Source organism: Pinus tabuliformis, chromosome 1_1, assembly GCF_031772625.1.
Source record: "Pinus tabuliformis cultivar Carrire ecotype Pingquan chromosome 1_1, CPIR1, whole genome shotgun sequence".
Lineage (NCBI taxonomy): Eukaryota > Viridiplantae > Streptophyta > Pinopsida > Pinales > Pinaceae > Pinus > Pinus tabuliformis.
Genome location: NC_142297.1, coordinates 991601614 through 991673702, shown reverse-complemented (window position 1 = coordinate 991673702; position 72089 = coordinate 991601614). Strand labels below are relative to the sequence as shown.

At 34.9% G+C, this 72089-nt stretch overlaps 1 long non-coding RNA gene and 1 pseudogene across 2 annotated transcripts; both read right to left on the bottom strand.

Moving 5' to 3' along the window:
* Window positions 1-41101: 41101 nt before the first annotated feature.
* LOC149217884 (uncharacterized) lies at window positions 41102-42254 on the bottom strand. The gene is made up of 3 exons (XR_016250699.1): window positions 41988-42254; window positions 41466-41600; window positions 41102-41324 (listed from the first exon to the last, which is right to left on the bottom strand). It is a non-coding gene; the product is annotated as an uncharacterized LOC149217884 (long non-coding RNA).
* An 8785-nt stretch (window positions 42255-51039) lies between these two features.
* LOC149217883 (polyubiquitin-like) lies at window positions 51040-54593 on the bottom strand (annotated as a pseudogene). The gene is made up of 3 exons (XR_016250159.1): window positions 54500-54593; window positions 53000-54197; window positions 51040-51684 (listed from the first exon to the last, which is right to left on the bottom strand). The product of XR_016250159.1 is annotated as a polyubiquitin-like (transcript).
* Between the last annotated feature and the right edge of the window lie 17496 nt (window positions 54594-72089).

The window sequence follows — 72089 nt, the reverse complement described above, 5'->3', positions numbered from 1 at the left end:
TTGGAAAGAGGGAGAAAAGGGAAAGAAAAAGGAAGATAGAGTTCATTTTGGAAACAGGGGAGAAGGTTTCAATATATTTAATGCCTTCAACTTGTGAAAAACCCTTAGCAACAAGACGATCTTTATGTTTATCAATTTTTCCATCTGGTCCAAACTTGGTTCTGTAAACCCATTTGTATCTAACAAGTTTTTGTCCCTTTGGAAGAGGAACAATATCCCATGTATCATTTTCCAATAATGAACAATATTCTTCATTCATAGCTGCATCCCAATCTGGATGGCCTAAAGCTTCTACAAAGGTGTCAGGATCAAAATTTGTTGAAGCTTGAGCCAGTAAAGAAGAGGCTCTATCGAATTGAGAACGTGTACGTTGTTGATCTATAGGATCACCTGCAAGAGGACCTGTTGCATCCCAAGTAGCACGGACCCATTTTGGAAGATGAGGAGCTGAAGGAGGATCCTGAGAAGGTGGGGGAGGATTTTCATCCTTGTTGTCATCATCTGAAGAAGAAATATTTTCAGAAGTAGAAAGGATAGAGAGAGGTGGCACATCTGCCAAACTAGGCTCGTAGGCCGATATATTTTTAGAAAACTTTACATCTCTTCTAATGATAACATTTTTGTACTTAGGTGAAAGAAGTCTATATCCTTTGACATCTTCAGAATATCCAACAAAAATACATTTTTCACTCTTAGGTTCTAAAGCTTTATGTTTCTCATCTGGAATATGGGCCCATGCTTCACTTCCAAAAACATGAAAGTGACTTACATATGGTTTAATTGAGCTCCATGCTTCTTCTGGAATGATATTCTTTAAAATCTTAGTAGGAGTGCGATTTACTATGTAATTTGTGAAGTTAATTGCTTCTGCCCAAAAATTAAGACTAAGTCCTTTAGATCGAAGCATACAATTAGCCATTTACTTTAAGGTGCGATTCTTCCTTTCAGCTACACTATTTCATTGTGGAGTATATGGAACAATATGTTGCATTAGAATTTCATGCTCAGTGCAAAAGTTTATGAATTTCTTGTTAACATATTCTCAGCCATTATCATATCTTAGCTTAAGAATTTGATGTTCATATTACTTCTCAACAAAGGCGTTAAAGGCCAAGAACATGTTAAATACTTCACTCTTGAGTTTTAAGAAATATACCTAAGTGTGTATGGAGAAATCATAAATGAAAGTTAAGAAATACTTGTACCCAGAGAATAAAACAACTGGAAGTGGACCACATAAATGACTATGCACAAGCTGTAAAGGAGCCAAGGTGTGCCAAGAGAAACAGTTTTTTAAACTATCATGATGATGTTTTCCAAGTACACATCCAGAAGAAACACCATCTCTACAAGATACCATAGGAAGACTTGTCACCATATTTTCTTTACATAGATTTTAAAGGGAGCAATAGTTTAACTGGCCAAATCGCTCATGCCAAAGTTTTCTCAGTTCATCATTATGAGCAACAAATACCGAGGGAAGAGTTGATGACAAAAATTTGTTAAACTTATACAACCTTATAGAATCATTAACAATGCCCCTAGCTAAAATCTATTTAGGATCTCTTAGGTCCTTAATTACAACATCGTGAGGTCAAAATTCAACGGTTTTATCTTCACCTAAATGAGTTATCTGATATGCAGAGGGTTGCAGGATAAGGTTGGAACACATAATACATCATTAAATTGACCATTGTTCAGATGAACAATTCCAATCCCTACAACACTAAGAGATCTATTATCACCAACATATATATTTTGGTGTTACAATCATTTAAAGAAGAAAAATGACTCTGTTTTTGGCCATGTGATAAGAAGCTCCAGAATCAATGAACCGCTCATGATAATGAGAAGAACAAAATACATTTAGTGCATAACCAGACCGAGATGCTTGAAAACCACATGTAGAAAGTGTTATTCCTGAAGTTGAAGTTGAAGAGTGCTCCAAATGGATGTTAAGATTCTTCATTGCTTCTTCAAAGGCTTCCATCTTCTTAAAGAATTTGGATTCCAACTGGCCATATCGATTACAAAACTTGCAATGTCTATCAGTTTTCTTCCCTTTGTTTTTATTTGCCTTATCATTTTGTTGAATTGATTTTTCATTTTGAGACTGAAATTTCTTAGGACCCTTGTTTGGTTTAGGACCATTCTTTTTAGGATAATGCTTCTTAGGATTCTTTGAATTTGGTTGTTGTTGGGTAGCTAAGGCTTTCTTAGAAGAGTTTCCAAGATTAAGAAGACCAAGATGTAAGCATTTTCCTTTTTCTCTTATGAAAGAATCACAAAAGGCATCAAAAGAGGGGGACTTGTAGTCTTGTCCTTGAGAAATAAAAGCTTATATAGTAGAATGGAAGGTGGAAACAAACACAGAGTAGGCTGGTCCCAACTTAGTAAAAATAGAATAGATAAGGCTGCCATCTTCTTTCTTAACCTTAAAACCTTCTAAGAGAAGTCTGAAGGTCTTGAACTTGGACAAAAAATCTTCAATTGAAGAAAAAAATTTGGGGTCCAACGTAACCAACTCATTTTCGAGTTGATGGGCTTTAATTTCATTTTTAGTTCCAAAAACTTTATTGAGTTGTTCCATTGCTTCATTAGGGGTATTAGGTTCTGCGATATGGAATGTAAGGTCTGCAGAAATAGACATCCCTATCAACCCACGTGCTTGATCTTGCCTATTTTCCCGTTTGGCTACCTTATCTTCATCTTTAGGTATAGTTTCTTGGCCTGAGGCTTTTCTATAAAGACCCTTACTTCTAAGTAAATCCATAATGTAGGACCACCATTGGAAGTAGTTAGCGCTATCAAGAATAATCTAGCATGGGCTTTCCATCTTAACAAAAACTGAAGTTGTAGATGCTGAAACTAAGTCTTCCAATGGAAAGATCTCGAAAAATTAGGTCGATTAAAAAAATGGCTCTGAAAATGGCTTCCGGATGAAAGCGTTATGGCTTTTTTAAGAAAAGTTGTTGAAGATACCGACGAAGTGTGTGAATGTACGAAAGTGAATGATAATGTTATCATTTTTTTAAAATCTCCCTCCTTTCCAAACTTAATCTAATTAGTTCACTTAAAAAAAATTATGTGACCCACTCTTATAAATAACTGAAAGTCACTTTCACAATGTTACTTTATGAGCTACCCACTAAATTGTAACTTAAATAAAAGATAAAGAGACTTTAGAATTATAAGTGAATCAATTTTTATAATGGGTGAGAACACTTTTACATAAAGCAACTTTAAAACATAAGTTACATGTGTTTTTTGAAAAAATAACTCAACAAAAATAAAGACTTGAACTTAAGACCTCTATTCTTATAAAGTAACTTTGGACCAAGTGAGCTAGTCTAAAAGGTTATTAATTTTTGGAAAAGAGGAATTTAATTTAATATATATATATATATATATATATTATTTTCACTGAAGTTTTGGGTTGAAAAAGTCGTCTTTTCCTACAAAACAAAAAAGCACACAACCCAACACGGACATACAAAAAAAACCAAACCTTATGGCTTGAAATTAGCTTTTGTCAGAAACTAAATATTTTCCTCAATGTTTATGATTTTTTGAGATCACACTAAGGCGCAATGGAAAAGAGCATATGCATGAGAAAAATCCTTCCTTTCTGTTTATGATTTGCCTAGATTCCACATAGTTGCAAGGCAAAGAGAATACATAGAAATGAAAGGTATAGATCCGGTAATAAAATACATAGAGATAAATAAACTGAAATAAATAGAGAGAAAAATAACTAAAATTGCAAATAAAGATTGTATACCACCAGATCTTAAAAACGACCTAGCTAGGGCTACCACAAACCTTTTTGCATGAGACGAAAGGGGTTCCTCACTGGAACAGATTCTCCTAACACAATAGAGCGGTCCACTTGGCCCGAAAGTGGTCAGAAATAGTAGATCTAGGAAACGACAGTCGGATGCAGTTGTACTGGATTCTGAATTGGATCACCAATGAATATGACCCTCAAATAGCTCTGATACCATGCAGGAATTCACAAGGTAAGTTCCTCAAATAGAACACTAATGGACACTACTCACAAACAGATCACAGATCAATACACCAGTATTCTTGACGTGGTTAAAACCTTCAAAGGTGAAAACAGTCTACGACCCGAGCCAATGCGGCCAACTCAGGAAATTTATTAATAAAAGAAATAAAATTTACATAAGCTTCTCTCATGAACAATCCCCTTAGAAATGACCCTCCATGCTCTTTAAATGGAGATCATGGACCAATCGGGTATTAAGCCACGGATTAAGTGTAGGTAATACCGAGGAGAGAATGAACCATCATATCACTTCATGTTTAGAACATATCGTGACCGTTGGATTGTAATTTACAAAAGTACATAATAAGGAAACACACTTTACCTAACTCTACACTAGACCAAGTTATACTTAACTATTTCCAATGTGTCAGAATATCCTAACATAAGTATATGTCAATATTAATTCATATTAAAATATTTGTTTCATAACTCACATTGCATATATAATATATACCACAATGTAATGTATATATATATATATATATATATATATATATATATATATATATATATATATATATATATAGAGAGAGAGAGAGAGAGAGAGAGAGAGAGAGAGAGATTGAAAAAATTAACTTAAATTGTATTACAGGTTCATTCTACAACCCACTATGAGAGGGATGTAAGTATGTATGTGAGTTCATCCGTTGATTTGACACATGCCCCTTTAAAAAAAAAAAAAAAATATGCCCTATAAAGAAAAATAATGTGATATATAATAAAGAAAACTTGAAGATGTTGTAAAGTAATTAGAAGTAACAAAAAGAGTGTGAATAAGATCTTTAAACCTTATACTTTTAAAAAATATTTGAACATGAGATTTAAATAAATTGTTTGAAAATCTATGTTAACTAATTTTTGTCGATATCAAATTTATATATGTGTGTGTTAAAATAAAATATTTTAATATTATATATAATTCTACAACCAAGTATGAGAAGGATGTGTAAGTATGTTCGCCCATCCAACCATTTAGTTAACACAAGCCCCTTTAAAATAACAATAAATGATGTTGTAAATAGAAAAATAATGTCGACTATAATAAAAAAAAGACGAATATATTGTAAAGTAATCAGAAGTAAAAAAATATATGTGTGAGTATCATCTTTAAACCTTATATTTTTCAAAAATATTTCAACAAGAGATTTAAATAAACTACTAAAAGATCTATTTTATCTAATTAATTTGATATCAACTTTATATGTGTGGGTGTTAAAATAAAATATTTTAATATTGTATATAAAAATAAATTCAATGTGGGTTATTAATAAATTATTATAATATGAATTAATATTGACATATACTTAAAAATATATTAATAATAAAAACAATAAAAAACTATCTTAATTTGTGCTAATAAAAGGTCTCGATGTACATGTTATGTAAAATATTTTGACTTCAATTATGTATATTTTATATATAATTTTTTAAAAATTATGTATATATGATGAAAAAAATAGGATTTTGTTGTTAAAAAGTCTATTTGGTCCTATATATATTATGTATAGCATTCAAAAATACAATTTAAACACTGAAATATTACACATTGTATTTAACACTCTAAAGAAGTTTGCAACTGAGAAAATTTGATCCCTCTCAACTAATGTGTCAACTCCAAATTGAGCATGGATATACTTACACATCAACTTCACACTGGGTTGTAGAACTAGCATATGTATATCCGTGCTTAAGATGGATCTATGCTAGTAGAGATCCGTGCTTATGATGGATCTATGTTGGGTGAGGATCTGTGGTTGAGATCCATCTAGGCAAGGATATTCTATGTTATAATTTTTATGTCAAAAAAATCAAATAAATATGAAGTATCCCATGTCATTTTAATCCTTTGGAAAAGAATTCATATGTAGGAAAATATCCAAAATAAAAATTTACAATATCTAGTATACTAAAATACAAATTTAGCTACACAAAGACTTAAGTGTGAGTGCAAAAGATTCCTAATTTTTTTTATATTTTTAAGTCATAATTTTATTTTTTATATTGCATCATGATTTAAAATTGAATTGTGAAAATATATAATATATGTAAGGCCTATTGAGGAAAATGATTGAATCAAGTCCATTCAATAATAAAAATTGGTAAGGGAAAAAAATGAACAAAATAAACTAGGTAAAAATCAGTATAATATACAATGTTGTTGCTTGCGTTGATGCTTTTGCTTTTTAAATCAGCCAGTTTCCATCGTTAGTAAAAGTCCTGAAACATAATGGATTTTTTTTCTTTTGGAAAAGAAAATATTAGTTATGGAAAAATCCATAAATTGGAGATTAGAGGTTTTCTTTTGTTTAATAAATTTTTAATTCTAAAAATTTGATTTTAGACCACATAAGATCAGTCATCCACCAATCAAAAATTAGAAATTTAAATTTTAAAATTTTTTAAAATAATTAAAAATTCTAAAAAAGTAAGTTTAATACTTAATTTTAGCAAAACTTTGATAAACTTTGGAAATATTTTCTAAAAATTTGCAAATTAATTAAAAGTCAAAGTATTAATTAATTAACTGAAACTTATTACAATATACTTTTCCTTGGAAGTGATACATACATATATATACATATATATATATATATATATATATATATATATATATATGAAAGTGTATATATGTTAATATAAAAAATATTAGTTAATCATATTTCTTAATTTTTGTTGATGCATTTAACTATACAATATTTTGGTAGTTGTTTTATTTTTGTGATGAGATTTTTTACTTTATTATTTTTTATTTTAAGTAAGTCATATTTAAGCTAAGCCATATGTAGTAGCCACTATGTATATCTTGTTTATATAATATTATATATATCTACAACATTCTTATTGTTTCCATTTATAAATAATTAAAGGAAAACAATTTAATCAATGAGTATATAAAAGTTTTTTAAAATCTAAAAAATCATTTTATCTTCCAAATTATTTTTATTTTAAGTAATCAATTTTTTCTACTAACGAATTTGGTGACTATGCCATAAAGCATTTCACTTGATTGAAACAATTATTGTTATAACGGAAATAGAATTTTTTGGTACTGCAAAAAATGATTGAAGAAGTTGCATAGGATCTTGCTAAAGGAGATAGGATGGCACTTATCTTCCACTGAATATGTTAGTGTTGTGAAAAGTGAATTACTTCACCTATGGTTTCCTCAAATAGTGGATGGTTCTCACGGGTCACTCAACAAACATCATTGACTAGTGGACCACGCAATGAGGTCATTTTTAATGGTGGTGGTTTTGCAAAACCTCGATCTAGTCCATCTTTCCCTTTCTTGTTGTCCAAAAAATCAGATCCAACATATGGTGAGATCCTTTGGCTCTGATGCCACTTTGATGGATAAAGAAGGAAATTAAAAGAGTTATTTCTATGAAAATTATGATTAATTATACAAATAAGTCCTAATAGAGAAACAATTGAGTGATTCTCATTGTTGGAATCGATTCATAATACACAAAATCTTAGACATATCACATCTAGAGATCCTCTAGAAACTGTAGCCATTATTAGCATTATCTATTTAATATTTTGTTCGCAATCAACAAGTAGCTGGAATCATTGGGCCACATATCTATTGAGTTATTTGTTTGGTTAATATTTGTTTATCATAATAGTTCATATTATAATTTTCTCCTCTATCCATCCTTATATCCATAGCTCCCCACTTGGGTAGCTTTCTCACTCAACTCCTCTTCTATGTGTCCTATTGAAAGAATGAGATAACTCTCTAACTCACCTTCTCCTTTATCAATTAGAATAGAAGAGAAGGACCAAATTGCTAGTTATTCAAGTTAGGCACTTTTATGGATAGATCCCATTAGATATGTTTGCCTCCCTTCATCATTTTTTCCATCCTCTCAGTCACATGCACAACTACACACACCTATAGCTCTCCTCCACTTTTCCCACTATGAGTTCCACTGCCACCTTTTCATGCTCCTTTAGAAGCTAAAAATAGGAATCATACCATCTGTTTCAGTATGTCTCATACAACCCACGATGAACACGACTAGAACATCTCTAGCCATAACCATGGGAGACATTTGATCAAATACGTTCAGCATATTTCCAGTTGGTCGCAACAAGGTAAATTAATGCTCTTAATTTTTTTACTTACCTTCTTTCATTTCCATTCCTTAAGAATTACGTTCAAATACATATAATTGTAAATTCTTCATATTTATCAACGATTCTAGCTAGCTTGTACTTCATATCAGCCTCCAAAACTATAAAATAGCACAATCGCATTAATAAATTTGGTTGATATACGCCTATCAGTATAATAAATTTGGTTGATATACGCCTATCAATATAATAAATTTGGTTGATATACGCCTATCAATGTTTATCAACCACATTTTATAGATGTAGTTCATAAAATGTGGTTCATAAACGTAAATAGCCATATATCAACCACATTTGTTAATGTGGTTTTTCTAGCCACATTTATTATCATTTATTCATTAATATTAACATTAATAATTTTTTTATTATTTATGATCTATATATTATTATTATTATTATTATTAATTAACTAGCTAATAAATAATACAAAAATTATAAATATAAAATGTGATTAATATAGGCTAATAGATGTATATAAATCACATTTAACTATTAGTTATTAATATAGGTGTATATCAATCACATTCATAACCACATTATTAAATGTGGTTGATATACACTAATAGGTGTGAAAGGATATGAATTTAATATTAATATTAAAAATATAAAAAATATTTATAATAATAATAATATAATATGATAATATTATTTCCCCGATGGGGGTGATGAATAGCTATTATCCACTGTTGGTCGACGCATGACTCACAACATATGGAAATGGTGGTGGAGGGCAGGCATATTTCCTTCCCATAATGCTACGACTAATGGTTTTTCCCATGTTCGTGTGCACTATCCTTCCCCACCCACGCGAGAAGGATTAAGCGGATTCATGGCACTTGTATTCAAGTGGCTATTTAGTGCGAATTACGCAGCACTTAGAAAGATGTTTGACTTTCAACAAGATTGGAATTAGTTTGTGGTTCTATTTTATGGGTCGTGAAAGTATGGTGGAGAGATTCCATCAGGATGATACTTCTCCTATGGGTCCTTTAAGGTAAAAACCACATCCTTTCTACTTGGGGTGAATCCTTTTCATGGTTTGATCAGTTTCTTGGTTGGTTGGAGAACTAGTTGGTATTGAGTATTTGTGTTTAAGGCCGAGGTAGTTTCATGTGTAGGTATTAAGGGTGGTGTTGCAGTGGATCTCTCAATGTTGTTGGTGGTGTTATGGCTAGTGGTACTTGGCATCCTATAGGTGGTAAATGTTCTTGACTTTTGCATTTGGAGCTTTCCATAATTAATCTATCCGTTATTGGCATTGTCTGGTTCTCCTATCTTGGTGATGTTTGTCGCAAAATTATAATTGAGGAAGTTTAGTGGCTCTGGCACCACTTGGGCTTCTCGGAGTTAAAGTGTGGTGCTTTTCCTATTGATAGTTGTCTACCTTTCATTTGGACCCTGCTGGTGAGAGGTTTTCGGGCAGTTTTTGCTAAGGTCTGTAGTTGTCTAGAGGTGAATTTGGGCGATGGAAATCGGAGCAATGGCATAATTTCACCTCTCTTAGTGAGGGTGTGGAGTGTTGGCCTTGTGGTTCTAGTCAAATGCTTCATCGTCTATCTTGTCATAGGGTGCGTGGTATTAAGGCTGCCTAGGTGGTTTTGGGGGACGGTTTGGGGTCGATTTGGGTCTCTAGTTTTAAGAAAGGTTTCCAGGATGAAGCCTCTCCCTTGCTCCTCGTGCACTCTCATGGTGTCAAAGATGAATTTGACTTGCTTGACTGAGGTCTTGCCTACATTTGTGAGTACCAAGGGTAGTAAGAGAGAGTTGGAAATGGTTACAAGAGTTGGTCTGCAATTTCTAAGTTGGTGGGGGTGGTGTCAAGGAAAAGCTAGTGCGGGTGGTGTTGTTGGCGGTAGGAAAAGTTTGTTAGTCGGTCCTATGGGTGGTAGAGGTTATAGGGCCATATATCAACATGGACGTGGAGATGGCAGCAGAGGTAGACTTTCAGGTCATCCATGAGGCTCAAGTGCACGAGGGCATGGTGGTAAGGCGAGAAGCATGGTTTCTATGGGATGTCCAGTTGTTGGTCGCATCAAGAGATATTCGGCGTAGTAGGATATGCTTTAGTCCATCTTGGAAAATTTCAAATCTCATGACAGGGTCCAGAGAGAAGAACACCAGGCAATTATGGCCAAGATGGAGGAACTTCATTACATTCAATACCACGTTTGGGAACAAATTGTGGTTTTTTGGTGTAGTCAAAATATTCTAACAAAGAAAATTGAGAAGATGGAGTCCTTAATTGGTCATTTTGAGAAACATCTCCACTCTCTTTATTGCCCACCTCGTCCTCTAGGGACGGGGCTTGATAATCCATCCTCTATCACTTCTGATGACTAATTACGATAACTAGTGTCTTGTTAGTTCTTTTTGTTTTTGGCATGTAAGGCCTATAAGGTTGTGGGTCTCCCAGTTGGGTATTTTGCTTTTTGTGTGTAGCATTGTACATTGGTCAATAAACATGGTCGAGGTGAGGGCACATGCATTTTGACATCCTTGTACACACTTTTTGATTAATGAAAAATCTTTGACTTACAAGAAAAAAAATATGATAATATTATTGATATTATCAATAATATTATAAATATTAATATAATTAACCACTAGTATAAAATGATGAAATTAATGACTACATGACTGAAAACGTTAGTTGTCGTAGCTTTTCCAAGTGAAATACTACCAAAAATGAGAAATCTTATGTGATTAACTAAAAATAACTATCATAAACGACTAATTTAGTGTCACGTTAAAATATATGACTAGCTAATAAGTAATACAACTAAAAATGACTAACGTGAATGAATAATGTAGTCTACTAACATAAATATGACTACTTAAAAATTAACACAATAGTATAAATCAGTCATTTATGTTAGTAGTTTTAATTATGTCACTTCAACAATCTAAACTTACAAGTGACAAGGAATTCAAAAGTTGTTATAGATTGGCTGAAAGGTTATACTTCGTTAAACACTTCTTTACTGCATCAATGGACTATTAGAGTTATGGAGGTGATTAGAACCTTTAGTGTCATACCCTTGGATCACATTCTGTTAGGCCCCTATACTACTAGTGTAACCCCTTATTGTTATTAGTATAACCCACTTATTATATTGATGTACCCATGTAGTGCCCATATTGTTACTATTGTACCCCATAGAAGCCCACTATTGTTATTATTGTGCCCTTACATTATTATTTTTATGTCGGCTCTGATTATGTTATGACCCCTTAGACTCCTATATATAGAAAGGAGGTCATTTCATTTGTATCATCCAATAATTGTTCATTTATGTAATGTAAAGGAGGTTGCCCCCTTGAAGGGGCTGAATTCTAAGGTGTTGATCTATCTTTTCTATCTTTTCTTGAGCTGGTTTCATAACATTTGGTATCAGAGCTTTGGATTCTAAGGTTTCGCTGCTCCAAACAGGTCATCGTGGCATTTTAGCTATAACGTTTTTTCTGTGATGTTTCAGAAGTCGTAAAAACAACCCGTTTGAGAAGAAGTCGCGTTGAACCTTGGGTCCGAATTTCAGAGCTTTTAGCGCGATATTTGCGGAGATATGATCTGAGGAAGTTGGTCTTTTTGCAGACTCCTAAATTACATTCAAAACAGGTGACCTGGGGAAAATCGTCATAACGTTCTCTCTGGGGATCGGATTGAAATTTTGTAAGAAGGTACAGAAAGAGGACGAACTGTAGTTTCTTGTATATCTTTTTCAGAACCAAAGATCGAAAATTGTACACGTGGCACTTCATACAATTTCACTCTTCTGGAAAGGTCTATAATCATGTCATCTTGGGAGATTGTGCATAACTCTTTCTTGGAGAATCCAATTTGGATCAGACTGGTGGCATTGGAAATAGGACACAGAGAGCTACTACAGGTCACAAATTCAGAACTTAAAGATCTGAAAGTATAGAGTTACATTCATTTCAAGGTCGAGCTCCTAGAATAAAGAAAAAGCAAGATGAGGAAGTTTGATGGCAAGGATCCGATAAATTGGATACTTCAGATGGAACAATATTTTGATCTACATGGTGTACAACTGTTACAAAAGGTATGTATTGCATCTTCATATTTAGAACCAGATCAATTTTTATGGTACAAAGGGCTTTGTTCTCGTAAACAACTTGTTACGTGGTCAATTTTCACGGAGGAAATGATAGCACATTATGAGGATACAAAGAGCAACACCTTCTTTAGAGCAACACCACAACAATTGGAAAGAGTAAAAGGGCTTTGTGACATATTGGAAAGCAAAATTATGGAAACCAGGAAGTGTACCCCTCACAACTATAAATATGGAAGTGTTGTTTCTCCTAGCCTTCCACAACCTACAAGGGTTACACCACAGCAATTGGAAGAAAAAAGAGAAAAAGGGCTTTGTTACAATTGTGATAGCAAATGCACTAAAGGTCATAAGTGTGCTGAGAAGAAGTTATTTTACATAGAATATGAAGAGGAGGAAGAAAAGGATCAAGAAACATCAAAAGAAGAAGATATACACCAGGACCCCACCCCAGAAAAAGAAGAAATGAATCAGACCATATCTTGTAAAGCATTGGCAAGAATTACCAGTCCTCAAACTCTCAAGATAGAAGGACATATCAAGAAGAAAAATGTGCAAGAAGTGAAAGATCACATTGAGAAAGAAGAAATGAATCCAACCATATCTTGTAATTCATTGTTCGAAATTACCACTCCTCAAACTATCAAGATAAAAGGACATATCAAGAAGAAAAATGTTCAAGAAGTGAAAGATCACATCAAGCATCAAGAAATGAATCCGACCATATCTTGTAAAGGATTGGAAGAAATTACCACTCCTCAAACTCTAGAGATAGAAGGACATATCAAGAAGAAAAAGGTTCAAGCAGTGAAAGATCACATCGAGCATCAACAACAAGTTCTCCAACTTTTAAAGGATAACACCACTTCAGTGCAAAATCAAACGAAACAACAGGGAGATCAACATCGTAGTGAAAAATGTTTTGATGTAGGTGATTGGGTATTTTTACTGCTACATCTCAAGCAAGCTATTTATGAGAAGGAAATGTTGGCAATACTACATGCACTTAAAAAATGGCGACCTTACCGAATGGGAAGACTCTTCAAGGATGAGGATGTGGAAGCATTGTTTTGTGCTATTTATATTATCCAAACAAATTGGATAAACAAAGAAAGGGATGAATGGAAGAAGGACGAAGAAGTATGGCCACTTATTCAAAAGTTGCAAAAGATCCCAAGTCAAACAATACTGCGAGAAATTGAAGAGGAAGGAAAAATCATATTGGAACCTGGAGCAGTCATAGAAACAAGAACCCAACAGCTACGAAATCGATCAATTTCAGAGTATCTCATCAAGTGGAAGAACTTACCCGCTGAATATTGCACATGGGAGGATAGGAATTTTATACAGAAGCATCAAGAACTACTCAAGCGTTAAGGACAACACTCTTTGAAGGAGAGGAGCATGTTAGGCCCCTATACTACTAGTGTAACCCCTTATTGTTATTAGTATAACCCACTTATTATATTGATGTACCCATGTAGTGCCCATATTGTTACTATTGTACACCATAGAAGCCCACTATTGTTATTATTGTGCCCTTACATTATTATTTTTATGTCGGCTCTGATTATGTTATGACCCCTTAGACTCCTATATATAGAAAGGAGGTCTTTTCATTTGTATCATCCAATAATTGTTCATTTATGTAATGTAAAGGAGGTTTCCCCCTCGAAGAGGCTAAATTCTAAGGCGTTCATCTATCTTTTCTTGAGCTAGTTTCATAACACATTCACATGTAATTACATCAAAATGTTGATAGATTATCCAAAATGGAAGTGGGCTTATAGTTGGGTCAAATACATTATGAAGAATACCTATAGGGAGAAGTATTGATTAATTAGTAGAGGACACATTTCCTTTAGTTGAATACTTAACTTTTCATGCATATCTACATTTTTTATTATCATAGTCATATCCATTGAAATTAGGATGCTAGTTTTTAACATCGATACCATGTTGTTTAACTCGTTTGAACATACATTATGAACATAGAAGTACTAGACTCTTATGAAATTATTTTGAATCATATGGGAATTTTGATATTTCCCAAACATTCAATGTTGGACATATTACAATATGATGTCATTCAGGTAAAGAAAATTTAGTATATGTTAAATGATGTAAATTACATCTTTGCATTAATAGTAATACAAGAATGATTTTCTTATTGGAATACAAATTATGGAATTTCCCACCATCTAAGTTATTAGACATAATTTACATAGTAATACATGAAACTACAAGAATCTTTGATTAGTTGTTAAATATGGTTTGATTTAATAACAATGATGATCATTATTTGTCTTATTGGTACCATATGTCAATGTTGGGCTTCAATGATGGCTCTGTGATGGTGGGGATTCCTCATAATAGGCACGTAAACCCCTATGCGTGAACATAACTTGTTGAATTTGAATATGGGGTTTGAAACTTGGTAGGAAAAATGTTGTCTGTGTTGTATGAAAGGTTGTTGAGGATTCAAGACATTACCTTGAATCCTACATGAACATTGTGCCACCCCTTAAACCCTATGTTAAACACTCCTTGCTTTGGTATTGATGTGCAAAAATAAATTTCATGAAAGATGTATAGTTATAATTTATACAAAACCATACATCAAAGACATGTAATGAAGCTAAAATTATAAAAAATGTCCAAGTATGAATTTCTTCATAAAAACTTAAAATACATATAACTAGCCTAGATCCATCTTCAACAGGGATCTATCAAGTGCCCAAAGGGATCCAATATCTCAAGGTGAAAACCTTTTTTTAGTGCAAAACCTGAGGAAAGGTGTGCACCTCTATACATTTGATCCCTCTCAATGCTTTATAGATCTGAGGTTAAGATGGATCTAGGTTGGTTATATAAGTCTCTTTCTTATTCACTCACTCTATTTCACCCCAAAGTATGAACACACTCTCTCCATATATATATATATATATATATATAGATATATAGATATAGATATATATAGATATTTATATCTCCCCCTCCCTCTTCCTCTCTCTCTCTCATCCAACTCTCCTCTTTCTCTCCACCTTTCTCCCCTTACACATTTATTCTTCCTTCCCTCTCTTTCTCACCCTCCAACTACTTCTCTCTCTTGATTCCCCTCTCCCTTTTTCTATCCCACCTACCTCTATCTCTCGTTCCCATCTCTCTCTCTCTCTCTCTCCCTCCCTCCCTCCAAGTCTATCACTATCTCCCTTTCTCTTCCCTTCCCTCTCTCCTCTCCATCTATGTGTCTCCCTCTTTCTCTCTTCCCCTCCTCTCCCTATATCTATCTTCCCTCCACTCCTCTCTCCATCTCTCCCTTCTCTCTCTCTGTCTCTCTACTCTCAATATTTTTCACTATCTCCCTCCTTGTCCCCCACCTCCCCCCTCTCCCCTTCACTTTTCTTTTTGTAATCCCTTGGATGCTTACTTAAGATTGATCTATATTGGTGATTACTAACACTATTTATATTATATAAATTTCACATCTTTAAATATAAAATTATTCTCATTCTTAATTTTATTATAATCTTAATTTAATTTTTATGGGAATATTTTTAGTAGTGGTAAGGATAAAGAGTTTAGCTATATATAAAAATTAATTATTTAATTTTAAAAATGTTATAAAATTAAATTAAAATAAATTATTTTTACTGTGAAATATGTTATGGTTTTTGGGCATGTGGTATTGATAAGCCATGGTATTGGCCCATGGTATTGTAACAAATCCTATTTACAAGTTCATAATATCCATGGTAAACTAGAGGTGAAGTATTGGCCCACGATATTGTAACAAATCCTATTTACAAGTTCATAATATCCATGGTAAACTTGAGGTGAAGATTCAAGGTTAAGAATATTGTCATATTGTTAAAGTATATTTTGATTGTGAATAAGTTATGATTTTTTGGCATGTGGTATTTTTAAGCCTTGGTATTAGCCCCATGCTATTATAAAAAAGCTTATTCACAAGTTCATAATATCAATGGAAAAGTGAGGGTGAATGTACATGATTAAGAATCTTGTCATATTGCTATAAAATATTTTGATTGTGAAATAAGTTATGTTTTTTGGGCATGTGGTATTTATAAGAAATGGAATTGGCCTATGCTATTGTAACAAACCTATTCACATGTTAATAATATCCATGGTGAATTGGGGGCGAATACCCATGGTTAATAATATTTTCATATTGTTTTAAAATATTTTGATTGTAAAATAAGCTATGGTTTTTTGGTATGTGGTATTGATAAGCCATGGTATTGGTCCATGGTATTGAAAGAAAGCCTAGTTCTTATAGGTTAATGATATCCATGGCAAAATGGGGGTGAATATCCATGGTTAAGAATCTTGTGATATTATTATAAAATATGTTGGTTGTGAAATAATTTATGGCTTTTGGGCATCCGGTATTTATAATCCATGGTATTGGCCGATGGTATCGTAACAAAGCCTATTCACAAGTTAATAAAAAAATCAAAATATAGCAAATTGATTTAGATTATTTTTATTATTGTAAATTTGTATTATTAATTAACCCAATATTTAAATGTTTATAGTCATCCCTGATATCACTTTTAGTCTTTTTCTATTTTTTACTTAAGTTGATATTTAAAATTGTTTACATTTTTATATTACATCTACACATCTACTCTATACTGGGCATTTCCATTATTAAAAAAATAATACATTAAACAATTACCATAAAATTTAATAACTTCTTTAGTAATTAGTTCCAACTTTCTAATCGAAGCTCCGTAGACAAGTCCATAATATGTAACGTAACCTATTTGGAATGATGACTTCAAAGGGAAACCGATGAAAAACTTTAATGTGGAGAAGTTGACTATCCAACCATAGCCATCAAATTTGAATATAAACAACTTAACAATTTAAACTAGTTTGCCAATAAAAATTCGCGTGGACCTTGCAAAAAAAAAATCCCAATAAAAATGCTTGAATTATATTTTTAGCAGGGAAACTCTAAAACCCTACATTACGTAAATTCTTGAAAATCCCAAAATTGGTTTGGACCTTGCAATTTTTTTTCCATTAAAGTTGTTTGAATTGTATTTTTAGGGGGGGATTCTAAAACCCTATGTTACCTAAATGCTTGAAAATCCATAAATATAACCTAGACTTACAAAGTATTCTCCAAGAACCATAGGAAAGGTATATTATTCATAAAGTTATACGTACAACAGTGAATAATTTGAAAAACCACTTTACGTTTTCAGCTACCAAAAATATCCAAATCGCTACAGAAGACTCGAGTAATACTTTAGGAGGGCTCGCATGAAGAAGGCATCGCTCTACTCAAATACATAGTACTCCAATATTTTCTCTAAGCACTCCAAGAATTACTTTATCATTACCTTCATGATTCACCAATGGCTACCAAGGGTTTTATTGACAAGAATGTTGTATTCGGAAAGCTCTGGGTCAAACCCGAAAATAAGGTTCTATTCCTATTTCCTGATGATTTTTATCTTGAAATTCTTTATGGCTAATTTATTTATTTAGTGCGAACAAACTATTTTCGCCAGAGAAAAAAAATGTTTTGTTGTGGGTGCATTGTTTTCTATCATTCCCAACAAAATTTAATGTGATTTGGGTAATTTGAGACCATAAACATATAGGTATTTATGATTTCTTGTAGATATCATGTGATCTGATGTGATTTTTATTCATGGAAGATGTGATTTCACTGTAATACAAGGAATCCCACATGTGCATTGGTCACTTATGGGATTTTCATTTTCCTAGATTTTTCTGCATCTCATCATAGTCTTGGTGTCCACATTACCTTTGTTAGGTATGTATTTTAATCTTTACTACTCAAATTGCAATGTGTATTTATTTTTTTAGGCACTAAAATTGCTCAGGAGTTCTTGTCCACTTTGTGGTTCCTTCTTGTATTTATGATATCTGTAAGAAAATTAACTAAAAGTAATGTAGCATATTGTGTTTTGAGGGTTTTGTTGACTTTGTGATGTCTTCTTCATAACAAATTTTTTAAATTAAAATTAATATGGCATATCTCTTTTTGAAGATTTTGTTTAGCATGAGTTCCACTATCTCCTTGAAATGCATATTGAATGATACATTGCAAGTTGTTGTGTTGAAAATGCACATTAGTGAATATGATGTTATGATATTTAGTGTCACTGAATAGTATTTAGTATAGGAGGACCTTCATGACATATCTAGCCCTATAATGAACTACATGAGAGATACGCCTTGGTCTTCTCATTAGCTTAAGGAAAATCTTTTAATTTTTTCTATAATTGTAACATATTAACAATCATTTAGGAAATAAAATTGCTTAGAGGTACTTGTGTGTTTTGTATTTCCCTATTGTCTTTGTGATATCGTTTTAATTGCAAGCTAACTTAAAAAAAATAAATTAAGTGACATATATTTCCATGAGGATTTTGATATGTATTAATGACATTATATCCTTGTAATGTATATTGGATGATACATTGTAAAATGCTCTGTTGAAGTGCATATTAGTGAAGGTTGCATTCTGATATTTAGCTTAACATAATAGTCATTAACATTGGACAATCATGACGGATATGTTCATACAATTAATATCAATTAATAAACACAACATTGCATCATTTAAGAGGGTATACATTGGGATAACACAATTGGATGTGGTGGTTTTGAAAATCTAATGATGTATATCCCTACATGTACGCTCATCAAATGTTGCAGTGCTAGGTGCATATTTGTTGTCTACAATCAAATAGGTGAGCACCCTATTTCATGTAAAAGTCTGTATACGGTAGGAGATATGTCACATTTGAATTATGATGTTTATCTGTTGTAGCTCGTTATTGCATTTTTTACTTGGAGACAAAACAATATTGTCTACCATTAATCAACATGGAAAAATACCCCCTAAGACTAAACTTTGCTACCAGTGATGTACTATTTTACAAAAATTGACTAAATTTTACTGGATCAATGGGGGAACCATGAGAAGCTATTTCAACTAATTCCACCAAGAGATTGAGCCTAAGAATTTTACCTAGTGCCATCCCTTTCAAATTTGTGCCATTTGGGTGGGGCAAAGCACATTGAAAATGGAACCTTGGGGATGAATTAATTGTTTGTTGACTTGAGCAGTGAATTAATACTTCATTGCCAAGCACAAAAGGTTTATGAATGATCCTATAGGAGAAATTTGGTGCATGTAGTGGTAGGAAAGACAATGTGGACCACAGATGTGAAGGTGCCTACTCAAATGAATGACATTTTTTGGTAATTTGAATTCATGGATGGGATATCATATTGGTAATAGTCTATGTAGAATAGGGGATGGACATGCGATTGGATGATATAGTCCATTTTATATTCTTTTTGTTGTATTTTGACATAAATTTAACTCTTTTTCTTGCTCACCTATACTTTTCTTAAATCTTTCCTAAACTATTTCAGGACCATTGTCTCTAAAATCCCTTTTAGTCACTTGTTTTTTCTTATGGGTTTGCTAGAGCGAACATGGCTTAAGATATCAACAAATTCTCCTACTAAAAAATTTCTTAATTGATTTATCTATCTTTAGTTTCTTTCCAGCTCTTTATTTCTCCAGTTTCTATGATATTAGCCTTGTAATGAAACCATTAGATAATATCCTCTCTTTGTAGTTTTTCAACAAAATATATTGACATTTGGCATTGCATCAAGAGGTGCATTCTATAATCTACATCTCCAGTATGCCAAAAACCATAAATATATAAAATTGATGGATTACCAATAAAATATAAAGAAGTGTAGATTCATATTAACTGTGTATCTATCATGTGTTGAGATTCAAGGTGAAAAAAAAAATTGGAGTGAAAAAACTTAAGGAAAGGTTCTCACTTCAAAGGATTTTGTCTATCTTCGTGCTTGACAGATTTAGGGTTAATATAGATCTATGCTGGGGATTTGAAATATGATACAAATAAATATCACTTTTTGATATATTCATCTCCATCTCTTTCAACCATGTTTGACATTTTTCTTATTTTCGGTTTTGTTTGGCTTTCTAGATTATGACCACATTTGTGCTTGTTTGTTGTAATTTACTCTTCATATTTCTTGCAAACCATATCATATTAATCAGCTTGAGCCTAGAGCTTACAAATTTACAGGAGAATGAATTCATGGAAATATTTTAGTTATGTATTATATAAGCTGCGGATAGGAGCATACACAATGGAATAAAGGAAGAAAAATGGAAATATAATGAATAGAGGGAATGTGTTGAATGTTGGAAAATATCACCAATAAGTATCTCCACTAAGGATCATTACGAATCCAAATTCATACCTTGTTAAATAATAAAAATAAGGGTTATGACCATCTAGCATGACTACCTGTAAAGGAAAAAAATTAAATTAGTGGGTCGAATTTTGGACCATTGACTAGTCCTAACTTCATAATCTTAGGGCCTTCCCAAAGACCTCTAGGAAATGACCAACTGCTCCTATACGATATAGCATTGATCCATATACATCTATAATCATTAATTCCCTTCGTAATTTTGTGTATCTGTTATATTCTGTGTACCAGTAGCCTCGTGCGTAGGTGATATATGTTAGGGGAAAAGAGATCATACACAATTGAGATGCAACAAAAATAACTATATGTCAAGATGCTAAAAAATTAGTTGGAAACGGTAAATTTTTATGGTAAGTATAAGTCATCACTCTCAAAAAGGCTAATATCCCTTTCCACACACAAAGAGAAATTTATCCACACAAAGGAACAAGTTCATTTAGTAGAACTTCAAATGTCCACCAAGTGGTTTTGGATAACTTTACTGATGTCAGTTGAGCATAGTTGATTGGTTTTCTTCCAACAATAAAGAAATATGGGTTGGAATCATATAATTAGTCATTTTTTTTCATAATTAATGTTTTCTTTTCAGAACTATTGTTTTCTTATCTAAAACTCCACTAAGGAAAACTCAAATAATGTGCATGCACAAAACAGAAATCGAGAAAATGAAATTTGACAACTCAGCTGATGTAGCAACTAATTCCTCCAATACCTACTACGATTATTCATGGAAAATAAAGTGCGGAATATGAGAATGCAACATATACTATTGCTAAAATAGCCTTGCAAGATGCATGCAAGTTAGCTTCAACATCCAATAAATATATGCGAAAGAAAGCTGAAAATGAAAACTTGTATGTATCTAGTTGGCTTCACTTAGCATAATCAATCACCTGTATTACAATTAGGATTTTATTAGTTCTACCTAGAGTTTTATATCCACTGTTGTTTCGTAATATTGACCATCTCTACTAATATTAATTTTCTATCTGAAATAAGTTTTCCTTTTCACATGAATTCTTTTAAGAAATATTGTACGCAACTTTTTACTTGCTTGAATTATCTATCACATGGTCAAACTGTATTTTTTTAGTACATGAAGCTTTTTATGAAAATCAATGAAATTCACAGCTTCATTTGGAAAGGCCTTTGGGAAGCTTCAGAAACCTAAAATATTGAATGTGGATTATGTCTTTGTTGGGTCCCTATAATACTAGCCATTACTATTATAGTTATACCCCTTATTTATGTTGTTGTGCCCCTATTACCCCCTTATTTTTATTTCTGTGCCCCATAGAATCCCTCTATTGTTATTTTTGTGGCTTTATATTATTATTGTTAGGTCGGCTGGATTATATTGTGACTCCTTAGACTCCTATATATAGAAAGGAGGTTTTGTCATTTGAATCATCGAAGAATTGTTCATTTATGTAATGTAAAGGAGGTTGCCCCCTCGAAGAGGCTGAATTCTAAGGCGTTGATCTATCTTTTCTATCTTTTCTTGAGCTGGTTTCATAACATTTGGTATCAGAGCTTTGGATTCTAGGGTTTCGCTGCTCCAAACAGGTCATCATTGCATTTTCACTATAAAATTTTTTCTTTGATGTTTCAGAAGTCGCAAAAAAACCCATTTGAGAAGAAATCGCGCTGAACCTTGGGTCCGAATTTTAGAGCTGTTTGCACGATATTTTCGGAGATATGATCTGAGGAAGTTGGTCTTTTTGCAGACTCTTGAATTACATTCAAAACAGGTGACCTGGGGAAAATTGTCATAACCTTCTCTCTGGGAATCAGATTGAAATTTCGTAAGAAGGTACAAAAAGAGGACGGACTTTAGTTTCTTGTATATCATTTTCAGAACCAAATATCGAAAATTGTACACGTGGCACTTCATACAACTTCTCTCTTCTGGAAAGGTCTATAATCAGGTCATCTTGGGAGATTGCGCATAACTCTTTCTTGGAGAATCCAATTTGGATCAGACTGATGGCATTAGAAAGAGGACATAGAGAGCTACTACAGGTCAGAAATTCAGAACTAGATGATTGGAAAGTACAGAGATACATCAGAGGCAATATCAAGCTCCTACAAAGTGAAAAAAGGTGTGTAGATTTTTTTAAATTTTTGCTTAAGCTTGGTTTGAAAATTTATTTTGAAGGAATTCAAAGGGCATAGTAGAGCATTATTATCGGTAACTGATGCCCCGAGGAAAGAAAATGCAAACACCTAGTAAGGAACCTGAAAGCTCTAGCATGACTCATGAAGAAGAGGAAGAAATGCTACATGATATATCAAAATTACAAGAACAAGTGCAACAAATGTCACGCTCACAAAAGTTAACAGTTGCTAAGATAAATGGCGTGGAAGCTAAGATAAATGGCGTGGAAGCTAAGATGGACAATTTGAAGATAGATTTAAACACAAATTTGAAGACAGGCATGGCAGATTTGAAGACAGATTTGACAAATTTTCTACAAGAAATACTTACTAATGGTGAAAAGGTAGTAAAGGAAACTCATGATGAGAACAAAAGAAATGTTAATCATGATTCCATAGATGATAATGTTGGATCGAAGAATCACCATATTCCAAAAATGATGGCAAGGATCCCGCCACATGGATATTACAGATGGAGCAATTCTTCGATCTCAATAATGTGCAAAACACACAAAAGGTACGTATGGAAACTATATATTTGGAACCAAATCAGTTTGTATGGTATCAATGGCTTTGTTCTCGTAAACAATTTATCACTTGGGCAATTTTTACGGAAGAATTGATAGCACATTATGAGGATACAAAAAGCAACACTTTTTTTAGCCAATTGATAAGTCTCAAACAAAAGGGTTCAATAATGGAGCACATTGAGGAGTTCCAAAAATTGAACATAAGGGTAAAAGATATTCCAGAGGAGCATAGGATTGATGTGTTCATAGGGTCTTTAAAGGATAATATCCAACATGATGTTCGCCTTTGGGAACCTGATTCATTAGAGAAGGCATTCAGGTTAGCAAGAAAAATGGAAAGCAAAATTATGGCAACTAGGAAGCATACCACTCACAACTATAAAGACGGAAGTGTTGTTGCCCCTAGTCTTCCACAACCTACAAGGTTGACACCACAACAATTGGAAGAAAAAAGAGCAAAAGGGCTTTGTTACAATTGTGATAGCAAATACACAAAAGGTCATAAGTGTGCTGAGAAGAAATTATTCTACATAGATTGTGAAGAGGAAGAAGAAAAGGAGCAAGAAAGGTCAAAAGAAGAGGATATATTCCAGGAACAAAGCCTAGATGAAGAACAAATAAATCCGACCATATCTTGTAATGCATTGGCGGGAATTACCACTCCTCAAACCATCAAGATAGAAGGACAAATCAAGAAGAAAAAGGTAATAGTGTTGATTGATTCAGGAAGCACCCACAATTTTATTCATTGTAGGGTAGCAAAAGAATTGAATTGCTTCCTATATCCAGCACCAGAGTGTCAAGTGATGATTGCAAATGGAGGAACAATAAATTGCTCTGGAAAGTGCCATAATATCAAGCTATCCATGGGAGAATATGTATTGACTAGCCCAATGCTTTCCATTCCAATGGGAGGTGCTGATGTTGTACTAGGAGTCCAATGGCTACAATCCTTGGGTACAATAGCTTTTAATTTTCAAGAACTTTTCATGAAATTTTCTGTGGAAGGAAAGGAAGTTGAATTAAGGGGTATTGCAGGGAAACCAGGAAAGATAATCAGCTCTAATGGCATGACAAAGCTTCTAAAAAAGGAGCAAAGAGGTGTAATTGCACAATTATGTTCGCTAGATGTTTCCACATTGGAATCATCTATTTCTCCAGATCTCCAAAAAGTCCTGGACAATCATTCCAAGGTATTTGAGACTCCCAAAGGTCTCCCACCTATGCGTGATCATGATCATGCTATTCATCTGATTCCAGGAAGTGTTCCTCCAAACATCAGGCCGTACAGATATCCCTATGTCCAAAAAAGTGAAATTGAACGTATGGTTGCAGAAATGCTAGAGGCTGGTATAATTCAACCGAGTCAAAGTTCTTTCTCAGCTCCAGTAGTATTGGTGCACAAGAAGGATGGATCATGGCGCATGTGTCCAGATTATAGGGAGCTCAACAAGCTCACTATTAAAGATAAGTTCCCCATTCCTGTCATTGATGAATTACTGGATGAATTGCATGGATCAATTTACTTCACCAAGTTGGATCTTCGTTCGGGATATCATCAAATCAGAATGAAGATTGAAGACATTCCGAAAACGGCATTTAGAACTCATGAGGGTCATTATGAATTTTTGGTCATGCCTTTTGGCCTTACCAATGCACCTTCAACATTTCAAGGTTTGATGAATTCAATTTTCAAACCATTCCTTAGAAAATTTGTGTTAGTATTTTTTGATGATATACTAATCTACAGCAAGTCTTGGAAGGATCATGTTGAACATGTTGACAGGGTGCTACAACTATTGGAGGAGAAACAATTATATGCAAAAAGATCCAAATGTTTCTTTGGAGTCCAGGAGGTGGAATATTTGGGTCATATTGTATCTCATGAAGGAGTTAAGGTAGACCCTAGCAAAATTAAAGCCATTAAGGAATGGAAAATCCCCACATCCATAAAGCATCTGCGAGGATTTCTTGGGTTGACAGGGTATTATCGCAAGTTTGTTAAGAATTATGGGAGAATAGCAGCACCTCTAACAACATTATTGAAGAAAGATTCATTTTCATGGACTCCGGAAGCAACAAAGGCCTTTGAACATCTTAAAGAGGCAATGTGCCAAGCACCGGTCTTAGCTACACCGGACTTCACAAAAACCTTTATTGTGGAATGTGATGCTTCAGGAAATGGAATTGGTGTTGTTCTAATGCAAGATGAAAGACCCATTGCTTTTGAAAGTCGTCCAATCAAGGGAAAGTTTTTAAGCAAAGCTATTTATGAGAAGGAAATGTTGGCAATACTCCATGCACTTAAGAAATGGCGACCCTACCTAATGGGAAGACACTTCAAGGTAAAAACGGATCATGATAGCCTTAAATACTTTTTAGAACAAAGATTATCCTCTGAAGAGCAACAAAAGTGGGTCACAAAGATGTTGGGTTATGACTTTGAAATCATCTACAAAAAAGGGAAGCAAAATGTGGTGGCAGATGCACTCTCAAGAAAGGATGAGGATGTGGAAGCATTATTGTGTGCCATTTCTATTATCCAACCAGATCAGATAAACGAAGCAAGGAAGGAATGCATGGAAAAAATGTTCGAGTGGCCATGATATTCGCCAGACGATTCGGAATAGCCAACATTATAGAGAGAACAAATATATCAATACACAGCAAGATTAGGCCACTTCAAGAATCCTTAAAATGGAAGAATGACGAAGAAGTGTGGGCACTTATTCGAAAGCTACAACAAGATTCCAGTACTTCTGATACATTTAGCTGGAAAAATGATTCGTTATGGTACAAAGATCGCTTATACCTCTGTAAGAATTCCCAGCTAAAACAAAAGATTCTTATGGAATTGCACACTTCTCCCTTAGGAGGGCACTCAGGATTTTTAAAAACTTACCACAGGGTTAAGAAGGAATTTTTTTGGGATGGCCTTAAATCAGATATTCAAAAGTTTGTGGCGGAATGTTTGGTTTGCCAACAAAATAAAGTTGAAACAATTAAGACACGGGTCTATTACAACCTTTATCCATTCCAAGCCAACGTTGGGAGGAGGTTTCAATGGATTTTATCACAGGTTTACCCAAGTCTGAGGGAAAGAGTGTCATCATGGTGGTAGTTGACAGACTTACCAAGTATGCACACTTTTGTGCATTATCACATCCATTTAAAGCCAGTACAGTTTCTACTGCATTTATGGAAACAGTTCAAAAGCTACATGGAAACCCAAAGATTATTGTAAGTGACAGAGATCCCATTTTCACTGGAAATTTTTGGACAGAATTATTTTCTTGTCTTGGTACTCAGTTAGCTCATAGCTCATCTTATCATCCTCAATCTGATGGGCAAACTGAGATAGTAAACAAATGTTTGGAAGGATATCTTCGTTGCTTTGTATCTGATAAACAGACACAATGGGTCAAATGGTTGCCTCTGGCTGAATGGTGGTATAACACTTCCTTCCATACAGCAACAAAAATGACCCCATTTATGGCACTTTATGGGTATCAACCACCATCCATCACATCATATTTAAGAGAAAATTCTAAGGTTCAGGCAGTGGAACATCACATCGAACATCAACAACAAGTCCTCCAACTCTTAAAGGATAACCTCGTGTTGGCACAAAATAGAATGAAACAACAGGCAGATCAACATCGCAGTGAAAGAAGTTTTGATGTAGGTGATTGGGTATTCCTACGGCTACAACCATATAAGCAAATGTCCCTAAAGCAAGCTAAGAAGGATAATAAATTATCACCAAAGTATTATGGTCCGTACAAGGTGTTGCAAAAGATTGGTACTATGGCATACAAATTGGAGCTTCCTGCAGCTTCTCGATTGCACCCAGTTTTCCATGTTTCATGTTTAAAGAAGGTTATAGGCGACAAGCTCCCAATTCAAACAATATTGCCAAAACTTGACGAGGAAGGAAAAATTATATTGGAACCGGAAGCAGTCACAAAACAAGAACTCGACAGCTACGAAATCGATCAATTTCAGAGTATCTTATCAAGTGGAAGAACTTATCCGCTGAAGATTCCACATGGGAGGATGAGAATTTTATGCAGAAGTATCCAAAATTACTCAAGCGTTGAGGACAACACTTTTTTGAAGGAGAGGGGCATGTTGGGTCCCTATAATACTAGTGATTACCCCATTATTATTATAGTTATACCCCTTATTTATATTGTTGTGCCCCTATTACCCCCTTATTTTTATTTTTGTGCCCCATAGAATCCCTCTATTGTTATTTTTGTGGCTTTATATTATTATTGTTAGGTCGGCTGGATTATATTGTGACTCCTTAGACTCCTATATATAGAAAGGAGGTTTTGTCATTTGAATCATCGAAGAATTGTTCATTTATGTAATGTAAAGGAGGTTGCCCCCTCGAAGAGGCTGAATTCTAAGGCGTTGATCTATCTTTTCTATATTTTCTTGAGCTGGTTTTATAACAGTCTTGAGGATGGTATAAAGCTTCATGGATAGAGAAAATAATTTGGAAGGTGAGTTCTCGAGGTAGTATTTCTCTTTGAATAAGACCACTAGTTGCAGTGGATTGTCAATAAAATTTATAGTTCTTTATCGAGCTTCAACAAAAATATTATCCTTTTTTGATTGATTATTAATTCATGGATTTGTTATTTCTACTTGTTTCTCTTTCTTGACTTTCTTGTGCTAACTAGTTTACCCTAATTAAGGATGAAACATTGGTGGTATTGTTGTAATATGTTAAATTCTTGTTTGTATTGAATTAATTATTTTTTGTAAAAGATCAATCAATGTGTTATATCTTTGAAATTACAAGTATGGTAAATATGGGAAAGCTATTGTGCTTTCCATGTAAATCTGCAAAATAGATCAAAGCTACTCTTCTTTTATCTCTTCATTATAATGATCACTGATCTTTTGAGTTTGAGTTATTGAGGATGGTCACAGGTGTTCCCTCAAATTGGAAGTTTGCTGTTGGAATTCAGTGTCGATTTTCCATTCAATAATCATATAGAAACTGGAATCTGAAAGTTACATTCCAAAATAATCCTATTTGGGGTATTACTAATGGTGATTGCTAAATATTTTTGATTTTGGAAATTTGCTCCAAATCACAACTAATATATTTTACCACAGGCCAGGAATACAATAGGAAGGGAATTGTCATTGCAATTTATCCAGTTATATTGTAGTGATCCATAAATATAAGAAAAACAATAATAATTTGATATAGACTAGTTGGCTTATTCATATGTGATAATGGACCCAAATAGTAGTTCTTATTTTAAGAAATGTTCATCAAACTTGTGAATTCTCGACAGCATCGACCTCCAGCCTTGGACTTATTCACTTAGCCTCCTACATTATCTAGTGATATATATGTATACTAGGCTATCCTATTATTGTATCATTTTTACTTCATTTCATTTTATTCTAAACTTAGCTTTGGATTTTTCTAGGAGTTTTATTTGCACTTCCACACTGTATAAGTAATCTACAACTTTAGCTTTTTAGGATGTAACTTAGTTGGCATGATTATGCCTAGCATTCCTTGAAGGTTGAATACTAAGTTTACTAAGGTGTTATTTTCTATGGTGATGTTTTATTTTCTTTCTTTATTCATGTCATCTCGCCACATAATGGCCACTATTTCCCAACTAAAGAAAACTTGTTTGAGTTTCTTGCTTTTATGGGGAAAATGACATTGACAATATTGTTGATGTCAATGTATATATCATATAAATCCTTTATAGTATGCTTTATTTTATATTCCAGTGTTCATCAAATTTCATGTCTTATACTCTGCATTGAATCTTCTTTATTTTTCAGGAAAGGAACTCAGTATTAACGACAAGAAGCAAGAATTGAAGAAAGAGGATAACAATAGCACTTGAGCGACAAAATGCAAATTAAAGAGAGATGGAAGAGAACTGGTCTAGTGGTACTTCTAGAACTAATATCCCACATAAGACAACATAGAGACTAATGGTCAAGTCTTCATAGTTGGTGAATTCACCTGCAATGCCTTGACAACACAATGATAATGTTTTGAAGTGATGAAACAATATTTCATGTGTAAATTTTACTCCAACCAATATTAAGTTGGAAACTCATATTTTAATACTTGACATTTTATATAGTATAATTTATTTTGTTGAAATTATTTATAGTTGCACTTGATACTATTTAGTATTATTATTAACATTTGTAACTTTGCGTTTTCATATTAGATGAACATGTACATTGTATGACTTTTTTTTAAATTTAATTGTAAAATCATAATAATTAATTCATGTTGATTAATAATGGATGCATAAAATCAATCTAAAGCCACTAAATTAGTAGTTTATGTTTATTAATGATGATCACAAATAAAATTAATATATGACTAAATTGGTTTTTTGTAATGGTTGCTAATGAAAGTACATGAAATGACTATAAATTACTAAAGTAGTCATTTATACAATGAATATGAAACTACCAAAAAGAGATAAATTACTACTGCAAATGATAAATTTGTGATTACAAATGATGACTAAATTTTGCATATATACGACTACTAGTAGCTAAGTTATAGTATCTTATAACATGACCAAAATTGAGTCATATTTCTTTGGCCATTAACTGGTGTCAAACGATGACTAAAATTTGCATATATATGACTATTAGTAACTAATTTACAGTATCTTATAAGAATACAAACATTTTGATCATATTTCTTTAGTCATTAGTTGGTTTTATCAGGTGATGTTTTAGTAATATATTTTGTTGTATATTTGGTCATTAATTGTGGAAATTAATGGCTAAATCAATGACTACATTAATGACCAAATTTATAACTAAATATACTACTAGATAATAAAATTGAGACAAACAATTAATGACTAAGCTAAAAATGACTAAAAGTTGGTTGCGTTATAAGATACTGTAAATTATCTACTATTGGTCACCGACCGAAAAATAGTCGTTTATATGCAAATTTTAGTCATATTTTTAGTAACTAATTAGCCGTTTTGTATTAGTGAACCAAATAGGTTATAATAAATATATAAATATAATAATAATATTATTATTCTCAATATATTATAAAGACGATAATAATTCTAACAATGATAATGCGAATTTATAATAATGATATCAAGTTATTAATATTATAAACTCAGGAAATAATACTAAACACAAATAGATTATTATTATAAACACAAGGGATTATTATTATTATGAATCCAAAGGATTAACAAATCGAAGGGATTGGTATTAAAAAGCCAAAGGATTAATATTTATTTTTTTTGTCAAGAGTGGAACCTTCAATTAACCTAACAAATATTAAATTTGGTACACGTCTCTACAAGTGTAAAGCCCAAAAAGACAGACTCGTTGATGATCAACAAACAACAAGGTTGGCAGAACCCAAAACCTTCCATAAATGACACAAAAAACCCCTTGGGCAATAAGCCTAAGTGTTCAGAATGCTAATCTCACTGCAATTCTTCTCATTCAATTATTGCCTCTCTATCTCCCCAAATCGTTTCCCTCCATCTCCACCATCTATCTAACTTTCAATTGGATGGTTTATAAATTCTCTGATCAACCATGATCCACCATCGCTCTTACCTTTAATCGAACAGTTGAAAATCGTTCTGATCAAGTGAGATGCATGGTTATCCTACACCATAGATCAACACCCACTTAATCTGATGGTCCTCAAGTTATCTCTTCGGAAACTTGTGCAGTTCTTACCCAGTTTACGGATTCGATATAGATTAAAACCTTGATCTATAAAGAATTTGAGTCCGCTCTTCCACTTAACCTCTGATCATGTTGGAACACGATATCCATTCGTTGTCGAAGATCATCAGATCCTATGGCTTGCGGTGCTTCAACTAGCACATTGTTTATCACCTCCTCAACCCCCATAATTGATTATAACATGAGAATTGCCTACAAGATCGACGGTTAGGATTTGCTACAGCACTGCATCCCGGCTCTAGTACTTTCGCTTTGTCCTACTACTGCTAATCTACCTCCTCCCCATTATTCATGATCTAGAAGTATTCAATATCTTTGGTCACCTATCGATGACAATATTCCCTTCATTTACTAGAGGGTATAGACTCACATTCTTACCAGGTATAGTTTTCCTTGCATATCATGCCTTTATTCACGAGACGATCAACTAACATATTGGCTTTTATTCGTACATGAACAAAACTGACGGTTCTCAGGGTTCGCAAGTGGGAACGAATACGCTGAAAGACCTACGAGAGCCTCCAGTATTTTGACACTTTTCTAGGTGCCGCTCCATTACACATTCTCTTGGCCACATTAATGTCCAAATTTGAGTCAGCTTTAATGATGGCATTGTGTAAATTCAACTCATTCTGGATTTCGAAGCACTATTCTAAGGCCATGAGCTCCACCAAGTTATTAGTGGTAGTCCCCAAATGACTATGGAAAATATCCTTTATGCTCCCCTGCTCATCTCTTATAACTCCTCAAAATCCATCCATCCCTAAGTTTCCCTTAGGGCCCCGTCTATATTGATTTTCAAAAAACCATGAGGGGGAGGCTGCCAGATATCTTTACCAGTAGTTGTTTTTCTCACACCCTTAACAACACCTAGGGGAACCATAGAATGTAGACCCAACTGCCTCAGTATGCGAGCCTCCTGGGCCGTAGGGGGGTTCTCAGGAATTTTCCACATTAGGGCTCCTACTGTATCTTTGATCTGTCGTAGAATTTGGACAATGATATTCTGGGTCGAGCCTGTTTTGTTCTTGAAAATCCTGTCATTGCGTTCTTTCCAGACATCCCAGATAATAAAGCCTGGAACCAAAGTCCAAGCTTTGTTGATGATTTCATTACCTGAGAAGTCTTTCCTCCAATTCTTCAGCGTGTTGGTGATGTTAAGTCTGTCCCTGTCAGTTTGCCTGAAGACTGAGGCCGCCCAATCCCACAAGGTAGAGGTGAATGGGCATAGGTTTAGTAAGTGCTCCATCGTTTCTTCTTGTAAATTACATAGATGGAATTTGGATGGGCCAACAAATCCCCTTTTAAGAAGATTCTCCCATGTGAGAATTTTCTTTTGGTGAACCAACGACATAAACAACTTGACTTTCATCCATTACGAGTTCCTCCAAAGGTCATTCCAAACTTGGTTAGGGTTTGGATAATCAAAACCTAGAACCTTGCATTTGGCTTCTTTAAGGTTTAAGGTGCCTTCAATGCTTCTACCCCATCTCAGTTGGTCCGACGAGGCAGACACTAAAATCTTCCTCTTCTCCAAGTCAAGAGCAAGGGAATCTACCTAGGCTTTCTATGGACTCTCTTTACTATAACCAAGATTCTTCCACATTCTCCATTTACCATTGTCCCTTACCTGATCCCAGAAGTCACTTACCATGAGTAAACCTTTGCTGTCAGTGTCATTTTTGAGAGTGATTAGTTCTTCTCTAAACAAATTTGGTTCTTGCTGCCAGTTATCCTCCCAAAACCGTGCAAGGTTCCCAGCTCTGATCTCCCAGAAACTATGCTGCTGGACAATGGCTCTATTCTCCCAGGCAAGGTTCCAAATGGGGGAGCCCTTGATGAGCCCTGACATTCTGATATGATCCCTCTCCTGCCAATTATTTGCATATTTCTACTTCCAAAGCTTGGCCCAAGGGGTTGTCGTTTCCTTGAGCCACCTCCACCAAAGTTTGGCTCCTGATACTCTGCTGAGGATTTCAGGGTCATGAAGCCCCAAACCACCATGGTCCTTAGGCTTGCAGAGCTTGTCCCAAGCTACCAAAGCCCACTTCTTTTTCTCTTCCCCTTTGCCCCAAAGAAAATCTCGTTGAATACTCCTGATTTGTTGTATAACTCCTTTGGGAGTAGGAAGAGATGAAAACATGAAAATGGGTATAGCCTGTAGGACAACCTTTGTAAGCACAAGATGCCCCACCAAATTCAAAGACCTGCAGGTCCATTTCCTGACTTTATCCTGAAGTTTATTAGTTACCGGCTCCCACACTCCCTTACTCAGAGGTTTGTCAGTAAGAGGCATTCCAAGGTACTTGGAAGGTAACTGAGCCCTTTGAAACCCAAGAATTCTGGTGAGGTTCCTCTGAATAGCAATGTCAGCATTGAAAAAAAACCTTTGATTTATCAAGGCTTACCTTTGTACCAACAACCAATGTAAAGTCGTTCAGGATTTGTTTGAAAGCTCTGGCTTCCTTGACTGTAGGAATACCCTACAACATTCTATCATCCATAAATTGTTGATGAGTAGAGGCAGCCCCATCCAAGGTAAGTTCCAGACCCTGGATTCTTCCCTCAACATTTTCCATTTTGATTGCTCTGCCTAGTCCTTCCAACATGAGAGCAAAGAGGAAGGGGGAGAGCAGACCCCCTTGTCTGAGGCACCTATAGGGTATAAATGTTCTAGAAGGAGAACCATTAAGTAGAATGGAGAAACTAGTCATGGATACAAGGGCCATAACCCATCTTATCTAGTTATGGTTGAAGTCATAAGCTCTTAGCACTTCCGTGATGTACGCCCAACTTAGCTTATCATAAGCTTTCACTAGGTCCAGTTGCATGATCATACCAGCTTTCTTATTTCTCTTAAGAGAGTGTACTACCTTGTTAGCTTGTATGATGTTGTTGAGAATATCTCTTCCTTCCACAAAACCAGTTTTCTCCTCTAAAACGAGAGCAGGAAGAAGAGGCTTGAGTCTGTTAGATATCACTTTGGAAATAATTTTGTACACCACATTACATAAGGCGATGGGTCTGAATTTGTCCGGTGTCATAACTTTTTCCTGCTTTAGAATCAAAGCTATGAAAGAGGCATTAAGAGCTTTCAAAATATTTTTGGATCTCCTAGAGTCTTCCACAACCTCAAAGATATCTTGTTTGACTATTTTCCAGCAAGCTTCAAAGAAATCCACATTGAACCCATCCGGGCCAGGGGATTTCCCATTTTGCATCTCATTGATAACTTCAGTGACCTCCTCTTCAGACACTGGCCTATTAAGATTTTGGTTGTCTTCCCTGGTTACAAGCTTAGGAATGAACTTTGTGAATTTGTTAATGAACCGAGATTTGTCAACGAGAGGCTCCTCTGTTATGCTAAGTAAGTGTCGAACTAGGATAGATTCTATATCTTTGTGAGAGATGAGCTCTTTTACTAGAGAGTCTTTAAGTTTAGAAATTCTATTGTGAAATTTGTGATCCAAGGTTGATCTATGAAAAAACTTCATGTTTCTTTCTCCTTCTCTAATCCACTGCACCCTCAATTTCTGTCTCCAGAAAATCTCCTCTTGCATGCACTGATCCTCCCATTCGTTCTGAAGAGAGAGCCTGAATTTTCCGTTCCTCGATAAAACCCTTTGTGATGATGATCTTATTAATCTCCTTGAGTTTCTTCTCAAATTATTTTTTGGCTTTAAAAATATTTCCAAACTCTTGTTTGTTCTAATCTTTAAGCCTAGATTTGATATCTTTGAGTCTCTGCTATAGCATGAACATTTTAGTGCCTTGAATGGGCCTAACTTCCATCCACAATTTGTCAATATTGATGGTGAAATTAGGGTGAGAGAGTTAGATATCTTCAAACCTAAAAGGTTTGTTCCTTTGTGTACCCAAAAAAGTGGCTTCCAGCTAGACAGGCCAGTGGTCCGAGCCTCCAAAGGGAAGGATTAAAGCTAACATATCAAGGCCTATGATAAGGAGGTCCTCTGAGATTATGAATCTGTCTAATTTAGAGGCTACTTGAGAAGCCCCTCCGCTCTTGTTATTCCAAATAGAAATTCCATTTACTGTTTCTTTGTCCACTAGCCCCATGTTATTCATGAAGTTCTGGAAAGCAAGGGAGTCCCTGCCTAGTTTTCTGGTCACTCCTTTTTTCTCTGTAAGAGATCTGATCATGTTGAAATCCCCTCCCAGAATCTAAGGTATATCAAGATATCTCTCCCTTAGTTCCTCAAGGGAGGTGAGAAGCTTTAGTTTGTCTTCTAGCTTTTGAGGACTATAGATGTGAGTGATCATGTAGATCTCCTTATTCTCCAAAGGTTGAATCACCATCGATAGATAATTCCTAGAAGCTTCTGCATCGAGGATTCCAAGTTTTTGAGGATCCCATAGAGTGAGAATCCCACACGCTGAGTTATCCACTTTAACCTCTAGATATTCATACTTGATTAACCATTTGTTGTGTATCTCTCTGATCTTGTTCATTGAACATTTTGTTTCATGAATAAAAACCATATTCGATTTTTCTTCCTTTATTCTACTATTAAGTTTTCTTTGTTTCATTTTACGTCCTAGACCCCTAATGTTCTAGGTTGTAAGATTCTTTAAGATAGGTTTCTAAAGGAGTAACTAGTAAGATCCCTCTTCTTACTTGACTTAATCATAAGTTTCCCACATTCGAACAATAGCTCATTCTGTTATTTCCTTCCTCTTTTCCTACCCAGGTTCTTGGAAGAAAGCATCGATGTATCGTCCATCGTTTTCACTCCCCTATTCTCCTAGCTGTCATGGTTTCTTTTGACTCTAGAACACTTTGTTTGTGCTCTACAGAGAAAGATCTGTTGAACCCTGTAAAACTCCTCTTTTGGAAAAGAGTCTACCCCTTTGGTGATTCCCTACTCCAGAAACTTTTCAAGATGTAAATTCTCCCTCTCTAGAATCTCCTGCAATTCATGGTCTTCTATTCCTGCCTCACATAGGGTTATCTCGTTGTCTCTGCTAAGCTCCATCATGCTCAGCAAATCATCCATTTGTTTGTTGTTTTCTAGTATATCCTCCATATTAGCATCCCTTTCCTTCTTCATGGGAATATTCTCCACTTCTTGGTTCATCCCATTGTTTTCGACTTCTTCTTCTAAGATCTTGAAACTATTGCGGTTTAGTTGTCCTTCTTCAGCAATTTTCTTTTGGTACCTCTTTCCTCCTTTCCCTTTACCTCCAACCTTAGTAATACCATTGGGATCCCTGTATGTAGTGGCATTTATATTGCTCTATGTCTTGTTCATTGGGCATTCCTTGTATAAATTCCCCTGTTCATGGCACTTACGGCACCTAAATGGGATGTGTTCATAGTCCACTGCTTACACCCAATCCTCGTCATACACTTCTAAAATGATTGCATCTAGAAGTGCCCCTGATAAGTCTATTTCCACAAATATCTGGGCAAAGGAAGTTTATTTGGCTCTTAGAGTAGCATCTAAGATCTTTATAAAATGCCCTAGTTTGTTGCCAATAGCCATTAGAGACTCTGGCAGCCAATAGTCTAAAGCGAGGGAGTAGAGTCTTATCCATACCGGTACTGAGGTGAAAGTCTCTCATTTTGAGACGAAGTTCATTACCCATGGTCTCATGTAGAGGCCTACAGAAGTGTAAAAATAGGGTCATCCCTCGAACACTCTGTCTTTGTCCTCTAAGCTTGTGAACACCATTGTGAAGAAGCCCTTGGACCCAAGGTGAAGGTCAATTTTCCCTTTTGGTTTCCATTGGTTCCTGATCCATGCTTGTAAAGCCTTCTCCGTCAGCCAAATCCCCATAAATTTGCAGATAACAACATATTCTGCCATGTGTTCTCTGTGCACCTACAATGCTGGGTCACTTAAAACAACTCGAGGAATGGTAGTCGACTTGGGTTTATAGGCCCAGGATGTGCTTGGAGGAGCAACTTTCTTACTGCTACCCTCTGTTCTCTTTTCCTTGCTAGCTTCCTCATGCTTCTCTTCTTGTCCTTGAGGTCCAATGGTTCCCGATTTTTCTTTATTATTGTCCTCTACTACTATCTTCGTTGGTTTCTTGAAGCGATGCAATCCACATCCCTTGCTTCTGTCTGCAATCACTTGATTGTAGGAGGCAGCCGAACTCCCCCTCCGCACCCCGTCATGGTGACTAGCGCCAAAACCATAGAGAAAAACCCTCTCCCCTCCAAAGGATTAATATTGAGAACCCTTGGAATTGATATTATAAACGTAAGAAATTATTAATATTATAAATCTAAGGATTAATAAAACCAATGAATTTTATTATAAACCAAATGGATTATAAATCTAGAAGATTTATATTAAACCCTAGGATTAATATTATAAACCATATCAATAATATTATACCCTAGGAATAGGAACTTTTAGATTATTAAACCCAAGGGATTGATATTATAAACCCAAGACACTAATAAACCCAAAGGGATTAATACTAAAAATGTAAGCAAAGAATAGTAAACCCAAGGGATTAATATTGTAAACTCAATGTATATAAACCCTATGATAAATATCATAAATATTAAAAAAACATAGTTGATGATGGTTAACCATGGTTGATATATATAAACTCTAAGATAAATATTATAAACCTTAAGAAAACATAGTTGATGATGGTTAACCATGGTTGATATTAACACAATTTTTGTCACAATATGAAATTGGAACATGGTTGACAATGATCATAATTAATGCATTATCATATTTAAAATTATCATTTGAAATCATTAATCATAATCATAATTAATGCATTATCATGTTTCCCCATAATTTTAGCTACTCTATTCTTCATATCCACTTCCAAAATTATAAATAACTATTTTTGTAAATAGTTTTAATGCATAAAATAATTAGAGAAAACTAAACCAATCAAGTTTTCATTCTCTATAAAGTAAAATAGAGAATGGAAACTCCACTAAAATGTTCATCTTATCTATGACTTTTATCAACTCAGCGCAAATAGATGTACCCTCGAGACTTCATATCCACTTCCAAAAATATAAATAACTAATTTTGTAAATAGTTTTAATGCATAAAATAATTAGAGAAAACTAAACCAATCAAATTTCCATCCTCTATAAAGTAAAATAGATAATGGAAACTCCACTGAAATGTTCATCTTATCTATGACTTTTATCAATTCAGCGCAAATAGGTGTACCCCTCTACAATCTTTGAGTAATGGTTAACATTAATTATTCGTACAAAACCTTTGACGTCTTCATCAAATTGACAATTTCGAGATCTTTATTTATTTAACAACGGTATAATAATAATTAAATTTTGATGTTGCGTCTGCCAGAATCTTTCATTTGTTTATTTAACTACGTTATTATAATAATAATTAATTTTGATGTTGCATGCGTCAGAATCTTTCATTTTCGTTTTGATTATCACTAGCATTTGCAATTAATGTTGCAAAGGAAACGCCGTAAGGCATAGAGTGTGGAAGAATATTGAAATGTGAATGGGCATTTATGAAAGCAAGGGTCATAACAAAACATCACTAAGGGTTCCAATTCCAAGATAACAATTTATAGGTTGACAAAAATAGATTAAGACAGGGTTACATCTCTTGTCAAGTATCTAAAATAAGAGATCATAACAAAACACCCACCTCATTCATGAGCAGTCATTGAACATATAAAGGCTATATGACAAGCATCCCTGCAAGATATCCATATAAAAGCCTAATACCAACTATGCTCGCTCTGGATACTGTTGTAATCATTCTTGTGACAAAACATCACTAATCGTGTGCAAATTGTCCTATTTTGTTGCCTGAGTAATGTCATTCAAATAAGGAAGAACCATTCTTGAGACAAAACACCACTAACTCTCTGCAAAATGTCATGTTTTTCTACCTAAGCAGTGTCATTCAAATAAGGAAGAACCATTCTTGAGACAAAACATCACTAACCTTGTGCAAAGTGTCATGCTTTACTGCCCGAGTAGTCACTCATTCAAACAAGGAAGAACAATTCTTGAGACCAAACATCACTAACCCTCTACAAAGTGTCATGTTTTGCTGCCTTACTGTCACTCAAGTTAGGTTGCACTGGGGTTATCCCTGTCTACTCAGGGGAAATATAACTAATGAGGAAGATCGAAGCATAGAATTGAATAATGATGCAAAGCATTGATTCCAGTTGGTTGTGAATCCAGCCCAATTCTTATCATCAAATGGTGAAACTCCACTCCGGACAACTAAAAACAGTCACCAAGGGCTTGTATACTACTTCCTCAATTTATCCTTTGCACTCTGACTTATTTGTAATGCAGCCTAGCATGTGAAGGGTGTGCTAGTTAGCAAAGTAGGTAAAGTCTAAAAAAGCGATAGATGAGAAAATCCTAAACTCCAAAATGACAGGAACTATGGCTTGTAATTGTAGTCATTCTTTTAACAAAGATTTCCAATAAATTCTATATCTGGGATGGGAGAGGTCTCGAATACTTTAAAATCAATCTGCGTTGTTATGTTATAGCTTATAGCCTCTTACGTGCATGCTTTGATTTAAATCAATATCACGGTCACTTTATCTTCAAATTTAGAAGTTTAAGGTCACGTTATCCTCAAATTTCACAAACCATGCCTCACATGAAGAAATGGAATAGGAAAGCATCTATAGTCATGGTCACTGTATGGGGAAATCAATTTTGGAAGAGTGGGAAATAATTGCAGCACAGTCTTTAGTCATGGCACAGTCTTTAGTTGTGGTCACTGTATGGGGAAATCAATTTTGGAAGAGCAGGAAATAATTGCAGCACAATCTTTAGTCATGGTCACTGTATGGGGAAATCAATTTTGGAATAATGGGAAATAATTGCAGCACAACAGGGCAATCTTTTTTTTCATAAGAAAAAAATGTTGATTTTAGAATAGTGGGAAATAATTGCAGCACAACAGGGAAATATTTTTTTTCATAAGAAAAAAATGCTATTTTATTATAAACAATAAAACCAATATATGTGCATTGTATTTTCATGCAATTTGCAGAAATTGGTTCAGCATGTAAAAATTCAGGAGAGAGAAAAGCCCCTTCATCAATGATGTATCCTCTCACATTTCATCTATGGTTTCATATTAGAAAATCAACACTTTTATAATCCTTGGACATAATAAGCCCCATCATTTATGAATGAGCTTATAACAGAACATGTATTTAGCATAAGGAGAAATGCACAAGCCAGTTGATATAATTATGCCATTTCATGTAACGAGTTGTCATTGTGCATATCAATAACCATGAGCTTTGAAGATTCAGATAAAAAAATGTATCTCATAAAAGCCTCATGTAAAGAATGTTAATGATTGAGAACACGGCAAGCTTGGTGTCATTTATAACAAACAAGATTACGTGCACTTGAAATAAAACAAAAACGGAGGTTGGGAAATCAATTTTGGAACAGTGGGAAATAATTGCAGCACAACAGGGCAATATTTTTTTTTCATAAGAAAAAAATGCTGATTTTAGAACAGTGGGAAATAATTGCAGCACAACAGGGCAATCTTTTTTTTTCATAAGAAAAAAATGCTATTTTATTATAAACGATAAAACCAGTATATGTGCATTGTATTTTCATGCAATTTCCAGAAATTGGTTCAGCATGTAAAAATTGCTATATATGTCAAAATTATGAAAAAACAATCCTCTTTAAAATATCAGTCATACTTATCTTCTGATATGCATAAACAGTCTCTAAGATTATCTATCCATATACTTTCATTAACATATAATTATGCTGTCTGGAAAAATACCAAAAAACAGAAAGGGAATGTTGGTATGACCAAAAGTGTCACTCAAGGCAGTCCCTAGTCCCATGTAATGTTGTCCACCATGTATCTCAATTTCATAATTCAGTAGGGCTCTCTAATGCTATCTTTTGACAATTTGTCTGTAATGCTATCTTTTGACAATTTGTCTGGCTCCAACGCAGCTTAATTATCTATGAGAGATTTAGAATCGCTATAGATATATAGATAGTTTAGTTAGTTTAGTTTCTTTGGCTGTGCAAACCAGAATAATCCCCTAAAACGATTGCTTCAGCTCTTTAGTTTCTTTTGTTGTGCAAACCGGAATAATCCCCTAAAACGATTGCTTCAGCTCTTATGTTGGTACCTGTGCCATGCTACTATACCTTGAACCTTAATTTTTCCAATAGTTTTCTTTGGCTTAGGAGCCGTTCCTTCCAAGGCAACATCTGCAGAATCATTTCTCAATAGTTCTTCCTCTGGTTGCAACAGTATTTGCTGTAGTCTATACAAGTTGCAGACATTTCAATTTACACAATTACTTAATAATATGCAGAGTATTACCTTCATTGTAAAAGAATTTTCATTTTCTAAACAACATGACAATTAAAAGAAATCAACAAAGACAATTTTGTTAATAACCTACCCAAAGGCATTACGCAAAACAATGCACTCATTATGAAGGAATTCAGGAGCTTCCATGCGACCACTGGCCCATGCCCAGAGACAAAGACGCACACAGGCCTCATAGGCAATGAGGGCTTGTCAGGCTCCCTACCCACTACACTCAATAATTGCAAGCACATTATTGTCAAAATGCATAGCAGATGAGAAATAAAATCTATCTGATAAATAATTATTGATCCACATTAACATGAAAAACAAATATTAAGACATCCTGGGCATGGACCAACTACAATCATGACAGCTGGCTCATGCCTAGAAACAAAGGTGCACACATCCCCCATAGACAATAAGGGCTTGCCCACTACACTCAATGAATTGCAAGCACATTCAGGTCAAGATCCAGAGCAGATGAGAAGAACATTCTATCTGGTAATGAATTACTGATCCACATTAACATGAAAAATAAATCTTAAGGCATCTTGATTGTTTCTTTTTATATATCAACATGCACAAGACCTTAGGTAGGAAGAATCAGTCAAACCTGAGGTGAAAAGTGGGTGGCTGGCTTGCTGAAGCTGTTGATTGCCGGCAAGAACCTGCTGCCTCTTTAACATTCACAGAAGTGGGCCTGTAAAAGCAAAATCAGAGACTTTTCTTATAACAGTTTGAAGTTTGAACTCATGTATGACTATAAACAAGTGTACTCATTTACCCACTGACTGCATCACCTGCTTCAACATTAAAATTGTTGCATACTCTTTGTGTTGAATATCTCCTGCTCCTTCAGATGCTGCTAAAACATTGCAAGACGGGCTTGTAAGTTAACTAAACCAGCTGCTTTACATGACAAAACAAAACTTAATTGAGAGACATAACGATCTATGCGGCTCCCAGGTTGATCAATTTCAGACATATTGCAGGTTGAGACATGGCAGGTTGTTGAGACATATTGCAGGTTGAGACATTCTTTTTGAGATAAAGTACATCAAGACTATAAATGCAATTCTGTTTTGAGAATTCTTAGCCTCATAAATCTTACATGGTCTCCATGGTTTTCAGTGGCCGTAAAGAAAAATATGATATTCTGTTATTATGAATAGGTCACAGAGGGACAATATATGCAAATGGGCAAAGGAGAAATGCAAGTGCCATGCCTGCAAAATACAGTCTATTGGACATTCAAAGCATACTCTGGATCGATTGATTATCTTGTTATGTAAAGACAAGTGAATTGGTGAAAAAACTGACCAACGTAGGACGATACACCAGCGATGGCACAAGCTAGCAGAAGCAATGCAGAGAAGACTAGTATAGCAAAGCAGTAGAGAACTCTGAAACGGCTCAGGAACTGCTGCTGCTGCCTTGAATTAAATCTCAGCTGCCTGGTCCTCATGATGATGATCCTTTGGCGTGGGATCAAATCCATCCACCACCACTTGATTGTTATAAATACACAGCTCAACTAATCTGAAAAAACAAAAAGCCCTAATCCCTAAGCCTGCTGCAAATCTCTCTGAGGGCGAAGATTAATGTGACCCCAAGGGCCCATTACCATCTCTGTTCTCCTCCTTCGCGAGAGTTTTCACATGAAAAATTGAAGTGGGAATTAAATGGGGAGATCCATTGCCACAGAGCAGAGAAAACTATTCATTAATCAATGTTATGAAGCATTTGATCATGGTAATTAGGTTCTGTGGATGAAAAACACATTTGGGAATAGTAAGATGCAATGGGAATTTTGGAAGAAAAATTGTTTTGATAAAGGTCTAGTGGGTTCTGACCAGGGCCAAGAGGTCCTGGAAATATAAATGCTAGGTTGTTGAGACATATTGCAGATTGAGACATGGCAGGTTGTTGAGACATATTGCAGGTTGAGACATTCTTTTCGAGATAAAATACATCAAGACTATAAATGCAATTCTGTTTTGAGAAGTCTTAGTCTCATAAATCTTACATAGTCTCCATGCTTTTCAGTGGACATAAAGAAAAATATGAACTGCACAATTTACATTTAGGATCCAACTTCAAATAACACACAAAAGTAAGGATCAGGCTTCGGCAGTAATGATGACGAGTAGATTAAGCCATTAAATTACAAAAAACTATCTCCAAATAATAAATATTACTACTCGATGATGAAAGTATTACAACTTTGAAGAGTTAGGGGCATATTGTTATGGAGGATGATGATATATAAATAATTTATAACTTAACAACAAAAGGGTATGTATCAGATAATTCCATCAAAGTATATATGCTCAAGTGCATTACCATTTGCACAAATACACTTGATTTCACCTGTACCCAACTCTTGCACCTTCGAGTAAAATTACCAAAAGAATGAAATTCCCCTCAAAATAGCAGTTACCCACTGACTGCATCACCCGCTTCAACATTAAAATTGTTGCATAGTCTTTGTGTTGAATATCTCCTGGTCCTTCAAATGCTACCAAAACATTTCAAGACGGGCTTCTAAGTTAACTAAACCAGCTGCTTTACGTGACAGAACAAAACTTAATTGAGAAACATAACGATCTATGCAGCTCCCAGGTTGATCAATTTCAGTGAGAAGCTTCATTTCCTGAAGAATGAAATAAAAATGTGAACTACAAAGTTAACAAAATGCACACAAAAATTCTGTTATTATGAATAGGTCACAGAGGGACCATATATGCAAATGGGTAAAGGAGAAATGCAAGTTCCATGCATACAAAATACAGTCTATTGACTATTCAAAGCATACTCTAGATCGATTCATTATCTTGTTATGTAAAGCCATCAAAGTATATATGCTCAAGTGCATTAGCATTTGCACAAATACACTTGATTTCATCTGTACCCAACTCCTGCACCTTCGAGTAAAATTACCAAATGAATGAAATGCCCCTCAAAATAGCAGTTACCCGCTGACTGCATCACCCGCTTCCACATTAAAATTGCTGCATACTCTTTGTGTTGAATATCTCCTGCTCCTTTAGATGCTGCTAAAACATTGCAAGACGAGCTTGTAAGTTAACTAAACCAACTACTTTACGTGATAGGACAAAACTTAATTGAGAGACATAATGATCTATGCGGCTCCCAGGTTGATCAATTTTAGTGAGAAGCTTCATTTCCTGAAGAATGAAATAAAAATGTCAACTACAAAGTTAACAAAATGCACACAAAAATTCTGTTATTATGAATAGGTCACAGAGGGACAATATATGCAAATGGGCAAAGGAGAAATGCAAGTGCCATGCCTGCAAAATACAGTCTATTGGACATTCAAAGCATACTCTGGATCGATTAATTATCTTGTTATGTAAAGCCATCAAAGTATATATGCTCAAGTGCATTACCATTTGCACAAATACACTTGATTTAATCTGTACCCAACTCCTGCACCTTCGAGTAAAATTACCAAAAGAATGAAATGCCCCTCAAAATAGCAGTTACCCACTGACTGCATCACCCACTTCAACATTAAAATTGCTGCATACTCTTTGTGTTGAATATCTCCTGCTCCTTCAGATGCTGCTAAAACATTGCAAGACGGGCTTGTAAGTTAACTAAACCAGCTGCTTTACGTGAGAGAACAAAACTTAATTGAGAGACATAACAATCTATGCGGCTCCCAGGTTGATCAATTCCAGACATATTGCAGGTTGAGACATGGCAGGTTGTTGAGACATATTGCAGGTTGAGACATTCTTTTTGAGATAAAGTACATCAAGACTATAAATGCAACTTTGTTTTGAGAATTCTTAGCCTCATAAATCTTACATGGTCTCCATGGTTTTCAGTGTCCGTAAAGAAAAATATGATATTTTGTTATTATGAATAGGTCACAGAGGGACAATATATGGAAATGGGCAAAAGAGAAATGCAAGTGCCATGCCTGCAAAATACAGTTTATTGGACATTCAGAGCATACTCTCAATCGATTGATTATCTTGTTATGTAAAGACAAGTGAATTGGTGAAAAAACTGACCAACATAGGACGATACACCAGTGATGGCACAAGCCAGCAGAAGCAAATGCAGAGAAGACTAGTATAGCAAAGCAGTAGAGAACTCTAAAACTTCTCAGGAACTGCTGCTGCTACCTTGAATTAAATCTCAACTGCCTGGTCCTCATGATGATGATCCTTTGGCGCGGAATCAAATCCATCCACCACCACTTGATTGTTATAAATACACAGCTCAACTAATCTGAAAAAAAACAAAAAGCCCTAATCCCTAAGCCTGCTACAAATCTCTCTGAAAATCTCTCTGAGGGCGAAGATTAATGTGACCCCAAGGGCCCATTGCCATCTCTGTTCTCCTCCTTCGAGAGAGTTTTCACATGAAAAATTGAAGTGGGAATTAAATGGGGATCCATTGCCACAGAGCAGAGAAGACTATTCATTAATCAGCGTTACGAAGCATTTGATCATGGTAATTAGGTTCTGTGGATGAAAAACACATTTGGGAACAGTAAGATGCAATGGGCATTTTGGAAAAAAAATTGTTCTGATAAAGGTCTGGTGGGTTCTGACCGCTTGTCCTCTTGTATTAAAATTGCTACAAAGGCTAATACAAGAATATGGGTGTCTCAAAGGACAGATACGACTGTAAATACAGAATTAGAAGATAGGAATTAGCCAAACATGCTCTTTCCCAAACACTAAACAGTGAATTTTGTACCTTATACAGTACTTTCCCCAATTGGCCCTAGTGGCCCTTTACACTTGAATGGAGAATTTCGAGGTGAAGATGACTGCAATTGGTTCTGAAACCTCTGCCATTAGACTCAAAAGGTCGAAAATAGCAGACATAGGCTTTTGAATCACCAAAAACGGATGAACATAGCCCCCAAACAACTCCAACACTGAAATGGCCCTAGTGGCCCTGAAAGCTTCCCTGAAGCTAAACAGTGATAAGAATGTCTCAGAAGGAAAAGTGAGCTGTAGAAATGGATTCAGAATGCTGAAAACCTTCAGGAATGACCTTCGTTCCACATTCACTGGCTGCACAATTCTCAATGTAGCTCCCAAACTGATTTGGCCCTAGTGGCTCCTGGAACTTCCACGAAGCAAAAACACCTGCAAATGACCTAATATGGATGTAAGACCTACACCAATGGCTTCAGAAGGTCGAAAATACCCAAAATAAAAAAAAAAATCGTCCAAAACCGACTTTCCTAGCCAAAGTTATGGCCATTTAAAGTTTCTCCAGTTTTTCCCTAGAAAAACTCCAGTTAACTTTAGTTAACTCCAGTTAGCTCCGCCAATTATGGCGGGTCCGCCAAATTTGGCGCTCCTGCCAAAATTCCGCCAACTTAACTGCAGTTACATTTAATGTTTGGTGGTTGCCTCGGATTTCGTGCCAGGCGGAATATTCCTTTTTAATTTTTTTTTGAAAAATTAAAATTTCTAATGTTATGGACAAATTCTTCTTTTTGCCATAACTTCCTCATACGGCGACAGTTTTTCGAACCGTTTGCGGCGCCCGAATCAGGAAGACGAGAACTTTCCATTCATTTAACTTTGAACCAGTTCTAAGCAATTTAAATGTTGAGCATTTTACAACACTTAGGACATGAGCACCTAATCACGCCTCCCCATTGGGAAGCTTTTGGACCCCAAAAGCTCACTGTATCTCTGAACTGAACTGTACAGTACTTGAGGAACAGAAATATCCTCTTTCATTCAGCCAAAAGAGCATACTGATGCCAAAATTTCCTGCCTTATCAACTGTCGTCATGGCGAATGTTGCTGCATAAACCAAGTACTCGTCGAATCCCGACCAAGCTTGTTCGCCAGACAAACTGAAAGTTTGTAGAAACCAACAATGAAAGTTTCCGATATATGAGCTGAAATATTCCCCTGAACATGTGGGCTTGCCAGCTGTCACGATGCCCATCCATGGCACTTCCGCTCCAGAAGAAGAGCTGCCTCCCAAATGAGAAGGCTTTTACAAAGATGAAACACCTCATCATTTCTCCTCTTTACAATCTTGGAGATCAAATTAACTTTTTCCAAGTCAATATTACATTACATGCATGGTTAAAAATAAAGTAATCAACCCTTCAAGTTAATCACACATACATGTTTAAAATACAAGGAAATCATCATGATCCCTGTGCTCATGCATATCATTCTCATGCATGCAGTTTATCCTTCAATTTTTCCTTAAGTACAAGATCTTCGATCACATGTACATGTACTTTCAAAGCTGAAATGAATATAACTTTCGCTGCAATAGAGTGAATCTCATACTCAGCTTTTCCATCCTGCAACTTGCATTCCCTTAACAAAGAATATCTCCTGGTCCTTCAAATGCTACCAAAACATTGCAAGACGGGCTTGTAAGTTAACTAAACCAGCTGCTTTACGTGACAGAACAAAACTTAATTGAGAGACATAACGATCTATGCGGCTCCCAGGTTGATCAATTTCAGTGAGAAGCTTCATTTCCTGAAGAATGAAATAAAAATGTCAACTACAAAGTTAACAAAATGCACACAAAAATTCTGTTATTATGAATAGGTCACAGAGGGACAATATATGCAAATGGGTAAAGGAGAAATGCAAGTTCCAAGCCTACAAAATACAGTCTATTGGATATTCAAAGCATACTCTAGATTGATTCATTATCTAGTTATGTAAAGCCATCAAAGTATATATGCTCAAGTGCATTACCATTTGCACAAATACACTTGATTTCATCTGTACCCAACTCCTGCACCTTCGAGTAAAATTACCAAATGAATGAAATGCCCCTCAAAATAGCAGTTACCCACTGACTGCATCACCCGCTTCCACATTAAAATTGCTGCATACTCTTTATGTTGAATATCTCCTGCTCCTTTAGATGCTGCTAAAACATTGCAAGACGGGCTTGTAAGTTAACTAAACCAACTACTTTACGTGACAGGACAAAACTTAATTGAGAGACATAATGATCTATGCGGCTCCCAGGTTGATCAATTTCAGTGAGAAGCTTCATTTCCTGAAGAATGAAATAAAAATGTCAACTACAAAGTTAACAAAATGCACACAAAAATTATGTTATTATGAATAGGTCACAGAGGGACAATATATGCAGATGGGCAAAGGAGAAATACAAGTGCCATGCCTATCAAATACAGTCTATTGGACATTCAAAGCATACTCTGGATCGATTGATTATCTTGTTATGTAAAGCCATCAAAGTATATATGCTCAAGTGCATTACCATTTGCACAAATACACTTGATTTCATCTGTACCCAACTCCTGCACCTTCGAGTAAAATTACCAAAAGAATGAAATGCCCCTCAAAATAGTAGTTACCCACTGACTGCATCACCCGCTTCAACATTAAAATTGCTGCATACTCTTTGTGTTGAATATCTCCTGCTCCTTCAGATGCTGCTAAAACATTGCAAGACAGGCTTGTAAGTTAACTAAACCAGCTGCTTTACGTGAGAGAACAAAACTTAATTGAGAGACATAACGATCTATGCGGCTCCCAGGTTGATCAATTTCAGACATATTGCAGGTTGAGACATGGCAGGTTGTTGAGACATATTGCAGGTTGAGACATTCTTTTTGAGATAAAGTACATCAAGACTATAAATGCAATTCTGTTTTGAGAATTCTTAGCCTCATAAATCTTACATGGTCTCCATGGTTTTCAGTGGCCGTAAAGAAAAATATGATATTCTGTTATTATGAATAGGTCACAGAGGGACAATATATGCAAATGGGCAAAGGAGAAATGCAAGTGCAATGCCTGTAAAATAAAATCTATTGGACATTCAAAGCATACTCTGGATCGATTGATTATCTTGTTATGTAAAGACAAGTGAATTGGTGAAAAAACTGACCAACGTAGGACGATACACCAGCGATGGCACAAGCTAGCAGAAACAATGTAGAGAAGACTAGTATAGCAAAGCAGTAGAGAACTCTAAAACGGCTCAGGAACTGCTGTTGCTGCGTTGAATCAAATCTCAGCTGCCTAGTCCTCATGGCGATGATCCTTTTGCGTGGGATCAAATCCATCCAGCACCATTTGATTGTTATTAATACACAGCTCAACTAATCTGAAAAAACAAAAAGCCCTAATCCCTAAGCCTGCTGCAAATCTCTCTGAAAATCTCTCTGAGGGTGAATATTAATGTGATCCCAAGGGCCCATTGCCATCTCTGTTCTCCTCCTTCGAGAGAGTTTTCACATGCAAAATTGAAGTGGGAATTAAATGGGGATCCATTGCCACAGAGCAGAGAAGACTATTCATTAATCAGCATTACGAAGCATTTGATCATGGTAATTAGGTTATGTGGATGAAAAACACATTTGGGAACAGTAAGATGCAATGGGCATTTTGGAAGAAAAATTGTTCTGATAAAGGTCTGGTGGGTTCTGACCAGGGCCAACAGGTCCTGGCAATATAAATGCTAGGTTGTTGAGATTGAGACATGGCAGGTTGTTGAGACATATTGCAGGTTGAGACATTCTTTTTGAGATAAAGTACATCAAGACTATAAATGCAATTCTGCTTTGAGAATTCTTAGTCTCATAGATCTTACATGGTCTCCATGCTTTTTAGTGGACATAAAGAAAAATATGAACTACACAATTTACATTTAGGATCCGACTTCAAATAACACACAAAAGTAAAGATCACGCTTCGGCACGAGTAGATTAAGCCATTAAATTACAAAAAACTGTCTCCGGATAATAAATGTTACTGCTCGATGATGAAAGTATTACAACTTTGAAGAGTTAGGGGAATATTGTTATGGAGGATGATCATATATAAATAATTTATAACTTAACAACAAAAGGGTTTGTATCAGATAATTCCATCAAAGTATATATGCTCAAGTGCATTACCATTTGCACAAATACACTTGATTTCATTTGTAATTGCAGCTTCGAGTAAAATTACCAAAAGAATGAAATGCCCCTCAAAGTAGCAGTTACCCACTGACTACATCACCCACTTCAACATTAAAATTGTTTCATACTCTTTGTGTTAATATCTCCTGCTCCTTCAAATGCTGCTAAAACATTGCAAGACGGGCTTGTAAGTTAACTAAACTAGCCGCTTTACGTGATAGAACAAAACTTAATTGAGAGACATAACGATCTATGTGGCTCCCAGGTTGATCAATTTCACTGAGAAGCTTCATTTCCTGAAGAATCAAATAAAAATGTCAACTACAAAGTTAACAAAATGCACACAAAAATTCTGTTATTATGAATAGGTCATAGAGGGACAATATATGCAAATGGGCAAAGGAGAAATGCAAGTGCCATGCCTGCAAAATACAGTTTATTGGACATTCAAAGCATACTCTGGATCAATTGATTATCTTGTTATGTAAAGACAAGTGAATTGGTGAAAAAACTGACCAACGTAGGACGATACACCAGTGATGGCACAAGCCAGCAGAAGCAATGTAGAGAAGACTAGTATAGCAAAGCAATAGAGAACTCTGAAACGGCTCAGGAACTGCTGCTGCCTTGAATTAAATCTCAGCAGCCTGGTCCTCATGAGGACGATCGTTTGGTGCGGGATCAAATCCATCCACCACCACTTGATTGTTATAAATACACAACTCAACTAATCTGAAAAAACAAAAAGCCCTAATCCCTAAGCCTGCTGCAAATCTCTATGAGGGCAAAGATTATTGTGACCCAAGGGCCCATTACCATCTCTGTTCTTCTCCTTCGCGAGAGAGATTAAGGGTCTGTAGTCTACAACAAGGTGGAGGGTGGATTCCTTTTGAATGTTATAATCGGCGAGGGTTCGGCCATCCTCCAGCTGCTTGTCGGAAAAAATGAGCCTCTGCTGATCAGGAGGAATACCTTCCTTGTCTTGAACTGCAGCCTTCACATCATCAATCGTATCAGAGCTATCAACCTCTAGTGTGATGGTCTTGCCTGTCAACGTTTTCACAAATATCTGCATACCACCACGGAGGCGAAGGACAAGATGCAGCGTAGATTCCTTCTGAATGTTGTAGTCGGCTAGAGTCCTCCCATCTTCAAGTTGCTTCCCTGCAAAGAACAATCTCTACTGATCCGGAGGAATCCCCTCCTTATCTTGAATTTTGGCCTTGACGTTGTCAATAGTGTCTGAGCTCTCAACTTCAAGCGTGATTGTTTTTCCGGTCAGGGTTTTGACAAAAATCTGCATCCCTCCTCTGAGACGGAGAACAAGGTGAAGAGTAGATTCCTTCTGGATAATGAATGAAATGCCCCTCAAAATAGCAGTTACCCACTGACTGCATCACCCGCTTCCACATTAAAATTGATGCATACTCTTTGTGTTGAATATCTCCTGCTCCTTCAGATGCTGCTAAAACATTGCAAGACGGGCTTGTAAGTTAACTAAACAACCTACTTTACGTGACATGACAAAACTTAATTGAGAGACATAATGATCTATGCGGCTCCCAGGTTGATCAATTTCAGTGAGAAGCTTCATTTCCTGAAGAATGAAATAAAAATGTCAACTACAAAGTTAACAAAATGCACACAAAAATTATGTTATTATGAATAGGTCACAGAGGGACAATATATGCAAATGGGCAAAGGAGAAATGCAAGTGCCATGCCTGCAAAATACAGTCTATTGGACATTCAAAGCATACTCTGGATCGATTGATTATCTTGTTATGTAAAGCCATCAAAGTATATATGCTCAAGTGCATTACCATTTGCACAAATACACTTGATTTCATCTGCACTCAACTCCTGCACCTTCGAGTAAAATTACCAAAAGAATGAAATGCCCCTCAAAATAGCAGTTACCCACTGACTGCATCACCCGCTTCAACATTAAAATTGCTGCATACTCTTTGTGTTGAATATCTCCTGCTCCTTCAGATGCTGCTAAAACATTGCAAGACGGGCTTGTAAGTTAACTAAACCAGCTGCTTTACGTGAGAGAACAAAACTTAATTGAGAGACATAACGATCTATGTGGCTCCCAGGTTGATCAGTTCTAGACATATTGCAGGTTGAGACATGGCAGGTTGTTGAGACATATTGCAGGTTGAGACATTCTTTTTGAGATAAAGTACATCAAGAATATAAATGCAACTTTGTTTTGAGAATTCTTAGCCTCATAAATCTTACATGGTCTCCATGGTTTTCAGTGGCCGTAAAGAAAAATATGATATTTTGTTATTATGAATAGGTCACAGAGGGACAATATATGCAAATGGGCAAAGGAGAAATGCAAGTGCCATGCTTGCAAAATACAGTTTATTGGACATTCAGAGCATACTCTCAATCGATTGATTATCTTGTTATGTAAAGACAAGTGAATTGGTGAAAAAAATGACCAACATAGGACGATACACCAGTGATGGCACAAGCCAGCAGAAGCAATGTAGAGAAGACTAGTATAGCAAAGCAATAGAGAACTCTGAAACGGCTCAGGAACTGCTGCTGCCTTGAATTAAATCTCAGCAGCCTGGTCCTCATGATGACGATCGTTTGGTGCGGGATCAAATCCATCCACCACCACTTGATTGTTATAAATACACAACTCAACTAATCTGAAAAAACAAAAGGCCCTAATCCCTAAGCCTGCTGCAAATCTCTCTGAGGGCAAAGATTATTGTGACCCAAGGGCCCATTACCATCTCTGTTCTTCTCCTTCGCGAGAGAGATTAAGGGTCTGTAGTCTACAACAAGGTGGAGGGTGGACTCCTTTTGAATGTTATAATCGGCGAGGGTTCGGCCATCCTCCAGCTGCTTGTCGGCAAAAATGAGCCTCTGCTGATCAGGAGGAATACCTTCCTTGTCTTGAACCTCAGCCTTCACATCATCAATCGTATCAGAGCTCTCAACCTCTAGTGTGATGGTCTTGCCTGTCAACGTTTTCACAAATATCTGCATACCACCACGGAGGCGAAGGACAAGATGCAGCGTAGATTCCTTCTGAATGTTGTAGTCGGCTAGAGTCCTCCCATCTTCAAGTTGCTTCCCTGCAAAGAACAATCTCTGCTGATCCGGAGGAATCCCCTCCTTATCTTGAATTTTGGCCTTGACGTTGTCAATAGTGTCTGAGCTCTCAACTTCAAGCGTGATTGTTTTTCCGGTCAGGGTTTTGACAAAAATCTGCATCCCTCCTCTGAGACGGAGAACAAGGTGAAGAGTAGATTCCTTCTGGATGTTGTAATCGGCAAGAGTGCGTCCGTCCTCAAGCTGTTTTCCGGCAAAAATCAGCCTCTGCTGATCCGGTGGAATGCCTTCCTTGTCTTGAATTTTGGCCTTGACATTGTCAATTGTATCAGATTCCACCTCTTAGACGGAGAACAAGGTGAAGAGTCGATTCCTTCTGGATGTTGTAATCTGCGAGAGTGCGTCCGTCCTCGAGTTGTTTTCCAGCAAAGATCAGCCTCTGCTGGTCAGGTGGAATCCCTTCCTTGTCTTGAATTTTAGCCTTAACGTTATCAATAGTGTCTGAGCTCTCAACTTCAAGCGTGATTGTTTTTCCGGTCAGAGTTTGGACAAAGATCTGCATCCCTCCTCTGAGACGGAGAACAAGGTGAAGAGTCGATTCCTTCTGGATGTTGTAATCTGCGAGTGTTCGGCCATCCTCAAGTTGTTTTCCAACGAAAATTAGCCTCTGCTGATCAGGAGGAATTCCCTCCTTGTCCTGGATCTTCGCCTTTACATTGTCTATGGTATCTGAGCTCTCGACCTCGAGGGTTATGGTTTTTCCGGTCAATGTCTTCACAAATATCTGCATTTTGAAATCTAAAAATTGCAAACAAAACACCTGCACAGAGGAAGCGCACCATTAGAGTCTCCGCATAACCCCAAACCCTCACATAATATATAACGAAGCCTTATAGTTACTCATAACACATAAACACGGATAAAACAGAGAAACAACAAGAAATCCTGAAATAAATAATAGATCAAGGGAACCGCCTCAAAACCGGACCAAAATTACATGTAAGAAATACTCAGATCTGAAACCCTCGAACAATGAATTTCGAGAGCAAATGCAACAAACTAAAATTATACAACAAAAACAGGCCAATCGATTGGGATTCGCAGCTGTGAGCGACAAGATACCCGAAATAAACTTGTTGAGAAAATGCTTCCCCGGTCGCTTATGAAAAAATCTCCAACGCTCGATTGAAATGACTTTGTAACTACCGTCTCATGATCGGACGATTGTGCCGTTTTGAATCGTCTAACACATAATCGTGGGGTTCACAATGATGACAAGTAGACAGGAGGGGAATTGATTTCAAATGGAAACGCCTTACGGCATAATTATCATTATTTTTTATTTTTATTTTCCTGCCATCTGCCAACGACAATCCATTTCTTTCCTTTTGATATTTAAAATTTTTTTACCTATGAAACTGTATAAACTCCCGTAAGTCTTGAGCATAAATATGCTATAATGAAATTGGAATAATTATTATCCTAATCATATTAGGATATAGCTGATTCGTTTAGGCACTGCTATTGGATAATTATGAATTATAAATTGGCATGGAATTTTATATCTTAATAATAATTATTTTTAGTGAGATAACAACCATACGACTATCCCTTTTTTATATTAATTGTGATTTCAATAACGTAGGATTATACCACACATTTGGATGGCATGAAAATCTATAGGGTAATAATAACTATTTTGAGTTAACAACAATACCATTATCACTTTTTTATATTAGTTGTCATTTCGATAATATAGAATTATACCAAACATTTGATTACCAACTTCAAACATAGAGAACTATTCACTCTTTTTTTGGCATCTAAATAATTGCAGACGATTACTAATGTAATCTAACATCGGTTTAATAGATCCATTTTCCATTCTTATTTTTGTCAAAATATTGCCAATCTAATAGTTGATATCCTAGCTTATTCGTTGGGTATTTTTTTTCTCTGGGAACCTGCAAATTGCTATGGAGTTGTAGAACGGATAAATAAACTGATAATGTGAAAGTGAGCTTTCTAGTTCACGGGTTCCCACTTAATGAAGTAGCTCCACACACCATACTCACAACAGGTCTCAACTTTGCCATATAAAAATATATTTAGCATTACAACCTAGGTTGTATGTGATATGTCTTCTCTTTTTTATATGAGTTCTCGCTGGTCACTTTTTCTCTTTTCCCCAAATTACCTCTTTTCACGATTCTTCTTATTAATAAATTATTATTTTCTTCTCATATTTATTATTTTATTATTTTTATTTTGATTTATTATTTTATTATTTACCGTTAATTTTTTTTAATTTTTTATTTTTTTAACTTCTTTCACTTTATTAATTTTTTAAAAATTATTTTATTATTTTATTTAGATTTCTTTTGTTATATTTTTTCTTTTCAAATTTCTCTATTTATTATTTTATTTTTATAGTTATCTTTTAATCACAATTCTATGCTTTTTTGAAATTGACTCTATTCGTTTCATTCTCACCTTCCCCTTTATGCTCAATTTAACTCAACATTTTATTATAATTATTTCCCATTTGGAATATTCTCTCCTTTTATTTTAGGATATCTAGAATACTTATTCAAGATAAAATTTCTGCATTTGAATTTTCTAAGGTTTGATTTAACTCAAAATTTTATTATAATTATTTCCCATTTAGAATATTCTCCCCACTTGTTTTAGGATATCTAAAATTTCTACATTTGAATTTTCTAAGCTTTGATTTAAGTCTAAGTTCAATAATCACCTTTTTACTTTTTTCTATTTTTCAAAGAAAATGTTTCACTTTAAAGAGTATTCTTTATCTTAGGTATCTAGGCCTATTTTCTTGACATTGAGTTTACCTTTCTATTTCTGGATACCAAGGATGTCAAGTTTTTCAAGTGTTACAATAATTTCCCAAAACCATGTATGTTATGCTGATTGTTCCTTCAAAAAACTATTACTATAGTTCCAAAGGTGCCATAATGCATGCCCTTTAAATATATGTGACTGATTGCGGAGAACATATGTACAACAATGCCAAAAATCATTAATTCATGGGTCACCCATTGATATAAGATAGTTAATTGTGACTAAGAATAAAGGTGTCTTCCTTGATGTGTGCCCTTTAGTGCAACCTTGTGAATGACCGAACTATGGTCCAACATTTATGGAATCATGTAACTTCAAGATGAAGGTTCACAACATTCGAACTAAAGAGATGGATAGAGTGCTAGCAAGTGGATTCAAGAATGTTGCCCCCCACCCCTCCAAAAAAAATCCAATATACTCCATACAACCCTATCTCACATATGTGGGTCATTCAAAAAATGCATAACCTCTTCCTACATCTACTAATCTATCATCATAATGGTGTGTGTATGTGTGTGTGTGTGTGCGTGTATATATATATATATATATATATATATATATATATATATATATATGCGTGTGTGTGTGTGTATACATATGTATGTATGTACATACATTCTACTATAAGATAAAACCTTTATCATTATCCCATCATCCGGATATCCATCATTACGGTCTCCTAAAACACTCAGATAATTTTTAGTAATATAAGATCATAAAAATTATTTAACATAATATATATATATATAAGTATCATATAAACACTTAATCTCAGTCAATATCATAACCAGCAACAAACTCTAGATTGAAAATAAAGAATGTAAGATATCACCTCTTCAAAATTTAATCGGATCATAAATTTCTAATGTCCTCAAGGAGGAACATGTATGTCATGGTATATATATTAGAAGTAAAAGTAAGGATTAATGTGTTTGTCTCATTGTCAAGGTAAAATAGGGTACTATAATTAGATCTTTTAAGAAAAAACATTCACTCAAGTAGTAGCAAATACACCTATGCTATTACATGTAGTTAAATATTTTAAAAGGTTTGGGAAATCTCCATTATGACGTGCCATAATTGAGCAAGTGGATTCCTCATGTGGTTGAGGCTAGGGTGTTGGCCATATTGGCTCCATATAAGACAAAAGACAATAAATCTATTATCAGAATGTGTTTCCCAATTGAGATTTTCCAGAGTAAATCATGATGTGCACAGTTTATATGAGTTGTTGCATTGTATGCTTTCTTATTATTATTTCTCTCATATTTTTATCTTGAAAAATTAGTATGAGAGATGATGAATAGAAGACTAGAGAAGGAGGAAGTGGTTGTGAACAACTACACATTGTACTGATACTAAAGCTAATAGAGGGAACTCTGATTGGGATTGGAATATCATGTGTAATTTCCCTAGATCTACATCCATTATAATTTTTCTATTGAAGAGAGTGTATGAATGGAAATTGTAGTAGAAGTAGCTTGAGACAAAATACATTTCTTACAAGGTGAGATCTAGAGGAAGGGCATCCACGAACACTATATTTGGGGGGGGGGCGCAATTTTAGATTCATGGTGTGGGAAAGTGAGATAATGGCAACAAAAGAACCATGATGGTAACCAAAGAAAAATATTTGGAGATAGTATGTCTAATGACTATACCAATAAGCGGGAAGCATGAGATTGCACATAAAAATCTTAGTAATGTGAATGAACTCCACCCACTCATATTCAATTAATGTCAACAATGTTAAGAGTGAACTAGATGACATGTGCAAATGTTGAATGAACTACCTTAAGGACAAAAAATTTATGGAATTCTTTGTTCTTGAAATCATGCTTTTGAGAATGATAGTCAGACTTAATTTGAAAGTATTAGATTGGGTGTGAAGGAAAGGAAAATTCCATAGGTCAGTGAGTTTATCCAGCTCCTATATGATGTATGAGGTGGCCTATAATATTAATGGGCATTGGAAGAAAAAGAAGATATAAATATTCATTAAATGGTGTCAAAACAAGGTGGATAATAAGAAGAGGTGGGTAATGTTGTTAACAAATGCGTTGATATGAGATAGTCATGGAGTTCAAGGCTAGAATTCTAGCTCATGTGATCATACCCTGGATGGATTTGGGGACCAATGAGGTTGGATATGAGGAGGGCACTAAGATATCGCTAGTGGTGAAGAAGAAGAAGAGTAAGAAGAATGCATGAATGACATAGTGAATGTCCTTTCCATCCAGAAAACCATAGTGGGCATCTAAAGTTTAAAGCCAAAAGTCAAATTTCAATAAATAAGCAAGGTCGTGTTGGAGAATGATGTTGAATGGGAAAAGCACGTGGGATTTTCTTATTAGACTCGAAGAATTTCCCCATTTGAGAGTAAAGGGGGGAATTTTTAGATAAACTAGACCGAGTGGAGCTTGTTAAGTCAACATATATGTTTCAAGACACCTAGTAATAATGACCAATAATATTAAGCCCATGGTATTACATATATTTAAAGTCGTTAAAAAACCCGAAATTCTCTATAATGTATTAAACTTTAACAAAAAGTTTATTCATTCATTTAAGCAAACAAACTATATATATATATAGCTTTTTACTTTTATCATTTATACATTACCTTTTATTAATATAATTTTAATAATTATAAAATGTATATCTAAATATGCTATATACCATGAAACATTATTTACAATATTATTGACATTTAATGATAATAATAACGCTCCATAAAACCAGCCCCACACAAAAATTAACAAAATAAATAGTGACCTACCGTACAGCGTTAACTTTTACATAAAAATATACAGCCATGAAAAGGGAAACCAAAAAAAAACCACAATGCAACATAAAGTTATCAGAGAACAAAAGCTTAACATATTAAAAAAACTGCACACTTACTATTATTCTTCATATATAATTTAAGAACACATATTATTAATTTAGTCTTTTAAATTTGGCCATTCTAAAAAAAATTATTATATATTCTGGTGAACCAAGTTATACTTTCCTTATACATTAAGGAATATTAGGATATACCATAAAGTAAACATAAAAATATGAAATAAATATAATATTAGAAGGTCCACTATAATATAACTTTTAACCTACCTCTTACAAAGTTAGAACTATCCATACTAAACATTAAAAAACATACGATAAAAGAAACGTGAAATGTGAAACAAATATAATATGAAAAGAAAACACCACTACCTCATCACAATTACCCTACATTATACAACCCTCTAACCCGGATTTGTCTAGACCGTTTTTTCTTATCATGATTTTCTTATAACGCGCTTTTGTAGACTTTTTATTTTCCATTACATGCATGGGGCCGGCAGTTTACCCGACTCTTCATAAGCCCTTTATGTTAAACATTACTTATCACACGCTTTCTTCATTCATTGGAATTTCACTTCTCAAGTACATGGATGGCGGCATTAGTTTCAACAAAAGGGTCGATAACACACAGTGTTGGCTTCTCGTTAATGGTGATGTAAAACGTCAATGCTTCTCGTGTATTTCGTGGCATGTGCTTAAATCTAGCGATGTGTCTGTTTACTAACACTTGTGGCTCTTGGTGTAATGACAATCTTGACTCTAACAAGTGGTATGAGAGCCAAAGGTCTCGAGTTTGAAACACACTGGGCTCGTTGGGGGGAGATTGTTGGCTCCCTGTTAATGGCAGTGTAGAAGGTCAACGCTCCTCATCTGTTTCGTGGCATGTGCTTAAATCTAGCGATGTCTCTGTTTACTAACACCTGCAGGTAGCGTGTGTTTCGTGGCATGTGCTTAAATCTAGCGATGTGTCTGTTTACTAACACTTGCGAGTTTTGCCTGTGCTTACCGTGTGTTTCGTGGCATGTGCTTAAATCTAGCGATTGTTTACTAACACCTGCAGGTTTTTCCTGTGCTTAAATCTAGTGATGTGTTTGTTTACTAACATCTGCTGGTACCATGTGTTTTGTGGCATGTGCTTAAATCTAGCGATGTGTCTGTTTACTAACACCTGTGGGTTTTGGTGTAACGACAATTGTGACTCCAACACACAGGACAGGGAGAATGCGATTCCTAACGTTTCAGGGTAACAGATGGAAAGATTCTGATTGGTTCAATTGATGTGTGTACTGAACATTTCAAGTTAGCAGATGGAAGGACTCTGACTGATTCAATCCAGTTGTATTCAATTTCAAGTTAAAGGTCACTCTTCCATTCACCTTTTTCTACTTTTCTGTACTTTTGTCTTGTAAGTTGTATCTTATAATGTATGCACAGTGAAATTTTCATCACTTGTTAATTGTAAAGTCCAATTATAGAGAATCATTCACGGACCGAGAATCCCCAGTGGAGGAGATAATTTTTTTTCTAAAAGTCCAGTTATATTCATAAAAACCAGAAGAGTTCCAGCCTTGCTAGCATTATCCTTATATGATAATTTGTTGATGTACGAAAATATCATTTGGTAATAAGATCATAGATCGAATATATGTATCTTTTATTCCTATGCTCAAAAAGCTTGGAGAGAAGCCTCCCGAGCTCACTATAATTTTGACATTGTAAAAGGCTAGGAAGGTTAGTATTGTAACAAAGATTGTGAAACCGAGATCTAATGTGGTTGTACGCGGGGAACTCTAAGAGGAAGTGGTTTTCATCCTTGATTTTCCTATTATCACATATATGGCAGATCCTTTCCATCCATGGTGTTTTATGAACTGCCCAACGACTTGTTTCACTATGGAGCTCATGCGAATTCGTTCTAATCTTTGCTATATTAATTTTCTTCTTTCAGATAGTTAAAATAGAGAGATACTTTTGATCTTCTAGGGTGGGTTTGATGACCTTCTTATAATAAGTTAATTTTCTTTTAGCCGCTAAATCTTTCTCACACCACATTTTTCTTTGAACTTAGAAGTAACAATATCTTTAATGTTATTAATGTTTTGCAATGGATCATTCTCGTTGATCTCCTAATAGTTTAACTAGGCCCTTGTGTCTTTATGCCACCCTTGATTGAGCCTTAGGTGGTTTTGGCTAGAATTTAAAGCTAACTTAGGAGGTCTATGATTGTCTATGTTATTAAGTTTGTGCTTGTATAGCAGAAACCTAATCATAAATAGGCTCTCAATAGGGGAAAGACCTGCTTCTATGAGGAGAATAGGATAGGGTGTATTACTTTTAATTTCCAGGTTATAAGTTATAAAATGCTTATGGAATTGCTCGATCTTTCTCCATGATTCTCTAGAGATGTTGCAACCCCAAACCTCACAGCCATATAAGATAACAGGAGTGACTAAAGTTTCAAAGAGGAACTTCTTTTTTTCCCACATTATGAGGTTTGCTATTTTAAAATTATTTTCAAGACCAAAATAATCTTTCCACCCCCCATTAATCCTTTTCTCAATGCTATGGATCCAGTTGAGCTTGTGATGAATATCAATTCCTAGGTACTTGTAAGAATACACTTCCTCGAAGTTATTATTGTCATACATAAAATTAGCGTAAGTGTCCTTCTTGGATTTGATAATCATAACTTTTGTTTTTTCAGTGTTAACAATCATACCCATGGTAGAGGAGAAATCCTTAAGAAGCTTGAGTTGCTTATCAAGATCAGATGGGCACCTTGCAAAAAGAACAATATCGTCGGCATAGAGAAGAAGGATGATGACTATCCCAATAAAGATCGTGCCATCACATCCCACTTCCTCTAAATAGCCTTCGAGCTTATCAGTGTAAATGCCAAATAAGGTAGGGGAGAGGGGGCAACCTTGTTTAACTCTGATGTTACACTTAATATCTTTTGACCACCCCTCATTTCTCTTTAGCTTGGCAATTATATTCTCTTATAACCTTATAGCGGTAGCTCTCAACTCGAGAGCAACCTTTAGCTCTTCTAATCTATTTCAAAGGTTGTATCTAGGGACCGTGTTGAAAGCCTTTTCTAATGTCCACAAAGCAACAAAATAAATTGGATTTATCATTATGACATTCCTCCGCAATGTTCCTAAGCATAACGAGATGGTCTGTTGTTGAGTGATGCCTTCTGAAACCTGCTTGGCCTTTAGACCACTTACCTTTACTTTCAAGCCATATGCTTATCTTCTTTTCCAAAATACTACCATATAACTTGGCTAAGAGAGGGTTGATCATAATTGTCCGATAATTAGAGGGGTTATTTGTATCCCCACTTTTAAAAATAGGGATAATGACGCTCTCAGTCCAAGGTTTAGGGAACCCTTACTTGACTACTTGATTGAAAATCTTGTGGATGTGGGGGATGAGGACATGACCTCCAATTTTTAAGATTTCCACCTGGTAACCTTCAATGTCCTTAGCTTTCCCATTAGCCAGGAGATTAATACCAAACTTAATGTCTTTTAAAGAGAAAACTTCTTTTGTTGTGAGCAGGGTTTCCAAATTATCCATCACATTTGGAGATTCATAAAGCTTTTTAAGATAGCAATTCCAATCGTGAAGAGCAATTTTATTATTATCTTTAATCTTTCTAGTCAGAATCTGCCTCCAAAATTTCTTAGGATCTACCTTAGAGAGGTGTAAGAGATTCTCCTGTCTTTGATGAATGTACTGCCTCTTTTTCCTTTTAGTTAGGGCTTTGTATATTTTTATCTTGTCCATGTTAAGAGATTGATCAACAACTTCCTTAATTTCTCTCCTCGCACTTTTACAATCTTTGTCATACCATGGGTTGGTTTTGCTATTTCTTTTATTATTTGAAACTTCAATTGAGAACTTGTTAATAGAATATGAGAGGGTTGTAGTAGAATTATGATAGAGGTCTTCTATGTTGTCTATACTAGATAAAGGAAGCAAATTAGTTTTTAATTCATTTAGAAAGAGATCATTTTTATTTCTATCAAATATTAAGTTCTTTTGGTTGTAAGTATTATTTTCTATGGGAACTCTATGCATGACAAAATTGAAAGTTATAAGTAAAGGCCTATGATCAGAGTCAGGTTCGTGGTCGTTTAAGATGTCAAAATTCATTATTTCATTGTATAATGTGAGATCGGAAATAACATAGTCTACCATGCTACTACCAAGTCCATGGATGTAGGTCATCTTGCTGGAATTGGGCCACTTATTTAGACTGTTGCAAATTATGAGATCCTAAGCACTACAGAGCTTGACTATCTCCGACCCAAACAAATTTTCCCTGAGGTCTTCAAAGCTCCATTTGTACCTACTAGCCAGAGTAGTGTCTTCGTCTAACCAAAGAGGATTAGGGTTGGAATGATTTCTTAGAATAATAGCTTGGTTGTTTGAAGTTCGAGCATTAAAGTGGTCTATTAAAAGGATATTACGATCATTCCTTAGGCTAGAAATATCATTCTCTAAACCATTGTAAGGATTAGTTTTATCTAGATTCTTCTTCTTATAGAAGTTAGAATTGATGGGGGGAAAATAACATATTGCTATGTAGGACTTTTTATTATTAATGTCATTGATCTCTATCCAACTATATTGGTTGTGAGGGTTGTTTTTATAAATCCTAGCATGGGGGGAGATGTTCTTCTTAATGCAACAAGCTATTCCCCCAATGCCTTTATGGGAGGATCGCTTGTTCCAGGTAGACCATAGCGTAAAGCAATCTATGTTAGGGACCTTAGATTCTTCGTGCTCCCAAGTTTCAACAAGAAAAATAATATCAACATCATTTGAAATCCAACTTAGCTTGGGGCCTTTGTTCCAAGAAAGGATCTGGAGCATGTTTAATTGCTATTGATTACTATCTTTTTGGTTTCTATCCCGAATAAAGGATTTTCTATTTCTGATTATTGTCCATTTTCCTTCCTTTCTAGCTTCTTTTACCTTTTGAATCTCCTTTCTTAATTCTACTTGATCTTCTAGAATGAGATATTCATTTATGAATATTCCTGTTCCTTTTAGGCTTGAGGTTTTACGAAATATGTCGTACTTATGATCAGTGGAGTTCACCTTTATGCGGATTAGTCTTCCTTTATTCTCGGTTAATTTCCCCAACCTTGTTGCTTCCATGAGACACACTGTTTCAATTTGTAATCTATTATGTAATTATGTCTGGGCTAAGGATAAAGCATCCTCATCTACTTCCTCTTTTAAACCGAAGATTATAAGGTTCAAGGCCATTTTGTTACGTTTGTGGTCTAATTCTATTAATTTTTTCATTTCATCTTTAATTGGTTTGATATCTAACTTATCTACCACATAATTTAGGGTGAGGCGGCTATTAACTTTTTCTTCTAGTTATTTAATCATGTCTTTCATTTTAAGACTCTCTAAAGTGTCAGCATCTCCTTGTTGGGATGGTTGGTTAGTATCTTTTTTTAATTTTTCTATAACCTACAATCTAGTCTCCATGGCCTCCATTTTATTCTCCAGTAGTTCTATTTTATTTTCTATTTATTTTTGGATTATGTCTTCAAGAGATGAAAATTTATTTTCCATCATGGTTTCTAACTCTTTTTGTAGCTTGGCTTCTCTTTCTTCTCTACATTTCTCTAAAAGCTCTATATACTCATAAAGGCCTTGTAGAGTAACTGTGCTAGGTCTGCCCTTGGTAATCTTTGGCAACCGTGGTGAAATATTCATACTTGAAATTATATGAGCAAATATGTATTAGAAAAAGAAAAAGATAAGGAATGTGTGCACCTGATATCAGCAAACTTGACTGCAGATCACCCGTGCCCACCGCAACCCGCAGACAAGAGATGCGGACCTCAGAACCAGGTTTAAATGCCGAAGAATATATGCGAGCCTCTTCCTTGGTCATATAGCAAGCCTTAGAACTAATCACCGAAGATGCAAGCCTTATGGTCTTATATCTTAAAAAAAGTATATATATAAAGTACGTGTTTAACTCTTTCACCGAGCCTCAGAACTCTTTCACCGAAGAATATATATATATATATATATATATATATAACACAATTTTTTGATTAACCATAAAATGAATTTCTATATTATTCTTAATATAATTTATACCTTATTCCCTTTATCAAAATTTTAGTCAAAGTATTATTGACCATAAGAGATTTTTGTGAATAATTTATAAAATAAAATTTAACTATTTAATAAATTTCTAATTAATTAATAAATTTAATATCATTTATATTTTTATAATTTTAACTACAATTTTATTTTATTTTTAAATGTTATTTTTTTAATTAATTTCATATTTATATTTATATTTTGTTTCTACATAAATTTTTATGAAAATATTAATCACCCCGTGTTAACTGGAATGTTATGATTTACACACAATCATCATATTTCCGTAATACTTTTAAATAAGAAAATCTTTCCATATTGAAAAGAGTATAATATAGTTGTAAAACATTTATATTATTTTTCTGAACAAATTTTATATATATATATATATATATATATATATATAATTTGATTAATTATTGATAAAAACATTTGAAATTAAAATCAATAAATTTTTTCACTTAATAAAATAAATTTATATAATAATAAAAAAATTGTATCTACCATTTAATATTTAATATATATAAATTTAACATAAATTTATAATGAATATAATATTCAACGATTTATATAAAAGAGGTTTTAGAAATATGCATGGTACATTATAAAATTATATTTATATGGTTTACTCTCTTCTGTTTTTGTTTTTTTTGAAGTTTGGTAATTGATTTAGTGTCATATTCCCGCGATAAGAATTTATTATGGGCACTACATCACTATACCTTTGAGCATTGCGAATTATCCTCCTCCTCTATAGATTAAGTCAGAACCCCAGTTTTAAACAAACTCCGTTCGTTAAACAATTACATTTATATTATTATTTCAAAACAACAAAAAAATTGCACCCTCCCTCTTTTATAATACAACACCTTTTTTCTACATTATTTACGAATCAAAATATTATCGTGATTTCTATCTTTGATGGAGATAAGTAATAGTCATGCCATTTTCCTCATAGCTTTGCTACCGCTATTTGGAAATCAAAGATTTCCATATCTTTCATGGGTAGCAGCAATAGAAATGTATTTTTATGGAATTACTAACGTTCTTCTTCCTCTGCATGAGTAGAGTTATATGTCAAGTTATTTTGTATACCGATTTTCAAGAAACTCCTTTACACTGTTTCCTAGAGTTGACAAGAGACTATATCTTTGGACGTCAACCTAACTGTGATTGGAACTAAACATAAAGGCTCAAGATTCCAACTTCAAGATCTTCAAAATATAATTCATTGCCAGGTTGGCATTCTGGAAATACTTCAGTGAAGTGTACGTGTCATTGTGGATTCTTGGGAATGAGTTTCAAGAAAGCCGAAGAAAGGGAGGAAGGAACACCACGGAAAAATAACAGGAATATGAAACCTAAAACAGAAGCGGAAAAATAACATGAATATGAAACCTAAAACAGAAGTTCGAGAGAAGATTAAAACTCATGTTTTTTTTAAGGGAAGCGCAATTTTTTTCTTGTTCTGAATATGGTGATATAATTGCTGGTTTAATTTTGATGAGTTAAAAAATTATATTATATAATTTTTTTGGTTGTTTTTTAATTTAAAATAGAAAACTTTGTCACTTGACTTAGCTGGGTAGCTTGTAGGACCAGGTTTTTACTCCTCTTATATGTTTATGGGTTTTTGGGTTATTTTTAGAAAATTCGTAAGATATAGATTTTTATTTCTCTTAAATATCTATAAATTTCTGATTGTCAAAAACTAAATAAAAATAATTTTAAAACATACTCTGAACTTAAATTAAAAGGATTTTTATTTATTTGAAATTTAATTTTAAATATATAAATAAATTTAAAATCTCCCATAACCCAAAAAAGTTAATTTTATTCAAATTTAAAATAAAATACATTTGCAACCAAATAAAACCCCTAAGATTTAAGCTAAACCATATAAAGCAACATGCAATAAATATACATAATTTTTTATCATCGCTTGCATAAAAACTTTTGGTCCATGTCGATAAATCTGCACGCTGGTCAACAATGCTAGCAACAAGATCCGTTCATTTTACGACATCAGAAATCTTTAGATTCATGCTCTCAACATTAGAAACCATAAACACATCTGGATAGGTAAGAGTGAAGCACACCGATTGTTGTAACACGGAATCCCTAACTTCGAAGTTAGCTGCCATAGTCGGAGGGTACTTCAATAAATAATGGGAGATTGATGTGTATTGATGAGATCAATAGTTTGCATAATTCGGAAGTAGTGGTTTTCCAGAGCGTTCAACCAATTTTTCAAACCCTACAATTTCAATCCACAGGAAAATTTGATCCGATAGTGTTTACCCATGTTCAGGTGAAAGCAAATCCCAAAAAAGAGAGTTCATTTTTCTTTTGAAAAGTATTACATAACCAACGAATAGCTATATTCTAGTAATCAGATTGATATTATTGACTGGTCTGATTTATATATCCATGGTGAGGCTGTGAAATCTAATCATTGTCAAGTGATTACAAATGATGTTATGTAATTAAATAATATTGGATATTTAAAATAATGTGAGTGATAAATGTTTTATGTTCCATTTTATTTAAGCTAATTCTATTTTCTTGGATACAAAAAGTAAAGACATTATTTTTTTGAAAATAAAGAAAGATACTAGTTTTAAAAAATTTAGTATTTCAATATTATTTGTAAAATTTCTTAGTTGTAAATAGAAAAAAATTATATCCATTTGATTTATAAATTGTTGGAGTAATGGTCACACTCATGTCATTGAGAATCGATTCTATATACTAATCATTATTCTAGGAACATGGATTAATTTGGCATTGAAGGTAATAGTAAGGGTTTGGAAGATTACTAGAGCATACAGGTTTAAATGGAAAACCTGAATATGGTATCAGAGCCTTGGCCAAAGTTTAATTCCTAGTTGCATTTGAAAAGAATGTTGAAATAATTGCCACAATCATTGATCCACCATTCTAGAATCCATACAAAAACCACTAAAAAATATTGCTTTTTGTCAACATAAATTTAAAACAAAACTTATATTGAACTTTCCTAGTCTCAGAATCTATAAGAATTCTTACGGATTTTGAAATTGGTTCAACTCTAAGAAGTCTTGTAACTTTAACCTTTGGACCAGCTTAAAAGACCTAACTCTTATAGGGATTTGTACTCTTGAAGAACGAAATATAAAAACACATAGTTTAACACAACAGAATAATTTTATTAACTTAGACCTAAGCCTCCTTACCTTAATGTGTCCCATTATATAACTAGACTAGATCGACATAACAACATGGATGTTAGAGACTTAGACTCAACTATAACTCTCTTACATTTAAAAACAATAACTTCTTGAACAAAACTTCCTAAGTAACATAGATCTAGATCATTTCCTGACATCTATGAAGACAACTCAACAAACCTATCACATTTCAAGGGCCTTCCATTTCTACTTTATTCTAACATCCCACTTAATGGAGAAATGGATTTGCTACATAAGAATGCCTATTGGTCTAAGTCTCAACCATGCTTACATTTCAACTTTAACAACTTCATTTTAACCTTTCTTCTTGTGAAATAGTAATAATGTTTTTTCCCTCGCTTGTTTTTCTTTAAGTGCATACTATAACTAGGCTATGTTATTCTTTTCATTATTTGCAATACTTCATTAGGTTCTTCACCTAAATTTGTCTTCAATACTTGCAAATAATTCATTACATGCTTAATTGGGTTGTTTTGCTTTGTCATTACATTCATCTATGCCTTGTTTAGTGGATTGTTGCCACATTAGCTTATAGTAATGCCTAATTTGTTCAAGTCTCCAATCTATCATAACACCATGAAATTTTTTAGATGTATCCACCACTGCTTCTATTTCTATGTCATCTAAATTATTTATTGATTCACCATTTTTCTCATTTTCAAGAGCCTTCACCATTAAGCATGTAACGCCAGCTACATCTTTTAAACCTTCACTGCTCAAAGGGCTTTTCAAGCCGTTCTTCAATAAGTTTTATCTTCCTTGTTTCCTTAACTATTGCTATGGATTTGTCTTCATGTTCTTCTACCTCTGCTTTTGTGATAAAATTCTTATTGTGAATTTTTGTTGCTTCTACTATGATGGGAATAGCACTAACCTTTTGGCCATCTAAAGCAAACAACAATTTATCAATCGACTTCTTTTCAAAGATATCTTGCAATTCATTTTCATAAAAGAAATATTCATCATCAAATTTTTCAAATTCCTCTTTAACATTAGTAACCATAGTTGCTAAATTCACCACGTCTACTTCAAAGAGACTGTTCACTTTCTTCAACTCATCTGTTGTTGTTAAGTCATCCACTACTTTTTTCTTAGCAATCTCTGCACTTTTCTGTAGATCTTCTACTAAAGCTCTACCTTTATCTTTGTCAACATTTTCACACCACTACCAGTACATATTTTACTTCTTTTCAAAAATACCCAAAATATTTTTACATTACGTACTTCACATATTCATTAAAAAAAAAAAAATACAATACAATATGTTTTCATTCGCTCCTAATATAATAAGATGCAATGCTTCCTCTAATATGAAGTGATCATAATCCCTTGCAAAATTCAAAATTAGTGTCTCCCACCTGCGGATTTGAAAAGATTAATGGAAAGCGAGCCCTACCAACCATAGATGGACACGCCAATCCACTCTTCTATTGTGCTATGATTTTAGCCAATTCCTCCGAGCTATGTTTCAAAAAATCAATTTTTTCAACGTAACAATCTGCTGTTGCTATAACGATTGCATCCATGCTGCATTCCAACAGTCTCTCATTCATGCGTTGAAAATCCTTAGAAATCTTAGCCACATATATTACACTGATATGATGCAGTTACAACTCCACAACACCCTAACACAGTCTTCCATCAAAACTCCTCTGTATCGAGTAAAATAATCTCAAATTTATATCTACGCACCTCACAAGCACCAATAACAAACACAAATCAATTTTGACATGCCAAATCCAAATTTAACTCCTTCACAACATTCAAGAAGATACAAATACAAAATCAACTTTACAAACAACATGAACAATGTAAATGTGTTAGAAAACTTGCACAGATGAATCCAGCTAGTAAAGGTTGAACACATAGCTTTGTAGAGCAAAAACACTAAAAGAATCGAAAGAACAAAAAAGAATGATTGATTCGAAAATAGGTTACAATGGTCATGATATAGCATTACTGGGTGAAGATCCCAAGGTAATGCACCATAGTGGTGATCAATGAGAGGACTCAAACACCTACAGCAAGTTCCAGAGAGAACTAGCCAGTTGTGGAGTGAAAGGAGGAGCAAATTAGGAAGTAAATCATGCAGAAGAACTAGTTAGTTGTGGAGTGAAAGGAGGAGAAAATCAGGGAGAAAATCATGCAAAAGAACTAGCCAGTTGTGGAGTGAAAGGAGGAGCAAATCAGGGAGTAAATCATGTAGAAGAACTAGACAGTTGCGGAGTGAGAGGAGCAGCAAATCAGGGAGTAAATCATGCAGAAAGGATCTTGCATGTAGTCCCATGCTCTAACTAAGTGTCTGCATGTGCCAGCAATCATGAAGGTCCTAGGTGTGTAGTACCTCCAACACCCCCGTTGAACACCACTATGGGGAAAAATAGAAAATGGGCCCTGGCAACTAAGGCCAAAGGTCACCCAAAATATAGTGAAACTTGTACTAAAACTGAGGAAAGAGGGAAAACCTCGTGGGAAACACCCCCCCCCACCCCCTCAAAATACAATGTAATCAAAAGAAAAGAGGAAGAAAAGAAATTTGCTAAGCAACTGTGTCCTTCACTCCAAGACGATCGCACAAAGAGTGAAAGTTCTGCTCAATGAATGTCTTGGTGAAGATGTCTGCAGTCTGTTCTGCTGAAGGATAGAACTACAAATCAATGACCTGTTCATGTACTAAGTCGCTGATGTAGTGCATATGGATCTCTATGTGCTTCGTCTGCTATTGCTGTATTGGATCCCTGCAAAATTTGAGAGTGCTCTAGTTGTCACACCAGATGATAGTGGGTTGGTGGAAATAGACGCCCGACTTAGTGAGGAAGTGTTATAGCCACAGAGCTTGAATGGTGATGTTGACTACTCCTCTCTACTCATCCTCAACTGAAGAGAGACCCTAGACTGAGTGAATATCTGGAGGTGGACTTGCAATCAATGCTATCACCCACCCAATCAGAATCTGTGAAGCCAAGGAGATTCAATGCAGTGTCTCCTGGATAGTGAATCTCAAAGGTGATGGTGCCCTGCACATATCAGAGGATGCACTTGGTAGCATTCCAGTGTAGCTCATGCGGCTACTGCATGAATCTAGAAACTAGCCCTACTTTATATGAGATATCTGGTCTGGAGTGGGTGAGGTACAATAAGCTCACCACTAGCTATTGGTAGAGAGTATTGTCAACTAATGGAGTGTCACCACCATCCTCACGGCAGACCCTAAACAGAAAAAGAGTCGGTGCTAGCTTGCAGTTAGTCATGTGAAATCTCTCAAGGAGATCCCGTGCATACTTAGCATGAAAGAGTTTGATGCATGTGGCATCCTAGCTGATCTCAAGACCAAGAAAGAGGTGTAATTGACCCATGTCCATCTTCATGAACCTATCATGCAAGGCCCTCTTGACTGCAACAATGGCTGAAGCCGAGCTGTCGGTGATCAGGAGATCATCCACATACAAAACTAAGATAAGAAGAGAATCATGTGTCCTGAGCATGTAAACATTCAGATAAGACTTACATCTTTCGAGGTTGTGTGATAAGAGAAAAGAATCCATCTTTGCATACTAAGCTCTCGGGGCCTGATTAAGGCCATAGAGAGACTTCTTCAGTTTGCAGACCAAAGATGAATCCTGAATGAA